This window comes from Glycine soja, chromosome 10, assembly GCF_004193775.1.
Source record: "Glycine soja cultivar W05 chromosome 10, ASM419377v2, whole genome shotgun sequence".
Taxonomy (NCBI): Eukaryota; Viridiplantae; Streptophyta; class Magnoliopsida; order Fabales; family Fabaceae; genus Glycine; species Glycine soja.
Window position 1 is genome coordinate 45,980,133 of NC_041011.1, and position 61,104 is coordinate 46,041,236.

Consider the following 61,104-nt stretch of genomic DNA (forward strand, 5'->3'; position numbering starts at 1 on the left):
TCAAAAAGAACAGTCGCATAAGCCTTAGAAGCATTGAACGGGTGGACACAGCAGAGCCTTGAACGATAGTATATAGTTAATTAATACATTCAATGCTATGTAGTAATTATATTATACTATAGGATGCTACTATATAGTATTTAAATTTTTGTAAGCTGATCCACAGCTGTCTCTTGTGTGTCAAGTAATTCTTTTAATAGTTATGGAATCACTAACTTATACACTATAAGGGGATAGAAAGAATAAATAGCTAGCATTCTACATGTTCCTTGTACATGTAAGAACATCAGAAAAGTTAAATTTCATGGACAATATATTATTGGTAGCAGAGGCCAGAGGGGAGAACATGGCACTGGGGACAATAAGGAGGAGGAGGAACAAGACAAACTTAATTAGGCATATAAAATTTATAAATATGTGTGTGTCTGTGAGATACTTATTAGTATAGTAGTACTAATAATTAAATTAATTAATGCGTGTGCTGATGTGCATGTTTCAGTGAAAAAAGTACAAATATTAAATGTTAAACACTTGCAACTAATTAACACCCATGTGAAATGCACCAATTAAAGGCTAACAAAAAATCTGTGTCGCACTGTGTGAGTGTGTGTGAAGAACGAGAGATGAGTCAAAAAAGGAGGACTAGTTGGGTGTGAGAATTAATGGAGTGGTTCTAGAAAAAGCTGGTGCATAAGCAGCAAAGCTAGGCCTGGATTTGGGATATGTAGAAATTGGCAAAGGATTAAGAAGGAAAAGAGAAAAGCAGGGATTAAAAATGGTAAGAGATGAGCTTTATCGTGTAGAGTGTTGGAAGGAACAAGTGTGGGAATCCTGGTGTCAGATTTTATTGGACCCTCTTTCCCCCCCTTGGTTTTGTGCACTCATCAGTACTGCCTCTTGCTGCAGTTGCAGTCTTGTGTGTTGTGTTGTTATGCTTCTGCTGCCTCACTATAATACCCTCTCTCTTTCTGTTTGTATGCAAGTGTCTCTCACGGTTAGATTCTACTCCATCACTTCATTCCTTCAAATTGTGCAACCCCTTTTCATCATCATTTTATTACTATATTATACGCTAGCAGTACTTAATTAATTATTAAGATCATGACATAACATGTCTTATTTTCACTTAATTAATTCAATTTTGCCTTTATTTTTTGTAATCTAGCTAGATATATTCAGTTTGGATTGGACACCTTATAACTTCACACACATAACAGTATATAATGTTATTTTATTGTGAAGACAAGTTTGAATTGAAGTTGATTATTTGTCGGGAGTGTGTAACTATATAGTGCCATTTTAGCATATATGTGACCCCCTTTTTATTTTATGTTAAAGAAAACTTTCTCTGCTGCTTCTATAAGCTAATGCCTCGAATAGCACGCAAACTCTTTCAAGAACACAGCTATTGGTTTTGGTATGTGGATGGTGAGAGTACTGCAGACAAGCATGTGCTGTGCAGCTAGCAGTCTCTCACGCAGGCATGTAGAGAGAGAGAGAGAGAGAGTGCAATAATGTGTTTGCTAGTTAAGAAGGGTTTGTGTTTGTTTTATTGGTGATTAGTTCTTGGATTTAACACAAGCAAACACGCATGTTATAGTTATATACTCCTATATTGTTTGTTTCCTTCCCATAACGGCATATATCATCCTTTTTCCATTCTTTTGCTCCCCTTTTGAGGAGAAAGGAAATGTTGGTTTGGTAACATTTATTATTATTCCGCCGTTTATTTTTTTTTCTTTTTTCAGCTGCAACAAAACAAAACATTCAAACACTGATAAGTTAAATATCTTTCTGATGTGGTTCATACTAGCTAGTAGGTTTTTGTCATGGGTCATACACGTGAGAATGTTTCACAACATTTTATTTTATTTGTTTATTTATTGTCTGTCTGTATGATACAGCTAGCTTACTAGTTGTACAAGATATAAATTTTGGAAGTTCTAATGTGGTGGTACCCCGGGGTTTTCAGACTTTGGCTGGCAAATGATTTAAGATCTATATTGTATACCCTTCAAGAATTTAAAGAGAAATTCTTATATTATATATATACTCTTATGATTCCATGACATATTTTAAGGTTATTTTGATTAATTTACATTGAACTTCACTCAACATTACTTCACCAGACATAAGAAAATTCAAACTTACAACAAGTTTAATCTTGTTTTACACAAACTAATCCTGACAAAGTATTATTAATGTATTATTGTAGGTTATTACTGGAATACCTTTGTTCCTGATTTTCATATTGATTGTAACTTATTCTATTATGAGAAAGTTAGAGAGTATAGGAGTATGTAAAAGGGTACATGAGTTTGAAGCTCGACAAAGACTTTGATAGGCTATGGTGTGTGATCTTTTGTTTGTGTTGATTCAAATTAGGTTTTCTGAAAAATGAGTAATTAGTGATTATGCAAGCTCTGCATCCTTTTCCTTAGTGAGTTAGTGGTAAATTGTAAACCACGGGAAGTTTGTCATCCACAAAAGAGACTAAAAAAGGGCAAGGTGATGAGCTGTATCACCCTTCTGTTATATTTTATTTTATAATTACCTAAAAAATAGGCATTCAAAAAAAGCTATTGGTTATTGTACTCAAATTTTATTTTATTTAAAAAAAAATCTTATCATCACTTAATTGTGAATAATAAACATTTAGGCATGTCATGTTACATTGTTACTGATGATAATGAGAACACAATTAATTGAGATTGCCTTCCCATTATTGTACATAACAGTTCAATAACAAATAGTTTAATCGACTCAACAACTTTTAAAATAAATTTTGATATTATTTTATAATTTGCGTTTAAGTAATTTAATTAAAAAAACTAGCTAGTTCAATAAAGTGAAGATTAATTTTATACACTGATTTAATCATAACATGAGAGATCTTCAACATGACATATATGCAAGTATGTCACATTAATAAGTGCGGATATGAATCAATTTTATAAATTTTAGAATAATTTGAGAACTAAAATAGTAAAAAAAATAGAAAAGTAAAACTAATTTGAATTATATTTTTTTATCTATTAATTTTATTGACGGACAATCTTCAGTGTAGTCTTTCTTGATAATGTTTATTTAACCATAATACTTAAAGTAAGACTTTGCTTAAAACATATGAACCATACATTTTTTTGACCAATGACATGTTAATTAGTCAATTTTAATTATATTTATAGACGCTAAAAAATATTATCATAATTAATTCCATGATAATTAGATAGTATTTATCGACCCTTTAATTTGCGGAGGCAAAATGCATAAACCGTTGATATTTTACACTCCACACGTTATCTTGGATGATATATATATCCCAGCCAAGGTGGGGTTATGGTGCTTCTAAATGGAGGATATATCTACTTACTAAGGTTTTGAAGGATGGGTGGCTACCTCTTAAATTAAAATACATGGTGTTTAATTTGTCCGATCTTTCTATGCACACAGCTGCTACAGTTCTTAGCATGAAACACCAATGGATATATAAGGTCACATTAATTAATTAATGACTCTATATTTATTAGTGTAGCTCAAATTAAAGTCCATATATATACATGAATTTGAGGCAAATAAAAAGAAACCGGTAATTACCAGAAGCATATGAGTATATAAATGCCCTCTCTCTCTGTAGTGGACTCAGAATATGCGGAAACTGAGTTCTGAGAAGTAGTAATTAATATCCACAGAAGGAATTATGAATCATATTCTGCAAAAAGTTGTTGCTACAGACCGGAACGGAAATTCAATTCGTCTATAGTCCATATATGTTATTGTTAATTAGGTGCACGCGCACAGAAAACCTTGCAGCTCATGCCATGCCATGAATTGGCCAAACATTTAACCCATGGTGATTTCGATTCAGGATCACCCCAAGTTAAACTTCATATAATTAACTACTTTCACTTTTCAAGTTTAATTTGGTAGTACGTCATAAAAGTAGAGATAATAATAATAATAACTTAACATCTTATGAGCTTTCTTATACTCTTTTATTTTCTTTTATTTGGTCAATATAATGATCCAATACTTATTTCGTTTTACTTTTACTTGTATGAAAGTAAAAAACACACACACACACATTTTAATTTTTATTTATTTATTTATAGGAATCAAAATCAAAGGTATAACATTGGTCAATCAATTATGATAAAACACCCTTTGAAAAATAAGTAAAAGAGACAAGTAATCACAAAATCAATAAAAAATAAATTTTAAAAAGCAACTAAGTTATTATGGAATCATAAATTGTATAAGTAATTAAAGTGAAATATAAATATTGTGAATTATTCACTCACTGTATAAACTTCATTGTGAAAAACATTATTATATTAAAAAAAAAGAATTATACGTTTTAGGCTCATCCTCATTAGTATGAATTTTGTATAACAAAAATTGAATTAATCATCGTGCATTCATTAATGATATGTATCAACAACATTCTTTTTTTATATTATTTATCACACTATTAAGGACTCTATTAAATATTAATTAATAGAAATAAGCCATAATATTTATATTGACAATTTTATTTTCATTAAAATAGTAAGTTTTCACGTTTCTTTATATAAGCACAAAGCACCCCATTGAGATAGAAATTATCATAATGAGCTCTTTCAATTTGTCTGTTACAAAAAAAATTGTATACATACAGTCATCATTACTATAACACAAAAAACGGATAATGTGGTTCTAACTTTTTAAGATCACACTAATGTCAAACAACAAGAAAGGGGAAATTCTGCATGTGGTGGGAGCAACATAGAAAGCTTTCCATTCGATTCAAAATCCCAAACATCGAGAGGCCCAAGCACAGGAAAAAGAAACGTAATCATCATAATGATTCTTAATTATGGACCTTGTGCTAGCGAGCTTGATATAACAGAATCATTACTTAACCATAATCATGACATAACTGCAGAAGGCTCCACCTAAATCTACAAGAAGGTAGTTATTAATAGAAAGATTTTTGTGATATAATTAATCATAATATGGAAGTGACAACTATTTTAGATCCCAGAAAATCCATTTGTAACAATTATTGAAAACGTGAGAATATAATAATCCGTACCATAAAAACCAATTTAACATGAGTACGATCGATCAGTGTAACATGTTCATTGAACATATATATATATATACACACGTCTAGTGAAATGTACGTGGAACGATGTGCCTTGAATTGAATTTAAGTCTAGTGAGTTGCAATGTTGAGAGAAAAGAGATATAATTTGTTGGTTTGCAGTGTGATGTGCCCAAAGGGGAAGTGGTGGACATAGTTTGAAGCCAAATCCATCCCCAAGGAAAGGGCAAATTAAAGTACCATATGCATATGCATATGCCTATGCCTGCACTTTCAAAACGCGACTCAGTACTCCCATCTCATCATCTCTCACGTTTCATCTTTCTTCGTTATTGCTAATCCCATACGGTTACCATTATATTATATCATTACTCTTTCTTTGTGTCGGTGTAACATTCCTTTCACATTCTCATTTCTCTCTCTCTATATATGTCACACATTCTTTCTTCAATCATTGTTATGTTGAGGATAGATAGATGAAAAGATAGAAGCGAAGAAAACTTAAGGTGGGGATTCAGAGAACGTGACATGCATGTGTGGAGTAATGAGAATGCGGGAATATAATTACATTTATCTACCTAGCTAGCTATAGAGATGTACTTAATTATATTGATCGATCATGCATATATATTAATTATTTCTTACTCTACATAAATAAATTTGACTAAATTTTTTTTAGAAGGGTCACAAAACCTAGTAGTTAAATAATAATTTACCGAAAATTAAAACTATACGCACACATATTATTATAATATATTGTGCAAGTATTTAAAATGACAAATAATAATAAAATATATTTTATTAAGAGGGCTAATCTTTGTTTTTTAAGACTTAAAATCACTAATAATTATTAAAGTCTAAAAGAAATCTAATTCAATTGATTGAGAAAAGTATATGATCAATTGTTCTAAACTTCTTTATGATAATTATTTTTAGTTTCTACCGATAAAAAAAGTCACTAATAATTAAAATTAATTTTTTTAGATATTTTGTTTTCAATCTTATTCATCTTTATCAACAAAGTATATAGTTGGATTTTCTAATCATATGTACCAACTAAGATTTAATTATTGACCATGTATATAAAAAAAGATTTTATTAAAAGAAAAATAAAATTTACTTTAATAATTTTTATACAAGAGACTAGTTAGTCTGTTTTGATTAGTAGATACTCTCAGTACACCCTAAATATTTTATTTTTTTTCATTTAAGTGAAAAGATAAAGTAAGTTATTGGTGTTATTTGCATATGTCCGTAATAATTTAACAACATACTCTAATTATCTGACCGAATATTACACGGAAAAAAAGAATTAAAATCATCCATACAGGCTACAGCTGCTTCATTGAAAGACAACAGTTTCCTACCTTCTTTTATCCTCCTGTAACAATTAAAATCATTAACTGTTAGCATAAAAAAGGGTTAAATACGAAACAATCATCAAAGATATGATATAATCAGGTGCATTATAAATGCTAATCATGTACGTTTCACGTTTTTCTTTATATTTTCTAGCACAAAGATATTGGAATGGGATTTAGCAGGAGTATTGAAAATGCTTATTGCCTGGTCATTGGTAGCATATACAGATATACCTAGCTAGCTAGGTCTGAGTAATGGAACTCATTATAATATTATTTCAATACCTAATAAATAGATTTTAAAAGAAACTAATTTCTTCTTTAAGGCCCCACTAAGTATATATCATTTCTTTTCTTGAATCTCATATTAAGAAATTTATATGGGGGGTTTGCATTGCTTCTAATAAAGAGGCCAGAGATCGATGAGATTACGTGCTGCAAAGTGATACGCAATGATAAGTTTTGTCTTCTTTGCTTAATAATGGCTATCAACATTCTTACTATGTAATACTGTGCTTGGGAATCATATTAGTGTTTATTGGATATATGGATGGTATGTATGTTAATGTATTGGTTTAACTTTATGGACTGGTTATTATTTAATTTGTTGGTTTAACTTCTAGTACTCACAGCATCAATAATGCATTGTTTTTCTTTGTAAAAAAAATGAAAAGCAACTTCCTTTTGTTAGTACCGGCTAGTTTGGGATCTAAAAGATCATCTATGTGCATTAGTCAAGAATGTTCTTTTCATTCCAAAAATACAATAGATACAAAGACTTGCATAACTTGTGTTCATAATTTTGGCGCGAAACATCCTATGATTATTGTTTCCTTTGTTCCTTTACCATCCTAATTCAATATCTAAACTGAAACCTCAGAAAATTATATTACATTACAGCCACAGGCCACTTTATCAATAGAGCAGAACCAGGCCCAAACGCCAACAAAGCCCATCAGTCCTCAAAATATCTATACAAAGTACTAGTATGAGCTTATTTTAAAAAAGGGAAAATCTATATACACTCCCCTTCATTACTGATTCACTCCCTTTTATGACTTCCCCCCAAAATATCCTTAATTTGCACTTCCCTTTTTCTGCAATCCTCTGTTGTCACCCTAACTTGCCACTCTTCCTTGCAAAACCTAAGCTTCATTGACCCCGTTGGCACCTGCACCACTAGCTTGGACTCAAAAATTTTGCATAAAGCCACAATGGATGGCAGTTAAAATATCACACACCAACCAAATACATTAATTAATGTTGGGAGAAAGACTTGAAACTAGGTCCTAGATCACCTACGAAACAAACTAAATAGCAAGCAAAAAAGAAATAATGATCATGGAAGGTGAGCATAATTCCATAAATTTAATTTCCAAATTTTCATTATTCTCGTCATTTGCCTGAACAATTCCCTTAATCCCAATTTCTACCAAATCCCAATTTCTGAACTTCTTCCACATTTCTTTGACCTAATTGGATTCATTAGCTATCACCTCCCATCTGACCTTTTCTAGATGGAGCAACAACAACAATTCTGCTTTCATTACCAAACCAAAGTTGAAATAACTATTTTTCATTTAGTATTTATGTAGCAGGTCGAGGAGGGGGTGTGCTCTTGGCGGAGAGCGTTTACTATGAATTAAACATTTGTGGAAAAGGCAACAAGAAATACAAAAAGGGGAGTGCAAGTTCCAGGCTATTTTAGGAAAAATAATTATATAGGGGAGTGTATTAGTAACTTGTGAGAGTGGAAAAGCAATTTCCTAAAATAAACAGTTGTGAAAACTTGTAGTGATGCCCAACCCAATTCATAAAAAAGTGGGAGATTCTACTTGCAACTCTGTTTTTTCTTTCCACTCCCTTCTAAGTTTTTATATTTTTTTTCATAAAAATACTTTTATATTTAAAATTAACCACTGGTGGTGTTAGAAATTACCAAAAAAAAATGTTCTTTGAATTCTAGTTTATAACTATTCACTATTAATTAAAATAAGTTAAACTGTAACGCAATTCATCAAAAGAAAATTATAGTTTAAATCTATATCTTATAAATATAGAGTATATATGTAGTTTTCTCTAAAATATAAATAATAAACAAGGACTCAAATTTCAAAGCAATTATTTATTCGATATTAATTATTTTACAAATTAAAATAAATAACTCTTATAAGCCAATAATTATTCAATCTGAAATATAATATTCATGCATGAACAGAAGTTTTAAAAATCTGGCTTGTGTTTTTGTAATAAAAGGCAAGTGAGAGTAACATGCATGCAGTTGACAAGTACAGCATTTGCATGTGCATATGAGAATTTACTGTTCCTTGTGTTGCACCTAAGCTAAGCTTTTTTACCAATCTAGGGTAAATTTTTTTGCAATTTTCCAATTAGAGATATATTTTAAAAAATTACTCAAAATAGACTTTTGACTTAGAAGTTGTAACACCTATTACAACTTGTTATGTTTTTTAATTTTTTTAACTGAAGTTTATGACTTTAAAGTCGTATCTTTTTTATTTTAAAAAATGAAAGTCGTATTTTGTTTTATGACTTTAAAGTTGTAAATGCTTTTTTTATTTTTTTATTTTTTAGAAGTTTACAACTTGAAAGTCATAAATCAGTTTGTTTTAAATCTGCTTTTATATTATTTGTAGTCATGTTTTTATTAAGTTAACCTATTTTTTTCTTTTTGTAAATCTATTTTTTCTTTTAAATTTAATATTTTTTACGGTTTGATTTTTATTTTAAATAAAAAATTAAAAAATATATATTTAAAAATGTAATAAATAATAAAACATTAAAATAAAATAATAACATATCAAATAAGATCACAAAAAATATACTAATAAAATCAACTTAATATTATTTATTACATTTTTAAATATATATTTTTTTAATTTTTTATTTAAAATAAAAATCAAACCGTAAAAAATATTCAATTTAAAAGAAAAAATAGATTTACGAAAAGAAAAAAAAGGCTAACAATAATAAAAAAGCAGATTTAAAAAAAACATGTTTACCACTTTGAAGTCATCAACCTTTAAAAAATTAAAAAAAAACATTTACCACTTTAAAATCATAAAACAAAATAAGACTTCTATTTTTAAAAATAAAAAAAATACAATTTTAAAGTCGTAAATATTTTTATGACTTCAGTTAAAAATTAAAAAAAAAAATCAATCGTAACAGGAGTTAGGACTTCTGAGTTAGAAGTTATAACACCGGTTACGACTTATCTAGATAATTTTTGAAAATATATCCTCCATTGGAAAATTGTAAAAAAATTTACCCCCAATTAGTAAAAAAGCCCCTAAGCTAGCTCGGAATTGGTTTAACCGTTGGATGATATTATTTGTTGATGAATGTCATCCTCTCCGTCCGTCTGAGAAAAAAAATACAACGCTTGCGTTATTTTTTCATACGTATAGTATTTTAGGTCGTGAATTAATAAATACTTATTTAATATAATTAAAATTATCATAATAAATAATTTTTAGTATATAAAATATACTATACTTAAAATTTGTAATGTATAGTAATTAGTATTTTAGGTTACACTAATAAATATTGATTTTATATAATTAAAATTTATAATAAATAAATATTTTATTCATATAAAATATATTATTTTGTATTTGTGATAAATATTTTATATTACAATACAATATCATTTTTATTTCTTTCAAATAAATTCTAGGTTTTAATTTTAATTTGATTTCATAAAATACTGAACAATTTTATATGGTCACTGATAAAAAAAATGTTTGGTAAATTTATTAATGTTTATAATAATTATATTAAAAATCATACTAATATTAATTCTTGATAAATTGATCATGTAAATTTTTGCACTAATAATTAATTTTTTTACATTATATCCATTAAACACTAGTAATTATTTAAAAAAGAGAATTTAATGCTATGCACTTACACGACAAACACTTTTATACAATTATTTAATTACAAATCATTATTAATATGACTTTTAAAATAGTTAATTATTGTAAAAGTTAACATTTATTATTTTTTTTCATGTAAACAGAGGAAAATTTTGGTGGTTCAATTTTATGTTGTTTAATATGAAGTTAGAAGTTTAAGTAAATCAATGATAGTATTGCTTCTATTGAAAATACTAATCTAAGAAAGACACAACATTTTAATTGATATAGATAAAAAAAAATAATCATCATTAATAGTGACAATTCTAATCATAGTTATTTTGATTATTTAGTAGGTGTTAGTAATCATTAGGATTTTCTAAAACGTCTTTGACTAGGAATAATAAGGGAAATAATTATTCCATCAATTTAAATATTGAAATCAAAGTTTGTGATTCCATAATCATTAAAACTATTTTACACTGTTGTAACATTATCTTTTTTCCTAAAAAACTAAAAAAATGATTATACACTAATACTGTAAAGCATCATTAAATCACAATTCATTATATATATGATAAAAAGATTATATCAAAAATAAATTATAGTTAAATGATAATGTAATATTACTCTATATTCCTATATGACCATTAAAATCAAATTGATAATCTCAAATATTTTATCTTTATTTATATACTTAATTTTTTTAATTATTTATATTTTTCTACTTATATTGTTCGTCTTTAATTCTAAATTAAATTTCAATAATTTTTTAAATAATTTGTCAATAATTAAATATAATATTGTATCATGATATAAATTATTCGTCTTAAATATTAAATAAAATTTATGTGAATAAAATTATTTATTTATTATAAATTCTAATTATATAAAATAAACATTAATTAATTCATAACTTGCTTAAAAATAACTTAAAATTCTAATATATATATATATATATATATATTGTGAATTTTAATTATAGTATAACCTGTATATTCAAAATTATTTAGTTACTATCAATTATTTATTTATTATAAATTTGAATTATATAAAATAAATATCTATTTACACAAGCTATAAAAGGAAAAGTAGTGCAGGCGTGGATTTTTTTTTTTTTGGCCCCTGAAGGAGAGTATCACATTCATCTCATCCAACGGTTAAAAAGGGATGCTTGAGACAGAGCTGCGGGAGAGGATCCGCTTCCAGCTATCTATCCCTTCATATAGAAACGCAAAGTGTGCCACCACGACCATAATTACAGAACAGTAACCTTTGACATATGTCAACAACATCAACCTCCTTCTTTCATCGTATCATCATCTTCACCAACATGCAGATCTTAATAACAACAGCACGTCTTCATTTTCTTCTTCTTTTCTCATCACCCTTCATTCAAGGTATACATCAATTCACATATGATATGACATGTCAATGCGTGGATTCTTTATTTTTCATCTTCTCTACCCCAACACAAAATTCTGAGTTCTCATGCACCCTTTGCGTTTCTAACTTTTAGGTTTCCAGCCACTGCCAGCACCAACCTCTGGTGGTGATCATGATTTCCAAGTGGAGGAGTGTCGGTTCTTTGTTAGTGTCATTAACCAATTAGCGGGCTACCGTGGAAATGGTAAGCTCTTGATAAATTAACCCAAAAAACATTCATGCACACCACTTGTGAAAAATTATATTGTATTTATCAGTATGCTTAAATTAAACTCTTTATTTATGTTATTATATAATTAGTCTGTAACAAGAAAATAAGTCATGCATTGAGTTTTATACATTGTTATTTAATTTAACCTATAATAAATTTGTTAACTTTCGTTATAATTATCATAAAAGTCTTATTAGATGTTACACTCTTGGTTAAATTTTATAACTTTGTTTACAATATTTGTTTGATATTCTTGTTACTGTTTATTTTAAAATATAATATTATTCATTTCAATTATTTTGATTTACAGTTTAAACTAACTAGTAGTTTTAAACGGATGCTTACTGATGTTTTCCCTACCATTCACTGAAGATAATCAACTTTAGAAGTAAACTTATTCCACATACTAGTTTTCACTTTAAGAAAAGAATTCCAAACATGGTAAAATAAATTGACAGCTATTCATAATTTTCCTTTTCAAAAATTTGGCTGCTTCTTACACCGAACATAGTTGCGACAATGTTTATTTTCATTAGGGGAAACTTGAAGTTGATGGTACCCTCAAAACCTATTTTAGTTCTTCCTGCTTCAGATTCTAGCAATAATAAAATGCAACTACATTTTGGTGGTATAGTGAAAAGATTCTTAATTCTTATGTCTTCAGCGTCCAAAGAGAAAAGGCTCAAGATTGCATGGAGTCAATTAAGAAAGGAGAAGCAGATTTGGTGAACTTAGAAGCAGGGCTTGCTTATAATGCATTCATCAACCACTCATGAAAGCCATAGCCAATGTGATGTACTTTGACCATTCCAAAACCTATGAAGCTGTTGCAGTCGTAAACAGAAGGGCATGTGAGAAAAATGAAAAGATCAGCTTAATGGACTTCAAAAGCCACAAGTCATGCCATGGTGGTTACTCCACAGCAGCTGGATGGAACTACCCCATCAACTAGATCAAAAATTTAATCAACAACGAAGATCTGAATGACAGAGAAATTGCAACTAGTTTCTTCCCTGGTGTTTGTGCTCCATCAGAGGTTGAAGGTTTTGATATATGCAGTGCATGCAGCAAAGAGAATGAAACATGCCCTGAAAAGGGTTTGTACTCTGATCATTCGGGAGCTTTTAGGTGTCTTGTGGAGGAATTGGGAGACATTGCTTTTGTCAAGGGTGATACTGTGTTGCTCTATTCTATGGAGGGGCCTCATAGCCAACTATGGTCAACCAAGTCTGTTAGGGACTTCATGTGTGTACCTTGCCTTAATAATTTTTCACATAATAAATGCACAAAGTAAAAATGTGTTTCCTCAACTGAATTATTCAATTGATTAACTGCAGGTATCTTTGTCCTCAAGGGGGTTGCAGAGAAAATCAATGGCTATCCTGGAGATTGTTCGTAAGTTTTTAAAACTTAGGTAATGATTTGTATATAAATCCTTGTTTTCATCTTGTCATCTTAGTCTTAACTGCATGTTCAATAAGAGAAAATATGGATTCCTAGTAAACCTGCAAGATACACTCTCGTCAGTTTTTTCTTGATTCATAACCAGATTTGGAGCCGTTCCTGCAAATGTGAAAATGGCACATAACTCAATGCCCAACAAAAAGAGAGAGCATATTTTAGAAACATTGACGAATAGTAGTTTGCTGGATGCTCTTTATGCCCCAAACAACGTTCTCATTCACTTATTTAGTCCAAGGTAAAATAGGATATCTTGGCATGAGAAGTTCTTATTGTGGTCTATAACAGTTTTGAATATCACAGTATATGCCATTTGAGTTAAAAGTAAAATTCCAATATCTAATATCTGGATGAAAACAGTGCTAAGTACAATGGCACTAATAGAAATATGTCTCAAATTCAACTCTCTATTACAGTACCCAAGGACTAACCATGATTGAAAAAGTCACAAGGCTATATCTGAGGAAATCAGCTTCAATCTCACAGAGCATACTAAAATTGAATGCTCCAGAAACCAGAGTCGCCTCGTATGAAGCAGATAACAGTTCAGGTAAAGTTTAATTAAATTCCATCCTCTATTTAGAGTAATATATTTATGATTGAAGAAATCATAGTTTTATTGCTGCACTAACTTTATTCCCTCATACGCCTTAACAGATGAATCTTCTTCATCTTCATACATTTGCTGTTCGCAAGTAATGACTATGCTCACTCCTGATGTTACCGCTGATACTTGGAATCACTCCAAAATAGAAGAAACTTGGTATTATTCTATCAAGTTGCTGAAAGTACTATTTTGTTTGATGTGGGAAGTATTGGCTAAAAAACTAAACATGATGAGCTACTGATAAATAAATAAAAAAAGTCATGGTTTTGCATTTAGTTCCTTTCCTGTACTCGTAGGTTTCAATAATGAAAAGTAGTCTTGTTCACAGAATTCTGACCCTTGACATTGGTTTTAAGAAATTTACCAATTTTGGATGAAAAATGTTTCTTTTTCCCATTTAAGTTTATCACCTTGTTCATTGTCAACCCGCATGTACAGATATTTGAAAGACTGTTTTGGACATACCTCAGATAGCTTTTAAAAAAAAAGACTACATACCTCAGAATCAACAGCTTATCGATGAAGCTTTATACACAAGGTACATAAGAATTAATATATAAAAAGTATGAGTAGGGAGATTACCAGTGCTCCATGATCAAGGAAAGTGCTCAGGCCCCACGAACAAAATCATTCTGCCAAATAGATATATACAACAAGTTAATGTTTATGTCACATTTAAAAGCCTCATTTGTGGGCATGAACTAGTAAAGTAAAGGTTATGGAAGAAATTTGTAAATAAAATATAAATATACTCTACTTTTGATGATTATATATGGAAAATCATTTATAATCTCTATGATCACCAAATGTTTGATATTTTCTTTTTTTGAACAGTTAAAAATGTTTGATAGTTTCTTTGATCGAGATCTAAGATACTTTTATGATAGTTCTTTTTGCTGGCATGGCAAAGGCTAGTGGAAAATGATTGGTACACAGGCAAAGACAATTCAAGTCAATAAAAATGTCGGTTGAGTGACAATAATTATATCTAACATTATTTACGATGACCTATTTATAAGGATATTTTAGACTCTCAAAGCAACTTGGAGATTATGAATCTTATTCGATCAATTAGCATTTTATGACCCCAAAACTCTTGGAGAACATTGTGAAAGTCATTATCATGGATATGATGCCAATAGCATCTCAATCCAAGGGCAAGCTGCATAAGCGACTATTGTCATTACTTGTAGCTCTCTTAATTTGTATCCTCTTTGGGTATCTTGCTGTTGCTGGCTTCTATTTAGTCCTTTACTTACAGAAAAAATCAATGTTTACCTCAATTTGAAGAAGCGAATGAAGAGGAAGATAAAAAGAAGAAAAAATACAAAATGAAAATGAGACGGAAGAGAAAATAAATATATAATACACCACTTTCATTGAATTGCAAGTTTCAAACTTCTCCTTAGATCCTGCAACGTCTTATTACTGCTTTCACTTTTCTCCGCGCTTCTCTCAATTTGGTCCATCTCATCCATTGAAGTCTCAAAAACCCAAATATAGATTTTTTTTCCCCCATGCGCAATGCGTGTTAGCTAGTCAAAGTAGACCAAAAACCTAACTACATCATAAGCTTGAAAAATGGATTGAATTTCACGAAGATATAACGTGTTTAAAGTAAATCCCCTCCCTAATAATAATATATCATAATCTTAAACAAAATAAAAAGTAAGTCATAGAAGAAAATATCCTAAATTTTTGTAAAGTACAATCGAAATACTTTTAGACCATGATTCATAGTCGACTAAAAAAAACCTTGGTAGCAAGAATAAAAAGTGAAACATCACAATTTTTATTTTTTGGACACATGTCAGTATCACATTTAAACAAAGTAAGATTTGTGATATTGAAATAAAATCAAATAGTATTGTCGTAATTAAAGGAAGAAATAAATAAAAGTTTGATTGGTAAACCCAAATGCAATTGAAGTGTTTGTTGGTGTCAGTTATTTTGTGATTCATCTATCGTCTATCGTATCCCAACTTTACCCCACAACCACACATACACACACCACGACACTATTCTCTTCTCTTCTCTTCGCTCCTTCACTTCAACTTCAACGCCGCCTTTTGAGTCTCTTCCCGCCCATCATGGCGACGGTGCTAGCACCGCCACCGTCGCTCACCGTGCGCGCCTCCTCGTGCCGCCGGCATAGCAAGAAGAAGCAGCAGCAGAAGCGAGCATTGGGAGACTTCAGCCTCTTCGCACAAGTGGTTCGCAAGGACGTGGAATTCCTCAAGAGAGGAATCGATAACGGTGTTGCCTGGGCCAAGGAGACCTTCCGCATTCCCGAGGTTGCCAAGAAAATCGACGACGTTGTTTGGCTCCGCAATCTCGAAGACCCTACCTCTCCTCCTCTTCCTTCTCCTTCCTGGCCCCAACCTTGTTACCCAGGTTTCCCTCTACAACCCTAATTCCATCTCAATTTTTCTATATCAGAATTCCTATTTTGAATTATAGTAGTTTTAAGTGATCTAAGTGCTCTAAGATGCAGGGCTAACTGGAGTGGATTTGCTCATGTCTGATCTCAAGGCTTTTGAAGCTTATGCTTCTTACTTCTACTATTTCTCTAAGCTTTGGACCAGGCCGCTCCCTCAAGATTATGATCCTCAGCAAGTTGCTCAGTATTTTAGTGTTCGGCCCCATCTGGTCACCCTTCGTGTTCTTGAGGTACTTGTTTTGTTTCACTATTTCAATACAAACCTGCAGTCCGAAATTCTGTCTACCACTCTTCCATTTTCATTCGTTTCATTAACCATTAGGTTAAGTTGTAAATATTTACTTGAACTGTAATATGTCAAAATATTTGTTTTATCTAGTTTTCCTTTCGGATTGACTCACTACGGCCTAAGGTTTAGGAAGGATTCTAGGTCCAATTCTCTCATACAAGCAATAGCTGTTCTTGTTCCTTTATTTTCTTTGTTCCATCATAGGACAAGATACCCTTTATAATGACTTTGGCAATACTCCTCCCTTGAGCTAATCTTTTAGGTTTAGTTAGATGCAGTCCTTTCTCAATTCTAATTAATGACATTAGAGTCTATCCTTGCCTTGATGTTTGGCCACATGGACCTGTCCAATCCTACAAGTTTCATGGTCCAAATATCTAGTCCTGGGTGTGAACTTGGTGTGTTATAATCCTGCATTGGTTGGGTATATAGGCAAAGCTTCCCTTACAATGACTTTGACAATCCTTCCCCTATGAGCTAGCTTTTGGGGTTAAGTTGGACAATAGTAGTCAGTACACACACACACAAATCAATTTACTTTGATGTGGGTTACATCCATTCTTACATCATCAATAAGTTTATGTGAAATGTGATTTTTATCAATCTAATAATTGAATTATAATTATATTTTACTTAAATTATTTGTGTCAAATCTTGTAAAATTTGGACAACGATAAAAAGGTAGCCAACTAGTTCCTAATTTCATATATTTTAAAAGTATATATTATGTCAATTTTGATGTGCATGAATTAGGTATTGAATAATTTTGGATTAATCTAAAATTTTGCAGGTATATACTCCCTCCATCCCAAAATAAGTGTCGCATCTAGAAAATAATTTGTCTCAAAATAAGTGTTGTATTTGACTTTTCAATGTAATATTAATTGCTCTTTTCCACCAATACCCCTAATAAATGTCATTTTAGTTTTTGAATCTAATATTAATACTATTCTCTTTCATCTATTTAATAAGGTTAGTTTTGTAAAACTACTACTCTCTTTGATCTATTTATTAGCTTTTCTTGGTCTATGTAAACCAACCTAGGACGACACTTATTTTGGGACAAAAGGGAGTATGATAGAAACTTTTAATTCAATAGTGGTTTTTTGATATATCCAGTAGAAGATTATTTAATGGTGTAAAAGTGAGTGTAAGTGTTTAACTCACTTTGGTGTAAACTATTTCCTCCTACACATATACACATATTCTGATGGGTCTGAAATTGGTTTCAAGATGCATTCTTCACTCTTTTTTGAAGTGTATCTTTATTGAGTTATATTTCATTCTGGAAGGTACTTTTCTCCTTTGCCACTGCTATGATCAGTATTCGAACTTCAGGATTTAGCAAGTTTCTACGGCTAATTCCCGAAGAGGATGTGGATGATACATCATCTCAGTATAATTTTGGAATGGTGTTAAAGGAAACATTGCTTAATCTTGGCCCTACCTTTATAAAAGGTGAGGATTTGAATCTATTTGACATCTTAATATGATTGTTAAAATAAACTCTTATTCATCATTTAATTATCACACTTTAGATGACTTTTGTAATTCCTATTGCTTTAAAAAAAATTGTTGGGGCTTTCATTTCTCTCATGCAGTCACAAGATTATCAATATCCTTGTTACATTCATTTGATTGCTGATGCAGTTGGTCAGTCCCTTTCCACAAGGCCAGATATCATTGGTGTTGAGATGTCCAAGGTTAGATTGAAAACTGTCTTTATTGCCATTTATTTACCGTCAAACATTTCTTTCTCTTGATGAATTTTGAAAGATAGGGCAAATTATTGGTTATTGGCAGCAATACCGTCTTGTTTTTTATGATAATATGTGGTTCTATAATTTATAAAATTTATTTGTGACCACACTATTTTTTATTGAATATGTAATTTAGCAGCAACACTAATTTGCATAAAAGGTGTTTTTTTTTCTCTTCATCTCTGTTTGTTTAGATGAAACTTCTGACAAAATATATACCGTAACTGTAAGTTATAAAATTTCATCTGAACTCTTTGAATGACATTGTGCCTTTCTATCACGATTTTAATGCTACTAACATAATGATCGGATTGGCAATACGTGTATATATATATTCAGTTGTGTTCTTCTTGCAGGCATTGTCAGAATTGCATGATCAAATCCCTCCTTTTCCCAGGACTGTTGCTATGAAGATTATGGAGGAAGAATTTGGTTGTCCTCTGGAATCATTCTTTAGTTACATTTCTGAGGAACCTATAGCTGCTGCATCATTTGGTCAGGTACTTTTTGCTATGACAAGGGAGTCCATTTATAATTAATTATTATGCTGAGAGTTGGATGCTTTTATTTGGAACTTGGAAGCATTGATGTGATGATATGTCTTGCTCATTTTATGTTTCTGTATTTTCTAGGTTTACTTTGCCCGTACTACTGATGGTAATAATGTTGCTGTTAAAGTTCAGCGTCCTAATTTGCATCATGTGGTGGTTCGGGATATCTACATCCTTCGCCTTGGGGTTTGTATTTACTATTAATCTCTAGTAGTATTTTAATTTTTACGTGTATTACTCTACCCTGCATGAAATTCTAAAATGAGTGTTTAAATTATCCATTTCAGTTGGGGCTGCTGCAAAAGATTGCCAACAGAAAGAGTGACCCTCGCCTATATGCTGATGAACTAGGGAAAGGTTTTGTTGGTGAATTGGATTACACTTTAGAGGCTGCAAATGCTTCAAAGTTTCTGGTAATAAATAGATGACATATCAATTGGAGCTTTATTATTTTTACACTATACATATTGATGAATTCTAGAACTGCATAATTTAGAGCATTGATGAAATCTTTTATCAGGTTTTAACTTTTAATGTGAAGCTACCTTGAATTGGTTTCTGACAAAAATCACAAAACAGCAGTAAATGCTTTGCTCTTTGAATTGACATGTTATTGCTAAATGCAGGAAGTTCACTCTTCCTTTACTTTTATGAATGTGCCAAAAGTATTTCCACATTTAACTCGAAAGAGAGTTCTGACCATGGAGTGGATGGTTGGTGAAAGTCCAACAGATTTGCTCTCTGTGACTGCTGGAAACTCTGTTGGAAATGTCTCTGAATATTCAGAAAGGCAGAAATTAGATGCAAAAAGGTGTCTTCTTGATCTGGTATGTAAACAAAAATGCAATCATCCATTTAGGTAGTGGTAAAATTTCTTCATCAATCCTCCGTTTAGCTTATTTGACCATTGTGACTCAACTGAAATTTTCTCATCAAGAATGATTGATTCTACTAAAATCTTGCTTTGTTTGATGTCCGAGACTCTGAGTGTTTCACTATATTGAAATAGTCACATTCAATTAATTTTTCACTTCTTTTACATATTGATTAACTCAGGTCAGCAAAGGCATTGAATCAACATTGGTGCAACTTCTGGAAACAGGCTTATTACATGCTGATCCACATCCTGGTAACTTGCGTTACACTTCCTCAGGACAAATAGGGTATTTCTTTTTCCTTCCCTATTCATTCTGAATAAATTATGGTTTCCCTTCATCACAAAAATCTAAAAGAATTTTTTCACTTCTTTGTATGTGTGACAGGTTTCTGGATTTTGGTTTGCTCTGTCAAATGGAAAAAAGGCATCAGCTTGCTATGCTGGCTTCAATTATTCATATAGTAAATGGTGACTGGGCATCCCTTGTCCGTGCTCTGGTTGATATGGATGTTGTGAGGCCAGGGACAAATATCAGACTTGTTACCCTGGTATAGTACTTGTATCTCAGGATTTAATCATCTTGCCATTGAATATTTAAATCAAATAAGAACAGCATTCTCATATACCTGGGTTTTTGTTATTCTGAAACTTATGTTCACACTATGACTTTCTGAATGTATGTTAAATTTTCAGGAACTGGAACAAGCCTTGGGAGAAGTAGAATTTAAAGAAGGAATTCCTGATGTGAAGTTTAGCAGGGTGAGAGTCATCTTTAAGAAGAATAGTAATTGAATTATGTGTGTCAGATGACTGTGCAAACCACTGTCTGTGAGTGTCAAGGAATATGGAAATAATAAGATTCCTAGCCAGTTTTGGACCAACCTTAACTAAAATAGAGTGCATCATCCACTATCTGAAGCTAACTATAACTGAAAAGAAAATTACACTTCTAAAACTAAAATGACTATGAGCAATGTCCAAAGTATGTGCAGTATCAGAAATCAACCATGTATACTTAGTTTTCTATATTTACTATTATTTTTTGCTTTTGTAAACTTCTTGAGTTAACTGAATTTTTGATGAATTTTTCTGAAGGTTCTGGGAAAGATTTGGACTGTAGCACTCAAGCATCATTTCCGCATGCCACCATATTATACACTTGTCTTGCGATCCCTAGCTTCATTGGAAGGTAAACTTTCAATACCACATGTGGATTACTTCTTGGTTGCTCATTTATTGTCATACTAATAAATTCTGCTTCTATTCACTATGAATATTTATGCTATATTTCTCACCCACCCACATAAGAGCCTTTTGGACCTGAAGTGTGGATAATGCACAAGTTCACCTACCTTGTGCTAAAATTCAACTATTTATTAGAAGTATGGAATCAACAAGGATTGAACTCTAAACCAATTAGTCAGAGACTTCGATACCAATACCACGTCATGAACCAACATTTCCAAAAGTTTAAGTTGTAATGTAAAGATACATGAATGGTTCCATACTATATTTCTAATCATATTGAATTTCTAATATTTCCTTTACATTATCTTTTAACTCATATTTTAATTTGAAACAATTTCAGGTTTGGCTATTGCTGCAGATACAAATTTCAAGACTTTTGAAGCTGCATATCCTTATGTTGTTCGGAAACTTCTCACAGAGAACTCAGCTGCAACAAGGAATATATTGCATTCGGTATTATAAGACCTTGAACAATGAGTTTTGCGCCAATAGTATGAAGAGCTGTAACATAAAACATCTCATCATGTGTTTGTTGTTATTTGCTGATGTTACAGCATAGAGAATATATTCTGAGCATCTTTCTTTGAGAAAAAATGAGAAGAAATTTAATAATATGTTTTTATATATTAATCCTGTTCAAACTTTAGCCACACATTTTTTTAACATGTCTTGTCAAATCAATCATCATAGTTTTGCATATTTCATCTATGTGAACTACTAGACATGATCTCTATGGTACTGATGGCTGTTATGAACGTGTACTCCATACAGTTTCTTCTTAATATATCCTAGACATTATTCATTTTTTTCTCTCTAAACTCTGTTTTCTCCTGTTAAGGTGCTTCTAAACCAAAGGAAGGAGTTCCAGTGGCAAAGACTTTCCCTGTTCTTGAGGGTAGGGGCAACCAGGTATGTCACGGTGACATCCCAGGGAGTATGCTCTCTGGGAAGTAGCTCTGTTTTTTCTAATATATATTTTATATTTTTTTAATGCTTAGTTTCTGACCTAATATTTATCTTTTTTCTACGATCTATCTACTTTGTATTTTCAGTTTCATCTACAAACTATGTAGTAAACAGCAAGGCCTCTTTGATTGAAAAGATTAAAATGAAAAATGCCAATTGCTATCTAATTCAAATTAAACACACAGTGGCATGCACTTGAAGCTCTTTTTGTGGTGCCTCTTAGAAATTTACACCAGAGCTGGTAATTGCTATTAGTGGTGTTGCCCTAATGTTCTCCTACCCATTCCTTTAAGCCATTATATTATGCAAAATAACCATTCCAATTGGTTATTTTCTGTAAATATTTTTAACATGAGTTTCTTATTTGGAATTATCCCAAAATTTGGTCAAGTCTCCTAACCAAATTCTTTGACAGTCCTACACCATCAAAATACAGTGTTCTTAACCCTCTAGGTCCTGTACTGTTGATATTGCTACTCATCTCAAAGGAATCTTCACTAACTTGCAATCATGTTGAACTTCATTCTCAAACATACGCAAAGAATCAAATTTCTATTACACCTAAATACACAAAAAAATTTACAGTGCCATTTTTATACATATATTATTTTATCGTGAAAGCTCCCTTTTCTACAAATACTGACCTTCTACAGGTAAATCTGTAAACCTAGTGCCTAAAAACTGTCTACTTCACTTTTGTCATGCACTCAAACTGATCTTCGTGCAACAGACAATATGCCTTAGGCTGGCCTGTTTTAGTTAATACACTATTTACTTAATAAATTGTTGTTTTTTTACTGTTGTGGATGTAGTGTCTCATACTTTTGATATCTTGCCAGGAAAGCCTTGCGACTAGTAGCATCAAATAGTGAGACTTCCCTTGATCATTCAACAAGTAAGGCCACTGATACAATTGATATTGCATATTTGGTTTTGAGGCTTTTACCATCCAAAGATGGTGTTGCTATCAGAAGACTTCTCATGACTGCTGTGAGTTCCCATAAGCTGTCTATCTTGCTTCTTTTATGTACTTGAATATTCTGTCACCATTCCTATCTTATTTGTCTATATTGGTTGTTTGTTATGTTCTAGTGCTCCTCCATGCCTAGCAATAGATATCTGGTTAGTTTATTTGCTATACGTGGTTGTAAATGAAAAATTGCTGATTTTGTGGGAACGAGGTTACCAAATTCTCTTGTAGGCTGGCTTTGATTTTCTTTTTGTGTGTGTGTATATGGATTAAATTAGTTCCAGTTTATTGTCATTGCATTGTACACAGCTTACCAGGTTGCCCAAGCTTCTAGTGGGTTCATTGTCAATAACTTTTAATTGTATCAAATAAAATATTCATTATACTGAGTCTTGCATTATTAGTTGGAGTGTTTGATTACTGCACTGCAGTGTATTATTAGTGGGCAGGGAAAACTGAATATGCTTGTTTGAAGATTTTCTATAGTTATGTAATGTATGAAACTTACTTTCCATTGAATGTACAGGATGGAGCTTCATTAATCAAAGCAATGGTCTCGAAGGAGGGGGAGTTTTTCCGTGAACAACTCTGCAAGATCATAGTTGGCATACTGTACCAATGGATGATTAAATTATTTGGACAAGGAATTACAATTACTCAGTATTCCCGGATGGTATTGGCTAACGGACCTAGCAGCAAAGAATCAGGTCTATCCCCTAGATCATCTTTGCCTACATATGATTACAATTCCATCTTTAGAGATCGGCGACTTCGGGTGATATTCTCTAAGGTTCTAAAATCTGCAAGTAGGGATAAAATATTGATGCTGCGGTTCTCCTGGGCTTCCCTTAAAATAATTATTACAGCTTCAACTTTGGCTTGCCACCAGCTTGTCGTGTCTCTGTCTGAAGCTTACTTGAGCAAAATATTTGATGCTCCAAAGAGATACGCAGTCAGTGCATGAAATTATTCAGTTTTCTCAGCAGAAAGAGAGCATTCTTATCCAACAATTTTCAAAAAAAAAGAAAAAAAGAGGATGAGAAACAAAGGTTAATTTCTGCTAACAAAAGCAATTGTATTTGTAGCTTAAGTTGGGTATTTTAGATTTAGAGAAAATTTGGTGTCGGGCAGGTGAGATGTAGGCATAGGATTGCAATGTCTTTTAGTTACGGTTTATATATGGGGAAACTCGGTACGCTGTACTGATGCTGCTATCAATATCTAGATACCGTACATGTACAGTTTCATGTAAAGTGTTCAATTTTTTTATATAAGAATAAAAATGTCTTTTGGTTACTAATTTCTTTGTTTCTGTCGTCAGTACATATAGTTACTGACACTTTATAGTTATTTTTTTGTTATTTCCATTTGGTTGCTAATCAGTCTCCGGTCGAAAATTAAGAAACTTATTTTAGTTATTCCCTAAGTGAAGAATTGATGATAGTGCGAGAGGGGAGATGCATCGGATGTCATAAAATTTTATTAGCAACAATCCTCAAATTAAGATTAATCCTCAAATGTGATCAATCATGTTTTTATTATCCATGAGACTTGAATTCGAAATATTACTTAAGGGATCAAATTCAATATCATTCAGAATTAACAATTTGTTAATATTAGAATGATAGTTTGAATTGTTATCTTACTTTTTTTTTCATTATTGATATATTACATTTGGAGTCTAAAATAAAAACACATAAGAAGTGTTAGTTTTAAGTTATTAAGAAACTTATTTTATGAAAATATTTTGAGGAATAGTTGATTCCCAGGAATATGAAATAGACATATTTTTATTATTTCTTATTCTCATGCTAAGAGGATGTATCTTGGATTCTCATGGGAATAGTAATTATTCTCCACAATAAATACTTATTCTCACTTCTTTTTTCACATTTCTTATTTCAATTTTTTTTAATTAAATATATTTTATTTTATTTTCTAAAATTCCTAATGACAACTACATGTTTTTGGGAATGTCATTTGGACGCATAACATTCCTAGAAATACAATTTTCAAAAATAAAATTTTATAACGTGAAACAAGCATTGTTTAATAGAGTGAAAAGAAAATAAATTGAGAAAAAAAATTGAATTAAAATATAATATAAAAATGTGAGTCTCATCTCATTTTAATGTTTATTTTTCTTTTTTTTATTCTTTTTCCACTCAAATGAAGGGACTTAAGTGCATATATGTGGTTGAGTGGTTCTATTACCATTTCATATGTATAAATATTTTGTGGTAGAACTGTATGTTTGATGGCTGCATTGAATTCGCAAAAGAGTGACATGAAATGAAAGACGAAAGTGGTTGTCCTAAGTTGATGCGTCTTGATTTAGAAAGATGAAAGTAATAGAAAGGATCAATAGATTGATTGTTGAGAGGAAGTGAATTGACATGCTGCGTTGTACTATATTATTGTTTCCACTTCACTATCGAACAAGTAACAGTAATATTATGATGAGAATTTTACTTTTTTACAATTATTACGTGAAGAATATAGCAGCATATATAGTTGAAGTGGACTGAATGGAACCAACCAAATCTCGTCGTCTTCAAATTCTGGATCTGGTCTCCATGAGCACGCCACCGCTGTCGGTGTCGCTCTCGCAGGTATCTCTCTCTTTCTTTGTTTCTGTGTTTTGAGAAGATAATAGTAACTGAGATTGTCATGTTATGTTTGAATTTCACGAGTGACTGACAGTGTACGAGGTTGTTTGGCGCGTCTGGTTTCACGCGCCTCTGCAAGGGTCTCTCTCTGGTCCTCATTTCTCTTCACATTCTCCTTCACCTCTTCCCTTCCGCTATCACCTGCCTCGCCCTCATTCCCGCCAGGTATCGCAATTTCAACTTTCAACACTCACTGCTAAATTAAACGGTCATAGATCTGTTATTAGCCTTCCTTATATAATTTCAAACAAAACTACCAAAAGTAACATTTGTCGGAAAAAAAAAAAACATTATTTTCTTAATGCACTCCTATTAAGTACAACTCTATTTGACTTGAAACTGGTTTTCCTATTGGTTTTAATTTTGCAGGACTATTCCCTTTGCCTGGAACCTCATTACAGCTGGTTATGTTGAACAATCTGTCTATGGGGTATGTATGTATGTATGAATGCACTTACTCTTCCATCAAATTATGTTTTTTCATTGCTTTAACCAAAACTTCACAGTTAACATTCACTTTTATAGGTAGTGGTCAGCACAATTGGTCTTCTCTTCATTGGGAAGCTGCTTGAGCCAGTTTGGGGTCCCAGGGAATTTCTAAAGTTCATCTTTATAGTTAACTTTCTAACTTCTCTCTGCATTTTCATCACTGCTATTGCTTTGTACTGCATTACAGGGCAGGAGAGTTACCTGTGAGTATTTAATATCTACTTTCATATGATATGATGTTTTCTGTCGGTTGTTCATGTTGTTATCTGATTTTCTCTCTGTTTATTATATTTCCCTTTGGCACATTATTTTGTGCGTTTGTTTGTTTGAGTAAGCTTATCCAAAAACACTTCTAAGATAAGAAAACAAGAAGAAAAAAATAAAATGAGTTTTTCCATAAACTAAAATTAGCTTATTCATTAGTTAATTTGTATAAGTTTTCTCGTATGATTTCTCTAAATGATGAGAACATTGTTGGTTAAGTATGTATTAAGCTAAAGATCAAAATGATTGAACTAGAACAGTTTTTAGGGCCTTCGGGTCATGAACTTACTTTTATTATGTGTGCCATTTGCTTCTTGATCCAATTCTTCTGATCTTTATACCCTTGCTTTGCTCTTCTAGTTATATGCCACTCTCTGGATTTCATGGAGTTATATTTGGCTTCTTGGTTGGCATCAAGCAAATTGTACCAGATCAAGAGCTTCCTTTCCTCAAGATAAAAGTGAAGGTTTGATATTCTAACCTTGTTCCGTAACTTTTAATTCATTACTTTTCAGTGACAAGAGTTTATGCTGATCCTCTTAATATTGCAAACTTCCACTTCTGTTCAGTGGTTGCCATCTATTGCTCTATTGTGTTCTATTGCTACGAGCTTCTGGTCACTAGAGGCAACATCATATCTTCCAACTGTAATATATGGTACATATATGAGCTGGATTTACCTCAGATACTGGCAGAGGAAACCAGAAACAAAACTCAAGGGTGACCCAAGTGAGGATTTTGCATTCTCTACTTTTTTCCCTGAGTTTTTAAGGTAAGTTGTGGTTTTAGTTTGCCTGTAATATATTATGAAGAATTACTATCTCTTGTAATCTTTTTAAATAATTTTCATTATTTTTTATTTTTTTTGCTTCCTTGTAGACCGGTTATAGACCCTATTGCATCAATATTTCATCGAATGCTCTGTGGAAGATTAGATGCTTCTAATGATGCTCAAGGTTACACTGTAAGAGGTGAACCTTTGCCAGGTTCTGACCCCATTGAAGCATCTAGGAGACGGTAACTCCACATTACTGTGTTTTATCTTTATCTCACCTTCTTGTTTATATTAAAAATTGTTACAGTGAAGCAATTCATAACGAAACAATCGTATTAATAATAGTAGACAATAAAAGTTGTAGGTCTGGAACTACTTTTATGTTTGTTTGGGTGTGTGTGGTAAATGATTCAGCTAAAAGTAGAAAAAGTTGTTGGCAAATCTTATGGGTTTTTGCTTTGTTTTCCTTCTTCAATTTTGGGTTTTATTTCATGAACTAATAGCAATAACCACTGTCCTAGCATTGTTGAAACAATTACATTGTTTAATAAACAACTCACTACTGTAACTGCTTCTTTCTTGCAGAGAAAGAGGTGCTCGAGCACTGGAAGAGAGGTTGGCTACTGCACCTAGTGCAGGGGAGTTAGAAACAGATGCTACAGAAATTGTTTAATTCCTTAGCTTTTGTAAATTCAGATAAGTTCGGCCAATATGAAACTGTAATGAATAACATTTTCACAAGTGGTACAGTTTTTTTTTTAAGGGCCTCAACAAGTGGTACAGTAATGGGAAAAAAATTATTTTCTTTATTGAAAATGTTAATATGATAAATCATGTGATGGAAAAGAAAGAGAAATATAAAAAAATAGGTGAAAAAGAGATAAAAATAAAAATAAATTAATATGTGTTGAGTATTTTTCTTTAGACACCTACCTAACTATCATTTTCCCGGCCTGCAATGCCTTGGCATCTGATCTGACCCGAAATGGGATGTATTTTCACCTGGTCAGCAGCTTCCAGAAAGCCTTTAAAATTCAGTGAAGGACTTAAACAAGATTCTCCTGTTTAATTTAGTTTGTTGAAAAGTGTGCATAAATTATTATAAATTCTTTAATTTTGACTATTGAGTTTAATTTGTAAGGATAACAAAAAAAACCCTCCTTATTAAAGTTCTTTTATTAAGGTATATGACAAACAATATTCTTTTAATTCATATTATTAATTGTCATCTTAACATTAAAAAAAAATTAATGGTCACATTATAAAATACTTTTATACTATCTTCCAATCATAATCCGTTATTAATATGACTTTTAAATAATTATAAAAAAATAAACAAATTTATTGTACATAGTAAACTATAATTGAATGATGGTGTAAAAAATATTTTATATTAGTGTATAATTTTTTTTCTATAAATGATATACCATATTACTTTTCAAACTTAACGGTTTTAAACCTCATCATTTTCTTCCAACAAACATAATAATAATAACTTAATCCCCTCAATGCAAAATGGGGGCAATTCACTTGAGGGAGTAATTTTAAGTGATTATTCTAAATATCACGTATGTCAATTTCTTACCAAGAAACAAAATGATAATTATAAACTTTACATCCATCTCATAATTAAATCATCTATGAATGAATTTTGAGGCACTTAGAAATTAGGATGACCATGTAGTAAAGAATCCAAGCATCGGCTTCAAAGTGACAAATATTACGTAACATGAATATACAATTGTAAGCATCGTGCATCCGAAGCAAAAAATATCACAAAGATGTCATTGCGTCATTTGGCATTTTTGCAATGAAAACTTTTACTTCTATACACAAAGTAATTAAAAGACTTTTAGAGGACTTCCGAGTTCTCGTAGTTTCAGGTTACAATATCAAATCACACACACAAAAAAAAAAAGACATTTATAGGGTGCAGACTTTTTCTTCAGGCAAATATGACGTGGAAACTAATTGCTTTGGAATTTGTGTCCAATCAGCTTTCAAGAGCCTCTCCAGAAAAATACTGTTTGTGAACCATTCTCCTATAATCTGCATGACATTTTCCATGTATATGCAATTCAACAATTAACAAAAATCTACATTAGTCTACACTACAAGAGCATTACACATATTGAATAAGGGATGCAGATAAGTTAAGAAATAGTACGCAGTGTAAATCATTTTAAGTGTAATAAGTTTATGACAGAAATCAATGTTGGCAGTTTAAAAAATAATTTTCCAAACCTTCCTTATCATTCCAAAGTGCTGCAGCATAGCTGTTTAGAGGACTCTCCAGGTTAGGCTCTGTTATTAGAAAGTAAACTGCTCAGACAAGCATGCAAAAGTGAATGCAAAACTCAAAATATATATAAAAATAAAATTAAAAAAAACAGACCTTCCAATAAACTTTGAATAGACAGAAGAATAGTTCTGCAATCATAAGCTGAAGACCACTTGTCCTGTAGAAAGACACAAGTGGGAGATTTATTAGCTCCAAGAGAATGCAGTTGATGGAACACTTAGTGCAGATTGATGCAATAAAAATTGAAATTTGACATACATACACTTGGCATCCATAGTAAAAACTAAATGGTAGATTCAGACCCACCAAAAGACACAGATAATGGAAATTTTGGCTCTAAGACATTCTCTTTTGTTCTCTAGGTTCATGAATACCTGAAGAATGTCCAGACAAATGTTGCCAAACTGGTCAACATTTGGATGAAAGCACATTGTCTCAAACTTCACTTGGGGGGGCTTAAAAGGATAGTCTAGGGGAAAACGTAAGGAGAGTTTATAAGATAAACCCTCATACTGAGTCCCTTTTCCACCTTCAATTGTGCCAATCCATGTAAAAATACTCTCTCCATCAGGAAAAGCCGACACCCCGAGATCTCCTCCACTCATCTGCAGGAAAACTCATTATCAACATTGAGTGTGTTAGTGACTGTGAGAACAAGATAACAAATTATAATATGACTAAAAGCAAAGCATTTGTGAAACCTTAGTTTATTAAAAATCAGCTGATATCCCACTAGAATAATTTACACAAGTTACCACCCTCATAGATGCTGATTTAATATAAAAGACTATATGAGTAACAGAACAAATCAAACATGCTACATAAAATAAAATTGTTCGATACAGAATGTTCACAAATCACTATAAAACCATTTTTTTACAATAATCTAATAAAATATTTTACTCAACAGTGCAGAATATAAATAACATTTTTTTTTTTGTTAGACTATAAATATCAAACCTCAATATTTTCACTTGTTAGAGGGTGTTAGCCTTAAAGGCATAAAGTTTAGTATTCAAAATATAAATAATTTACCCATACAACACGAGTTCGCATAGAGAACCAATGCAATTTACATATTTTTTTTAAATAAAAAAAGAAAAGAAAGAAAGAAAGAAAGAAAAAGAAAATAACAACCCCTACTACCCTGGACCAAAATAAATGAAAAAATCATGATTTTCTAGATGTTCCTAAAGAATTAACTTTCTAAATCAGAATTGATTCTACGAAAAGTGTTAAGAGATGCAGGGAATTCAAGAGAAAAGGTCCATAACAATAATAAAAACAATCATAATTAAAGTAAAAAGAGATATACCATGAGAGCCATTAATTCCTTCTGGAGTCTGCAATTAAATGAAAACAAAACCATCAAGAACAATTCCAACGAAAAACTCAATATCAGAAAATAAAATTAAAATTTTTTAAAAATGAATAAACGGTCATCATCAAATATAGGATCAAAATTTCTGAACTCTAATTCGCTTGCCACGAAGAATCCAAAACCTGATCACGCAAAAAATAATCGAAAACCGAAAAAAAAAATCTTTTTTATTTCTACATGGGTAAGAAAAAGTTCAAATTTTTGAAAGATTTCATTTGACGAATCAAACAGAGAAAAAGAAAGATTTCCAATTTTATTCACCTCTGAGAAACGGCGGAGGTGTCGACGGCGGTAGGAGAAGGCAGCGGCTGCTTGGACGAAACGGCGGGCGGTCGAAGGTGGTCGGAGGAGTTGTCGGCGGTGGGATTGGAACGGACCTCCATGATGGCGATGAAGATCAACACGGAGGCTCAATCTGATCAACGGCTGAGATTTTTGAACCAACGGTGGAGAAGAAGGCACAGAACAGAGAAAGAAAATATTTTAGGGGAAAATGATTAACGATGGATGTGTGGAAGAAGAGATGGAACTTTTGAGTTTGCAGATTCCGGTGTTAGCCGCTGCTCGTTGCTTCTAACTGTTTCATTATCACAATTATTTATCACTTTTAATTTTTACGTGCTCATACTTTCCACCAATCAAAATCTTAAATGTGATATTTAATATTACTACTACTTTTTCTATTTCCTAAGAAAACACTTTTTTTTAATTTTAGTGTGTTTAAATTAAATTCATTATTTATACGTGTGATGTAATTGGAATATTTTTTTTTATACTCCCTCCCTCTGTTCTCCTTAATAAGAAAAACAAAATCACACTTATTTAAAAATTAATTAACTTTATTAAATTATGTTGTTACTAATTAAAAAAATATTTTTTAAAATTATTTTTCATTAAAACTTAATATTAAACACAAATTTCCTATTAAATAAAGAATATTTTAAATATAATTTCATTAAATAAGATAAAAATAGTTAAATTTTACTAATACTATCTCAATCTATACCTATTTCAAGGACTCAACTTTCTAAATTTGTTTGTTCATTTATATAAAATCAAATTTATATTGTCTCATACATTAATTATTTTTAGATTGAAAATACTCTTAAATAAGATAGAGATTATATTAATATGCATTTAGAAGAAAGAAAATCATTAATGACAATGATATTTTTGAAAAAATATACTTCTTTTGTTTCTAATTATAAAATTATTTCAACTAATTCACATATCTTAAGAAAAATAATTAATTTAATTAATCATATTAAATTTTTGAATTATTTGTACTATCATTTTAAATTTATAATTTTCTTATCTCTCTATTTACTTAATTATTTTTCATTAATGTTTGAAGAAAAAATAATTAAGTAAGAATACATAGAAAAAATAATGAATGTATCTAGAAATTAGAAAATGATTTTATAAAAAAAGATAAATAAAGAAGAATCTTATAATAAGAGATGTAGTATAAATTTAGGACAAAGATGAGAAGGAGAAGGTGAGGGCTAGAAGAAAGGGGTCAGAAAGTTTAAAAGGAGTTTAGGGTTAAGGTCCTTAAGGAGGATAAAAAGATAAATTCATAAATTAAAAACAATAGGAGTGAAATTAGAAAAATGGGGTTGCAAATAACAAACTCCAACAAGAAAGTGTTCCTTTCCAAAGATTTTGGGCCAAAAGCCCATGGAAGACTTTTTGCTTTTGGTAATTAGAAGACTTTTTTAATCATACTTTTTGTATTTAAAAAAAAACTACCATGCTTTTTTTCAAAAAAATATTCCAAAGTACTCCCTGTCATATAGTTATTCCTAAAATTGTATCTCCCGAAACACACTACACATCTCTCTTCAAAAATGCATATTCAAGAATTTTCATGTATGTTTTTCCCTTTTACATTACATGAGACTAAATTAAATCCCTCGAGCACTAATTTGGTCAATTAGATCATCAGCACGTTTTTATAAAAGAAATTTTTTTATCTTCAATATAGATAAACAAGTTTTTATATACTGACATGTGAAAGTGAAACTTCATCCTCAAATCATGTTGTAAAAATATATTACTTAACTTTCATTTCAATCTTTAAAAACTAACAAATATAAGGTTGATCGGATGATTAAAAAAATAAAAGAGGAAAAGTTACTATCTTAACATATACAGATAATAAAAATCTTCCAAAGCACTGCCCGTCTTTTACTTACAACGTAGATGTGCTCGATATGAATTGAAGCTAAAAAGATAAAAAAAAAAAAAAAACAAAACAAAACAAGGAAATGTTTCTAATACTCATATTTAGTTATTAGTATTACTACCAGTGTGGTGTCCCCTCCCAAATGAAAATTCAGATAAAGCAATGTTGATTTCATGTTGAGTTCGAATAGGATTGAGTCCACTAGGAGGCAATTCTGCTGTTGGAGCTGGCCGCTGCTGCTGCATCTGCATCTGCATCTGCATGGTCTTTTCATGATCAGGATCATGATCTCTTGCGTGGTGGCTTGGGGAATGTATCCCTTCAACACCCCACTGTTCATTTTCGTAATTGTATGCCCTTGGAGAAACTACTGGACTGTCACTGTGTCTAGGGTGCTTGTGAAGCAAGTGAACTGGAGACATGCCATGTGTCGGGGTTCCTGGCCTGCTTGAGAATGGTGTATTTGAAGTAGAATCCTTGTTGTGTTTGATGTGCTTTTTAGCAGTGTGATGCCAGTTCTTCAGGGCTACTGCAACATTTTCATTGAAAATAGTAGGTTTCATGGTAGAACCCATCTATAATGCCAGAAAAAACAAAATGAAATTAGTGCCTACTCTTAAGGTATAATATATATTGGTAAAGAAAGGCTGAAGTGAATATAATGTTCCTGTATCTGACCTGGGTGACTAGAGCATAAAGAGGCAAAGTCACATAACTGCATAGAACTTGTGTGAGAACCCTGCAAAATTTGGCACTTTCTTATTAGTATGCAAAAGTCACATGCTAATGATTGTTCCATGTGTTGGTATGTTACATGCAGTTTTGGTAAAAAGAAGTTAACTTACCCCATTGTAAGTCTAATGACAATATCTGCAGTAGTTTTGTGGAAACAAGAGTTTATTTTGAACCCATTGTCATACTGTAACAAAAACAAAATGATGCGAAGTTAGAATTAGCTTTTTTTAATGTTATTGAATTTGTTTTATATATTAATCAAAATTATTCGTGAGTGTTTTCCTAACAATTTGAGGTTCAGGAAAATATGTTCTAAGCACTGCTGCTACTTTCTTCAATATTGTATTACTAAACAACATGATCCACTGAACCAAAGTTTTAGGGAAGTTGATCAAGATGGGATACTTACTGTGCTCCAAGCAAAAAACGCTAGTTGAAATGCATTCTGCAGCACAGAATCAAGCATAATTAATTTCAGAACACAGGAGCTGGAATGCTTCAATTGGAAAGTTGGTTGAATCATAGGAAAGTAAATCATAAAATTTTACCTGAAAGAGAACAAGATGAATCAAAAAGAGGATGAGGCGGGGTCGATTGAACCAGAACAATTCATCTCCTGGCTCAACCAAAGGTGCACCCTTGACCACTTCCCCCCTATCTTGAATCTTTAGTGCCATCTCTGTTATGATCATTTGTAGCTTTGTTCCCACCAACAAGATTATCTGTAAATTTCACATTAAACTTTATGATCAGATTAATAGAAGAAAAAATAGACCAACAACATAAGCAGAATGAGTGGTTTGTGCTTACAATTACTGGGATAAATGGAATCCAAAAATAAGAATACCACCCTGCCCATATAGAACAAAAATTATCATTTATGAAATAAAGTAGAATATAAGAGCATAGTATAATGTTTCTAGTCTAAGGGCATTCTGATTTTAATACTATATAAGAAAAGATGAAGTAGTATAATGAAAGTCATACTATGCTGAGTATGCTCTCTGCTAAGAAAATCCTGTATCAATTGAATTCTACAAACATTGTGCATGAAAATGGTTGAAATGATTCACGATCAAACCCATGTTAATTTTATCTTGTTATAGTCAGATGTAATTAATTTTTAGCCATAGCAACACCAATTATGCATTGGTTTCGAAGTTTGAATAGGACTTACCATGAGTATTTGTGAGCAGAATTAGCACAGCAAAGAACCATATGGTTGGACTGCAAGTACCAAAATGCACGGTTAAGCTTAGATTGGTAAAGTAGTAACTTAGTGACAGAAAGAAGAGCGCAGCAGTATCTGGTATTCTTACGTTATGCCCACCACAACTGCAAAATCCTCATCAAGTGTTCTCTTGATATAGTTCTGGAAATCAAATTTTGCCTCATTTGCTGGAGTCAAATGTGCCTGAAATTACATAGCTTAGTTTAACTATGATATCCTTTTGAGCAAAAAATATCGAACTATAGAACAAATTAATTTTGTGAATACAAACTTACCACGATGAATCCATGCCGCAATGCCATGTAGTCTACTTTATTAAGTGACCCGTAGAATTGTCGGAAGAAGCTAACCTGATTGGAGCAAAACACAAAGGTCTCATAAAATTTGTGTCACAAATAACAAACCATGTGCCTGAAATTCAGAATGTAGCTAATGGCCTTGGAACAATGATACAATATAAATATGTAAGAAATTTATCATGCTATTCATTAGTGTACTCACTATCCATAAGGAAACTGGTGATCGACTCCATGAGCTCAAGTGCCTTCGTCCAAACGTTGTATCCCTAGCAAACCTGAACCTCTCAGGATCTGCAATGCATATTTGCAAAAGCCACAATCAGATGTGCCCATGTAAATGGCCAAAGATGAAAATGGCTTATTCGATGTACGTATCACTATCACTAATACATCCGAGACGAATGACACAAAAAATGTAACCTTATTATGCTAACAAGTAGCAGCAAGAATTTTCTCATAATAACAAGGAATATGTTGAAAAGAGTGTTAGTTATATACATGAAAGATAGTAATTATAAATTCTTTCATTTTAGACAAATTTTAGGAAAAGGGTTAACGAAACAAAGGTAAAAAAAGGCTACTTTTTATTGAAATAAAGAATATTCATCATGGATACTTTTAAGTAGTAGGTAAAAACACTTAATAAGTTATATTAAATAGTTCTTAATTAGTATCGTTAAGATTTTCGTATAGGACCTTAAATTTCAACATAATTAACAAGGCTATGCTCAAATTTTATATTTGCGTATTTACAAATTCTTTTGCAAAATATTTTTTATTAATCCTCTAAATGAAGAAAGTATTTATGTTTTTATGTTTCCAAAATATTAATTATATTTATTTTGTATTTAACATTTTTTTAAAATATTAAGAGTATTTTTAAATAAACTTACATGAAAATATAACATTTTTTTTATAGTTAATTATCTATTCCTTTAGACATTACATAAACATCACCTAATTAATGTCATTGAAGAGAGCTAGGGATAAGAACAAAATTTGAATATGATATGTCATTTAGACAAGAGAACTCATTCTCGATCACAAAAGATACTTTTTGATCATTTCTCACAAAAGTATTTTTTTTTGTGAATGTTTCTCGCAGAAGATATATAGTAACGCCTTATTAATTTGATTTATAACAGTAAACAATTTTCATATTGGGACATATTTTTTAATACAATTCTTAATTAAAAAATAATTTAAATCAAGTTGATGAATAGTTGAAAAACCAATTTTATTAATTAAAATTAATTAATCTACCAGAATTTAAAACAATAGAGCACTGAGGAGGGGAATTGTATTTACACTCACTCACTGTGTGTTTGAATGTGGTATGTGGTATTCAAATAAGGCAATTCATGATTGATAGATAATTTTTTGTCGGTATAACACGAAAAGATCACTGTTATCCAATATTAATAGATTTTAACTAAATGTGGAGTGTTACCATGGTGGAACTGATGGTCAAGACTCTTTGTTTCGTCTTCCCACTTCCTCCATATAGACATCTGCATATCACCATAATAAAAAAACAGAGAGAGACAAAAATAAATTGGTTTAATATGATCATTGAAACTCCTCTATTATTTTATTTTATTGGAGTTTTGTTTCAGTAAAATAAAATTTCCAAGTTTTGTTCATACAATAAATACTTTTTTTTCTTTTTATTATATATCATATCATCAATTATATTTATACTTTCTCTCTCAAGGCTCTTCGTTCTTAAGGATAAGAAATAGACGGATCATAATTCTTGTGAGATTACAAACTCCCAAATGGGAGGGCCTTTGAGAGGAAGCGAATTAAAGTAAATAATGAGAGCTGAAAGAGACAAGCTGAGCAGAGAGAGAGTACGTACCTTGGTTCTACCCAAAGTCAGTGTCATGATGCACTGTAGGATGTGAAAAATAGCAAGCACAAAGACGAATATATGGAGCTGGTGAATACTATATTCAGACATAAAAGCTACTTGGTCTTTACCCTGCAAAAAAATTAAATGAAAGTCAATTAATAAAGAAAAACACATATATAATTAAAAGAAGAATATATATATATATTGTGATTGTGATTAATTAATTACTTTATCTGCGCATTTGTCATAATATCCGTCTGGTTTTTTACGCTCATCACCGGGATCACAAGGATGCCAAGTGGATGCAACGCTTTTTGGGATGCATATATTAGAAATGTGATCTTGAAACATCACTAGGAGCAACGATATGAATCCCAGCAGCATAAGCTCTAAACACAAAACATTAATTTTCAATAATTAGACTCACCGAGAGGATCTCATAAATATGATATACAACTCATAAGAAGAAGTGTGAAATGTGCGTGAATTAATAATTCATTACCTCCTTTAACCTTTTCCAGCGCTTCATGAAGAGCCTTTTTGTGTTTCTTTTTTAACCACTGGTCATTAGAATCACACAGCAAAAGAGATATCAGGAATAATATTATAATATATATATATATATATATAATATCTGTTTAATTAATTACTTTCTCGATCGTAACATGTTGTACTTACCTTTCCAAGTTCTTCAAGAATATGTTCAATGAGGATTGAAATAGCAAGCATCACAAAGCACACAACTGCAACAGCCCATGTTGGAGTTGCCTCCAACTTCGCCTGAAGAACTTTGCTCATTTTTTACCCTCCACACTCTAAACAATTTTCTTTTTTCTTTTGTGTGTGTGGAAGAAGAGAATATTATGTAGCTAGCTAGAGACGTGTATAATATAAATTAAGGACGATGGTATACAACACCAATCTTTTTGGAGACTCTTGCTGATGATATTGTATATGTAGTTTTGTGGAATTGCTTGTGCTAGAGGTTAATATAATACAGAAGAAGCATATGCAAGAGAGAGAGTGAGAGAGAGAGCGTGTTGAAGCATCATTTTCAAAGAAACGAGGACTTTGACTTGTTCAAAAACAGTAATCGATCCAAAAGAGATAACAAGAACGAAGGAGTCTTAATTAAACTGTTTATTTTATTCAGAAAATTAAAAATAAATAAAAAAAAATGACGAAAAGTTCTCATAGCTAGTAGTGACTTAACTAGCTATAGCGCCAACTAACTGCAACGGTAAAAGAACGAGGAAACTGAATAAAACAAAATAGCCCAACAAAGTCATGTCACAGAATGACAGCAAGTTAATATATTAATAATTATGCAAGAAAAAGTGTATTTTTTATTTCTCTTTATCATCATGAACCTAACAAATTTAAGTTGGATAAAAAATTAAGTAAAATCTTATTAAAAATTATTTTTATAATAATCTTAATTTTAGCACATTAACTATTTAGATTTAATCACCTTATTGAAAAAATACAGTATTTTGATGTGCATACATTAGTGACTTCTTTTATAAGAAAAATTCGGGGAATATATGTCGGGCGAATTTTCATGTAATATTTTAAAGTTAAAAGGGATTTTTTTATATTTATTTATCACTCGAGATTTAGTTAAAGCTACAACGATACGTAAAGCCAGGTGCATGCATGGAAATTGTTCCAAAATTAATTCAGGCATATCCTAAACAACTTAGCTTGTATAGGTGAAACTCTTGGCATTTAACAATTAATAGTACATAACTCATAAAACAAATCTCATTTATTAGCACAAATACTTTCGAACAACCAAACTAAATCTTCATTATTCTAAAACTTCTATATAAACGCTTGGTATTATTATTATTTTAAATCGGTATTAGGGATCACTATAGTGGGATTTGAAAAAATTATATAACATGTTCAAATTACTCTAAAGGTAACTCTTAATAAATTTGTTGGGGGTGGGGTCATAAAAGGCAACTGAGTATATACGAATCCCTTTCTTACAACAGTAACGTTACGTTGAGTCGTTGACATCACAAGTTTCGTTTCTAGTTTTAGGCTTTTTTTTTTATAGATATTTCTAGTTTTAGGCTTAGGTCCTTATCTTGTTGACAATTATTATGTTATTAATTATTTGAAGAGTAGTCGATACAAAGAACCATTCATATACACATGATAAAATTAGTATAGAGTGAAAATGAGAGAAATAGATGGGAATTATATACTCAAAGTTAATGAGTTTGGTTGTAAGAAAATCAAAGGTGAGAAATTTAAAGATAATCCATTATTTATTTACACTCTCTTTCTTAATTATTTTTATTTTACACTCTCTTTCTTAATTATTTTTATTTTACTATTTCCTTCGGTTTTAATTATAACTCATAAAAGTCTTATATTTTTTGTCTCATAATTAAATCTCAATTATCAATTTATGTCTTATTTAATGAGGTTATCTTTAAATTAAAATATCCTTCATTTAAAAGGTTAAAGATTTTTTATACTTAATATTAATTTCTAATGAAATATAGTTTTAAAAAAATATTTATTATTTAATTAGAAATCACACAATTTAATAAAATTAACTAATTTTATTAATGAGTATAAAGTAGATTTTTTGTTTGTAATCAAGACCAAAGGAAGTATTATTCTCTTTCTATGTTTTCTTTATTTCACTTAAATCAAACATCTTTATTTGGATCAATTTCTCGCATATTTTTATTTATCTTTTTATTTTCTTATCTATTTCTTTCATTTCTTACCAATGATTTTTGTAAAGGTCTACCAAATGATTCTAAAGCATCATCCGTATTTTTTTATTATAAAAATGATAACACAAACCTTTGAAATTCTTAAAGAAGTGAGTGGTTAAATTAATTTTGTGAGTCCTATGATACTTGTAAATATGTTATTTATGATACAATGTTACTAAGCAACCTTAAAATTAAACAACTTATATAAACATATGAATAAAGATGCTTTAAAAATACTAGTTAGCAGAAGCCTTTAAAAAATAAACAAAAAATATTTTGTGATAGTTTATTAAGATTTTAAAAGCCCATAAATAAGTCTTACATTATTTAACTATGACAATATAGATTTTTTCAAGAGAATATATCCAAATTTAGTGTTATTCGATTAAGATTCATATTTTCATAAGTAATAAAAAGTTACTCGATATTTAAGAGTTTGCTAATTAATTTCAAGAAATTGTTTACAGTGTTATTTGTGTGAATTTGTAATGAGAAGTAAAATTGCAATCTCATCTCAAATCTCACCCAAATTTAAGACTTTCTTGACCTTTTTTTACTCTTAAGACTTCTATATGTTTCAAATGTTGGGCAGAACCATCGAATTTATTTTATAATGAAAAAGTATTATTTTATTTATATACTTTCTTGAGCCCATACAATATTTTATGATTAAATTAAAACTTTGTGGGAAATTACGTTGATCGTATAGCTATTTAAAGACACTAATTAATGCTTCATTTGTTAAACCACCTAATCCAAGTATCCAACAAAAGTAGGGCAAAATTGTTGCCTTATAAAAAAAATGAAAAATACAAAGTTTTCTTATTACAATGTCTTTGTACTAATATCTTTATTATTATTAAACGAAGAAACATTATGTTTATATTTTCAAATATTAAATAATTCTTTATTAAAATATCAATTAAAAGAAACTAATTGTATAAAAAAATTGCATTGTTATATGAAAAATAATAATTATAAGATCTTTATTCATTTCTTTCACCACAACAGCATTAATATAATATGGCCACCCAAAGTTTGGGTCAGTTAAATTAATTGCAGTCTCGCCAACCAACTTGATAGGATAAGTTTAATTACGAATGGTCCGTTGCACTGACAAACATCTTAATAAGAAAACCTTTTTCATAAATTACATGAATTAGTAATAAAAATGGGTAAGAAACATGTGAGAAAAAAAATCATGATTTATTAAACAAGATTGATAAAAAAAGAAAAACGTCAAATCTTTTTGCAAGAATCAAAATAACAATCCTGCGTAACACAGCTCAGAGCATCTTGATATAATTACTGGTGTAGTTATGAGGTCTATAGTGATGTTTACCTACTCATGAAAGAAGGACAGAATTAATTTATTTTAGCTAGGTAGAGAATGTAGTTGCATACATTAGTGAGTTGAAGATCGAGCAAGTTGGAGCAGCAATTTCCGAATCATTCCACCTCTCGTTGGCGTTTCCCTACACGGATAGCTTTTTGCCAAGTTGCCAGTTGATTGCAACCCTATGTTGACCACTTGACCTCATCATCAAATTCATAACTTTTTGCTTCTAAGGGTCAATTGTTTAATCCTGCTGATAATATTCATCTGCCAAAAAGGCTACTGTTAATAATAATCATTCATTTCAATAAGTTTAACGGATCGGATTATTTTTAGTAAAATCTATTGTATTACCTTTTTCACATAAATAAACTGTCTTTTTTAAAAAAAACACAAATTATGGTTATCTTTGTATCAAATAAGATTAATTACTCTTTTATCCTTAAATTTAAGGGTATGTTTTTTTAATTCATTATCTTTAATGAAATTTTTACTCCTAATTATATTATTTTTTGTAATTAGTATGTAAGATATAAACTTAAAATCTTAAAAAGATCAAATTCAATTCTACTCAAACTAGTGACATCTTATCAAATAATTAAGCTGATATATAGACCATTAGAATTTAAGGAATGTTTTTTTTCTTTCTGCTTTTTTTTGCACAAATATACAGTCTTTTTAAAGAATACATATTATGGCCATCTCTATATCAAATTGCAAATATTCATTTTCATTTTTCTTTATAATTTTAAAATGGAGATTTTTTTTATCGTCATTCAAAATTATCTATAGTAATATAAGTTATTACGATATAATTTAATTATTCTCGTAATCTTCATCTTATAAAAATTACAGATAACTTGTTTTTTCGCTAGTAATTATAAAGGAAATATGAGCTGAACAATGGACTACACTCTCACCCGTCATAACTAACATGGCAAAACTACAAAGTATAGAGTTTTTTAACCCCTAAATACAAAAAAAAAAAATTATACAAGTAATATAAGTTAAAAATTATTTATTTAAGTGATACAAATTATTATCATGATAAATCAATTTCTGCCAAATCGATTTCTCACCTTCACTTTTTTTATATACATTTGAGAAATCGGTTATTGGGCCAATTTTTTTCAAGTTTATATTTACTTATTTTGTTTTTTAAAATATTTATTTTTTATTTCCTTTTAATTTTCAATTTTATAATTTATATATTTCAAATATATATATATATATATATATATATATATATATATATATATATATATATATATATATATATATTATTTTGCTAAGTGAGAAATCTATTTTTCAGGAACCAATTTTTTAACTACTTTTTTTGTTTTGTTTTTTTTGCTGGAACAAATTTCTCAATAATAGATTTCTTAAGTGCATTTTTTATTTGTTTTAAAGAAGAGTGAAAATCTTTTGTATTTCCATTTTATTAATTATATATATTTATGTTTTTTTTAATTTGTAATTTATCATTGGAATTATTTTTTTTAAGATTCTCCACAATAATCACATTAGTATATGAGGATTATGATATTTATCTAAGTTTTTCTTCTTCTTCTTTAATCATGTAGAATAACACTACATTTATAATTTTTTAAAATGGAAAAAAAAAAAACTATTGTATGATTGAGATATTTTTTCTAGACTAGATTTTCATTTTAAAAAAATATTTTAATCTTTCTATAAAAAAACAAAATTAATTTATTTTCAATAAAATTTGTATTTAACCCATAATTTATAATTATGAGACTACATTATTATTCCATCGATAAAACATTATAAATATGAAGAACTTCATAAAAATTTCAAAGGAATTAACTAATTCCTATTGCTAATCCTTTTTAAAATATATAAATCATAAAATTAAAGGGAAACAAAAAAAATTATTAAAAAAATAAAAATAAAATATTTAAAACAAAATAAATAAATATAAAATTAAAAAAAGCAATAATTTTGGAACATTGAGAAATCAGTTCCTAAATGTATAAAAAAAAAGAGAAGATGAGAAATCAATTTGGAGAAAATCAATTTGTGAATATGAATAATAATTTGTATCACTTAAATAAATAATTTTTAACTTATATTATATATGTAATTTTTAATTTTTTTTTATTTATGGGATAAAAACTCACAACTATATGTTACTTACACAAGTCTTATACCAAAACTACTTAAAAAACAATTTTAAAGGAAATTAATAAACAATAATTTTAAACATGTGTCGTATCCTCCAAATCAAATTCAATTCCCCTTCACCCACGTAACATTTGTGCATGCATCTACCACCAAACAGAAGAAGCATGAAATTCCATGAATCAAGGCTGCAAACGTCTCTTGAATTCAACTCAACCCAAATAGATTACTTATTAGAGTGGGTGTGTGTGTTCACTTATTAGAGTGACTCTTGAACCCAACTCAACCCAAATAGATTGGATTGAGTTTTTTAAATGTTTAGATCAAAACACACTCCAATTAAACTCAATATTAAATGGGTTAAATAACTTATTTTGTATTTTAAATTCGTGATTCAACCTAACCCAAACATATATATTATTCTAATAATAATAATAATAAGTATTTTTTGGAGACAATTGTTAAAGACCAAATGAATTATATTCTAGTGTCTTGGTTGTATAACACTAATAACCCTATAAGATTTTGGATTATGTCTATATGTTTGATTAAGATTTTGGGTTATTTGAAGATTTTCTAAATGGTAGATTTTTAATAGAGAATTTGGACTATATCTCAATTGTTTTTAATTGAGTATACTCTATTATTAATATTTTTCCTTTATATTGCACATGTTATCTTAGACAAATGGCAACTAGAAGTTGTACTAGTCATGTTAATGTCTCAAGTCCTCTACCACCACTTACTCTTTTTCAATGTCCTACTAAATCTGCACATGCTGAAGTTCCACCATAATCAGAACAAGTGCCAGAGGATCCTACTCAACAAGGGCCAAAAGCTCCATCTTCACTTGAAGGCGCTAAAAAGAAAACCTACCAGAACTCCTTCTAGTGTGGGTTCATTCTAATAGGGTAAATGATGATGTTTTTTGCAAGTATTGTTGTAAATATGGGACCACTAATTTGATAAAGCATGTGAGAGACGATAAAAAGACCCTAATCATCATGTTGATAAGAAACAAAAGACTATTATTCTTGGGAAGGGATGTGAGGATGACTCGTTGTTAATATGAAACTTGTTGAACTCACTTAAGAACAGACTCTTGTAATACTTTCAAAAATAATAATTATTGATGAACTTTCTTTTAATTTTGTTAAAAATGAAGAGTTTAGGAAGTTTATTTAAATTTTTAATTACAGATGAACTTCCTTTTTATTTTTGTACAATTTATTCAAAAATTAAATTATGCAAAATAAAATTATTTTTAAAATATTTTGATCCAATTGATCCAACCTAATCCAACCCACTTATGATCGAGTTGATTTGGGTTGAGTTTAATAGAATTTTTTTAAAATCCAACCTAATTCAATATGAAATTTTGTTTATTGGTTTGGGTGACGGATTTAGTCAAACTTAGTCTAATCATAGTTATACACTCCTATATTCATGTAATATTGGGATATTTTTTTGTTAATGACGTCATAATGATGTTGCAAGTTGTTCGGGAAACAATTATTATGTTCGCCATTAAAGTAGCGCCAGAGAGTTCTAAGTTGATTTTGTCAATAATTTATTTGAACAATTCATGAAGCAACAGAGCTGTTAACACCTTCAACCTTTCAAACCAATAATAGGTGATCTAAACCCCACCATTGCATTAATGTCCTTTGTCTTCTGAATGCTGGAGATAATGTTACGGTACTCGTCGACCCACAATGATTGTAGAAAGACGGCACTAAACTACTCTGAATAACCCAAGAACTATAGGGAGGACCTCTTTTGTTAAAAGAAAACACATGAAAATCTATTTGGATTGTTTAAATGTTATCTAAACGGAAAACACTTTACAGAAAAGGGTGATGTGTTTTAGCTACTAATTATTAAATTTAATTATACTTTTTTCTCCTCGTATTTTATTACTTGTGTAATTTTTATCCCTCTAAATTTAATTATTCTCATTTCATCTTCATAATTTTCCAACTATTAAATTATATTTTCCTGTAATATTTTTTAAATTATTATAATAACTAAGATTTAAAGAGATATGATGTATTATTAATTTGTATAATTTAACTATATATATATATATATATCCTGAAAAAAATATATAAAATGTTAGAAAAGGCATTTTTTTTTCTCTTTATTTTATTTAAGGGCCTATAAATTTTTTCCTATGTACACCGGGACAAATATAACAACCGAATGAAAATTACTTTATGCACCCCATTTTGTTTGTTGCCCTCCCAAAATCTCTTTATTCCCAACTTACCTTTCTCACCTCTCCCCTTGCTCACCCTGTTCTTCTTCCTTTCCCCCACCACATCGCACCTTCTCATCATCACCACTGTAGAATCAATCCCTTCTCTCATGCCTCTCCTTCCTTGCATCATTGCCATAGTCTCCTCCACCTTTAGATTCAGGGTTCAAAAGTATGGTTTCATAATTTTTGTATTCTGGATACTCAATCCAAAGTTATGAAATTATAATTCTAGAATCCCAAATCCAAAAGCTAGTCTTTATAATTTTGGATTGAATAATTGTATTCTAGGTCACTCAATCCAAAATAATTTTGGATTCGGGATTCCCAAATTATGGTTCCATGATTCTGAAGTGAGTAATCCAAAATATGTTTAACCATAATCATGAATCACGAATATAAAGGTGGGGGAGGTTGTGGCAGCAACGCAAGGAAGGAGAGGCACAAAGGAAGGGATTGATTCCGCAATGACAATCGTGAGAAGGGGCGATGGGAGATGAGAGGAGGAAGATGGAGAGAAAAGGGTGAGCAAGAGAGAAGGATAAGCAGGGAATATTAAAAATTTTGAGGGTGCATCAAGTAAAAAATGGGGATGGAGGAAACCATTGCCCAACAGAATCCTTCAATGCTTCATTATTCTTACCCAGTAAAAAATGAAATTAAAAAAGAGTTTTGGGCCTTGGGGTTATTATGAGTAATAGCAATCCAGCAATCTCCGTAACTTTTTAGATAGCGTTTTTCGGACTGATCTTTCTGTTTTTTTAATTAAAATTGAGTTTAATTGATATATATTTTTTACATTGTAAACTAATTAAAAATCACTTAGGTATAAATTTAAAATAATTGTTACAAAAATTAAGAATCTTACCATACGTGTTAATTCATGATTGAATAATAGTGTAAAAATAATACATTGTTAATATATTTTAATTAAATTCTAATAAATGTAGGTAGTGTTGGCAAATACTGAAATAAAGTAGAATAAAATGAAATGAGATATTATTATTTTGTGTATTATGTTTAGTAATTTATAAAATGAAATAAGATCATTTGTACTATTTTGTGTTTGATAAAAAAAATATTATTCCGGTTCGTTTTACTGTTTTAACTTTTTCCAATGAAATCAAATAGTATTACTTTTCTAAGTTTTTTTTATAGTTCAATTATGTTCTAAGATGGAATGTAGATGTTCCATTTGGAGCAAACACGGCACCAAATGCTACATACTTATTCGATTATTCCATCCATCTTCCATTATTTTTACCTTTGTGCGTAAGAACGGAAACGCAAGTGGGATTAATTAGAGTGCGTATTCTATTCTATCTACCCCGTTGCATATAATTCAGTGTACTTGTTGATGTATTAAAATTCAAAATCAACTAGTAATGAGAAAAAGTAACGGCGTGTTACGATATTTGAGATAAAGCGAAATTATGCTTTATACAAAAAAGCAGCCATTCAGGGAATGGAAAGGCCTTGATGCCTTCTCTAGTCTATACCATGGATTGTAGTTAGAGCTTCTCAGCTAATAAAGCTGTTCTCTCCTGTCATGTAACCACCTCCACCTGTGGGAAAAAGCATATCAAAAGTCATACCCAAAGCAAAAGACTTCAATTTTAAGCGTTTGAAATAAAGTTTAATAGATATGCATTTTCATTGTAAAAGTTTTTATACTATAATTACTTTTTTATGATTTTTTAAGCAATTATTATAAAAATCGATAAATTATATTGAATTAATAGGCATGATTTTCATATAAGGGAAATGAATTAATAATATGATTTTGTAAATTTTGGACTCACCAATGGTAATCCCATCTAGGTCGGACTTTGGTCATGCGGTTTTCACCATAGGGATAATCCGTTTCAGCTCTTCTTGTGTTTCTGAAAGCACAGCACCCAATGGAATAAATCCCTATGAGAAGCACAAGCATGGTGACTGTGAGAACCGAGAGCTTGTGCCAATTCCCTCTTATGTCTTCAAGCACACCAGCTTTGCAAGAATCACACTCATAGCATAGCAAATTAGGGGCATTGTTCCACCTGTAGCAATCAGGGTCTTGAGTCATCATTGTTGTTGCCACGTTGTAAGTGCAAGCAGTTGGTGGCTTACAACATCCAGACTGCAAAATCCAAATTCAAAAAATACAATTATAACTTACCAATTATAAGTCTCACAAATTTGAAATTAGTAGTAGTAACAACCAAAAGAAGAAATACAAACCTATCACCAGTCCACTATATATTGAAATCATCTATTTCTAGTTTAGCTTCTTAGTTCATTAGCTCATAATTTTTAGTCATTAAGAATTTTCATTTACACACATAGGAAGCTAATAAGAGTGACATCAAAATTTGAAAGCTTAAACAAATCCAAAAGAGAAAGAAGCTACATAACATAACTAATTGTACCTGTAGGAATTATAAGATTGTTTTGAGAGTGAAAGATCGTAACAACTAACACTGATTAAAAAAAAAAAAACTAATTGTACCTGTATTGGAGACATATCCCTTTGCATATAATCAAGAGGGGTCCAAGAGGCAAGCTTTTCACAAGTTTTAGACCCCAAAATACAGCCTCTAATAGTGTTCCAATAGCGAGGATCCTGAATTCTCTTCCTCAACCATGGTGAGTAATCTTGAAGACGATACTCCTTGTAAACCCTTCCAGGCACTTCCACACCACCGCCCTTGCTAGTCACACCAAAACCAAATATTGTGAAGCCCATGAGTGCTGCTATGAGGAACAACATGACCACCAAGTACAACCATAGTGCACATGCCACATGAAAACATGCACCAATGAAGCCTGCTAGTGACACCACTAGCACAACGAATCCTATAACCAAAAGAGGGGTTTGGAGAAAATTCTCACAGGTTGTGCTGCTCCTTGCCATCCATAGACCTGCTCCAATTATTGGTATGGATGCTAAAAGTGTGAACAAGTTCAAGAACCCGATTACTGTGTTGCTGAACCTATACATGTCTCTCACTCTCACTCTATCTTTAGTTTGTTATCTATTGATTGCTCGTGTGGTGTCTTCAGCTTTGTTTCCTTTTAAAAAGGGAGAGTGGCATTCATATTTTGCTTTGTTTATGCTGTGTTTCAAACTCAGAAACTTATGTTGGAGGATGTGAAAACTAACAAATGAAATGAGATTGTCCTTCTTAGTTATTAAGGAAGTTATTTTTTGTCTTAAAGTGACGAGTTTGCTTTTCTTCCCTCCTTTCCCGGTCTTTTTTATTCAAGTATACAAGTGACACAATTGACATATTTATCCATATAACTGGTCTATACAGAGGCATCAATTCCATGTGAATTTAGACAAGGCAAGCAAAGAATTTGGAACAAGTGATGGTGTTTTTGGTAACTACAAATGATTCTATTGCTTTTGAGATATGGACCCCAATTGGACTTCTTTGCGAAGCAAGATCATGAACCGGATTTGGGCTATGTTGTTAGATGGGTATTATAAAATAATGAAACGGTGTGTGGGATGCTCTGTCTTTCTTATCCTGTCTCATCTAATCTTCTTGTCACACCAATACCATGTGTCTTTCAGGCTCCACTAGGTAACCTAATTCTTTTTTCTTAAAAGAAGTTCCACCAAGCTTTAATTCGTCAATGACAAATATACTTTAGCAAAGCACCTTGTCTTGTTGATATATTGTGCTCTACCAAGGAATTTTAAATGCAAAAACGTTGCCATCTTGCAAAAATTTTATTGGCAAAATATCCCTGAGTATCTGCTACAGTATGACCATTCAACAAATGTTTGAAAACTAAAGCGTAGTGTTCACATTTCAATTGTTCAATTAACATACCTTTTGCTATTATAGAATTTTGATTTTTTTTAGTTACTTAATTCAATGAATGTAGATGCCTTTTTTTATTAGTGACTCAATTAATTAGCATCAATGATCAAGCACACAATAATCATACGCATTTTTATCTTCCCCCACATTTTGGATCATCTTTTGAAAGTGAACTTTGAGTGAATACAAAATTAAATATAATGGAAAGAAATATATCTGTTATTGTATATTTTAATCTTGATTTACTTTTAAAGGCTTATGGTAGGTGTGCTTCTTATCACCCCAAAATCCATAGTAGTATTTGTCAAAAGAATGGAATTTAATGTGCATGCTAAGTTAAGTCGTTGACTGTAATTTAAAAAAAAAGTTTTGGTATATATCTAGTTAAATTTTTAATTATCAACTCTTCCCTACATGCATCCACCATCACAGAAGCCCGTGCCCCTTTATCTGTTCAACTACAGCAAAGCGATGTATGACAGAACCCAAGCGCATTCGAGCATGCTTGATAGCATTGAATGCTACGTTACCTTATGTCACTTTCAACTCTTCTCCAGTTCAGAATGCAACCCCCCATTTGTTTTCAAGTATTGTTGATTATGGTTGAAGTTTATCCTAGTCATTAAGACTTTGTTTGGTTTTCCGTTTGGCCTCTTTTAACTTCCATTTGTCCAATAAACCTAATTTGGTGATATGATTTGGTTTTTTTTTTTCAAAGTACTTTTGCACAAGGCATGTTTGGATTTGCGTTGCAAAAGTACTTTTGAGGCAAAAATAATTTTGTCAAAGGATCAAAATCCTTACTCTTGCTTTCACTTTACTTTTATCCGTTGGATTTGCATTAGAATGCGCTCCATAGTATTTTCAACTACAAACCAAACATATCTTTAGTCTGAAACCAAGTTTCAAATGAAAGCAATATATCAAAGTTGCTTTTGCAAAATAAAATTCATTTAAGTTTACAAGTTTTAATCCAAACATGCACTAACTAGTAGTAATGATCTTGTACAAAGATACAAGAGATCGTTATTAATTGGAGGCCAAGATCCTCTGAATATACAAGATATGCCATTGTCTTGCACAATGGAAAAACCATATAAAGAATAACACTTCATACAAATAATCATATTTTCAGTAACAAACAAATAGAAGTAGTAGAACTACTATCGGTAAATTTATCAATTTTCCAGGCAGAGAACCAAGAGTGAACTCATGAGGATTGAATTCCTTATTCTGTCTCGGCTTGTTCCATATGTATATATATGAATTGCAATTATTCTTAGCCTAGGAGCAAGAATGGTGGTACTTATGGTCCTATACTTGTGTGAAGAATATTCATCAAGTGATAATGAACAAATGTCTCTAACTTGTGGATGGCATGGACTTGTTTTCCAAGAATGACCTAAAAAGAATGAATGCTTGGCGGGGCCTATGAAGAGGAACCTCATGTCCAGCTCCTCTTACTGTAACCAATGTCAACCCTTTATAAACTTGACTCCACCCACCAACCTTCACATAATAAGAGAAAATTATTAACTAACATGTATACAATGACAGGTAAAAGAAAAAAGAAATATCACAGAATTTACACAAATAGTTTCTGTAGAGACCAGTTGTTTGTTTTGTTACTCATAAAAGTTGCACCAACCTTGCCATTATCATACCAAGGGTACCAATTGATGATGGTAGGTAGCTTCAAGGCATCAATTGAATATCGAGTAGCAGTCATTGGAACCACTGCATCAGTGTCTCCACTGCAGCCAAAAAGTATAAAAATGAATTGTTTCAATTCCAGACAAAAAAAATAAAATAAAAATATGTGGGATAATTAAAGAAAAAATTAAGCTGAATACTACACAATGAATAGCAATTTCACTGAGCCCCAATAATATCGTTTATAGCACAAAGCGTGAAATGTTAGGAAAGGATGAGAAGCTAAATTGCATACATGTTTGATGTTGTAGGTGACACTCAAATGATTATAGAGTAAAGATGCTCTATAAATCTATAATCATATTCATGTTATCTTGGCACAATACTTAAAATAAAGATATTATTCAAAAATTAAGAATTGATAAAATAAAAATAATAATAAGATGAGAAAGAAAATATCCAGTTAGGAATTTACTCGTTAACTCCATTCATAGGATTAGAAATAGCATCTATTATCGTAGTTTTGCAATGAAACCTTATTAATGATTTTTCTACTGCTTAATTTTCTTGTTTTGACCATTTGTTTGAATTTTTTAAAAGAAAAAAGGTTTTTTTTATCAAAAAGATATATTTTAAAATATATAATAATTACGTAAGATTTTAAAAAAAATGAAAGCTTAAAAAAATTGTGAAATAAAAACATTAGGCTTGAAAAAAAAATCAAACAAAAAAAATTGTATCACAAAATCACGTTTTTTGAAAACTCAACGGGTATGTCAAGTTGTTGAATTATCTGCCACAAGGCTGAAGCAGCTACTCCTTAAATCTACCTTGTGATTGCTACTAGTATTTGCCTGTACAAATGCAGAATCTTCAAAAATTTCACCCACAACATGACACGCCTAATCAGTATTATTATAAAAGGATTATTTTGTAATGAAAAAATCCTTGAATATATAAAAAAAATACATTTCATCTCAAAAAAATTGAGATATGTCAAGTTATCTAATTATCAGGGTTTTTAAAAATGATAAAAAAAATGCCAAGAAAATAATTACTATTATTCTTGACATATCTCGAAAGACAGAACTTAAATAAAAAATACTGTTTGTACTGTTAGTATTATTTTCAATCAAAATTGACATTTCATCTCAGCAATCATTGTTTATTTTAGTTAGTGAAAAAAAAAAAACAGTAGCTAGTTACCAAAATAAAATTCTGATTTTAATTGAACAAAAAGCATCAATACTTAAGTCTTGTCCTTTTCAAGTTTTTATGTGCTAGAAAGAGTAGTTTCTATATTAAGAAAATGGGAAATCATTCAAATTATCTCATGTAAAAAAAAAAAGGGAAATCATCTAGAGGAGCCTCTTTATATTTCAAACTTGCCCTTGGAGAGTTCTCCATCATGGACTTGGCTATTCTTTAATGAGTCAAGTAAAGAACAACATGTTGAGTTCATGGGCCAAGGCTCCTTCCATTTATTTATATTGTTCTTACTTTTTCCATTTTTTCTTGATAAAGGTCATATATCTTTCGCTAGCTCTTGAATTAATTCCTAACTTGCGTTGGTTGTGGTTGCTGTTGTATTCCTTTATAATTTCCTCTCAGATTTTTAGTGGAGTAGTTCCATTCAAGAGCACATGCCAAAATTTTCTAGAGCAGTACACCTTCATTGTCTCTCCTTTTTTGGTGTACATGCACCTACATTTTCTCTTTGTAAACTTCTAAGGAGATTTTTATCTATAAGCTATATGATAGAATGAATTTCCTATTAATTTTTAACCATGCAAAATCCATTAGTAACATTAGAATAATCAAATAACTGAAATAATTCAGCTCACACAATAGTAGTAGTAAGAGAAGATTAAAGAAAATGCAGGTACCTGTAGACCCATATTCGGAGACCAGCACTAATAAGTTCTCGATATATAGGAAGCATAGATAATGGAGAATCAGTCCAATAGTTCCCAACAATATCACTGTTAAGAAAACCCTTTTGAATCAAACTCATAAGAAATAATAGAATAGGCCTCAACAAAACATATAAAAAAATGGTTATAAATAATACCTGCAAGCTTTCCATGCATAAGGAATCCCAGTTACATTGGCATGAAATGCCTTCTGAACTTCTGGACGGTTGAAATACAAATCAGAATACCTTTCAGTACATGGATCATATGCTCGAGACATCCATGGCTGAGTTTGGAAGCCAAAGGCAAGAGGAAAAGAAAACAAGAAAAAAAAATCAATGAAACAGTCTACCAGGAGTGACCAAAATCTAAATTAAACAACTACAGGTGCTATACATTTTAAGAATGAAACATGCAATGAAAAGTTCAAACACCTATTTTGCTTCAGGGAATTTAGCAATTGCAAAATTTTAGTCTAGAAAATATGACAGTCCTAAACTCCTAATCTTAAATAGACTAGTAACCATTTTCCTTAGCCTTTCAAAAAAATAGACTAGTAACCATGTAATTTTAAGATTTAAAAAAAAAAAACAAGAATGATATTTAAACAATTGATTGCATTCACAACAGAAAATCAATATGGTTTAGTTTTTAGGACCAATATGTTTTGTTTTCATCTAGATTATTTTGCAAGTGAATCGTACTGCACATATCATCCTCACCTCAGTAAATTCCTAGAGATTGTAAATTTGTAATCAAAATGCTCCTATGTTAAATTCCAAGATTTCAGAAGCTTATTAACCACTTCAATAACTTTCTTGAGGAGATAATATTTCTCAAGAAGTAATATAAGTATTAGAAATTGAAGCTAATTCAGTTTTCATTAAGAGAACACTATTCTGGTTTGACAACTACAATGCAATGAAAAGAACTTGTAATCAGACAAGGTGTTTATTGGTAAATGGAATAAGTGGCAATAAAAGCTTACATAGCGCCCCTTCAAGCCGCGTCTGAGTGATGCTGTATTGTTACAAGGCCGCGTATAAACGCTATATGGATCGATGTTTCCCTGCTCCACAGTTGCAACTCTGAGAGCCTGCATGCATTGCACTGATGGATGCTGAGAGGAACCAAAATTGCAGGCAATTCTTAGCATCCTATACGTGGAATCTGAAACCAAACCATGGGTCCACCAATATTCAAATGTGCCAATATAATCATGATAATCATCAGTAACAGCATTACCAACCTGATATCAATCAGAGAAAAATCAAATCCATTATGTGAATACAACAAGGTAGTGGTAATTCTCCCTTAACATAAAAAGATTAAAAAAAATGTACAATCATTTCATGAATCTTAGAGTCTCACCATAAATCCCTTAAAATTTATAACTGGATTCTTGATTCCCTTATTTTTCTCGTAAACAATTTGACCCAACTGGGGAACATAGTGACCTGAAAAGTATTTCAAAGAAATTCAATTGATAATTACAGTACCAAAATCCTTATCTAGAAAACTAACACATCAAACATAGAATCACCTGCATAACTTTCTCCAGCAATGTAGAATTCTCTATGCTTATATTGAGGAAATCTTTCAAACCAATTAACAAGAAAAGTATATGCATCTTCAGCTGCAAAGTCAGAAAACCCAGATCCCGGATACACATAAGCATGTCAAAACCACAATTCATATACAAAAAACCATTGTTGCTAAAACAAACAAAACAGGCATGAAAAACCAAATGTGTTACTACTACATAATACATTACCTGTTTTCTGGTCACCAAATGTATACAGATCTGTTGACTTATTGGAATATGAAAAACCAACACCAGCAGGAGAATCAAGGAACAGTACATTTGCCACTGCAATGCAATACCCCAAAATCAAAAAGGCATAAAAAAAGATATAATATATGATGTTAAAAAAAAAAACATTACAAAAACAATAACCATTGGAGATGGGAACAATTTCACTTACAATTGTTCCAAGCATAAGGGTTCAAGTAAAGTGACTTGCCATCAGGCCTAATGTGAAAAGGACCAATTTCCTCAGATGCACCATAAGCAATAGAGGAACATCCTGGACCACCATTGAGCCACAACACTAGTGGCCTTGACTTTGGTCCACGCTTCACTGGTGCCTCCACCAACCAGTAAAAAAGTGATCTTCCACTTTGCTCATTCACAGTCACATAACCTGAATACTGAGCAAATCCCACATTCTTTGGCTGCCCTGGAAGCTGAGTAATTCTATCTCTCTTCTGATCTTCAATTGGGGAAGCTAAAGAAACCACCCCACAAATGGACAAAAGCAAAACAAGATAGAGTCTTGAAGGATAACCCATCATGATGGTTCTGCCAAACTCAAAAAAAAAAAAAAAAAACGAAGACCCAGAAAGAAAAGTACTAAAATAATTTCTTGGTTGGGTATCCGTTTTAGATGGCTACTACTACTTATTATAAACCATGGAAAAAGAAAGCAGAGATAATGAGAGAACCAATGGAAGTACTACAAAAAGGGTCAAAGACCAAACACAGAAACACAAATCCCAACACAGTTATAGAAAAAGATCTAGACTTCAATGCCAGAGATATGAAGCAGACTCTACTCGTCCATAATCAGATTTACTTGGAGGAAGAGAGAGAGTAGAGTTACTTGGAGGATGAAAACAACAAAGAGAGAGAAAGAGAAGTGAGAAACACATTGTATAAAGCTGGCAACATATTCATAAGGAAGTTCCATTGATTATAATAATGAGTTGTAGCAATTAATTTAGCACCATGCATTCGTTCGTCAACTAAATCATCATTTCTTTGAATTTTCTTTGCTCTTTCTGTTTACTGCTTATGCTTTGTGCATCAGAAGTTGACTGAAGCAGTTGGATGCGCACATGGGAGCAATAAGTTTCCATTCTTGAGGCTAAAGATAGATGGTTTTTCATTACAAAAACCGTGTCATAATAGTCTTTAAAATTAGAAAAAATATCAAATAAATTTATGAAATTTGAATCTATTAGCGTCATTATTAGTCCTTGTTAACTCTGTTATGGACTATAGTACTTTATAAAATTTAAAGACAGTAATAAAACCAAGTTATATAGTATCCTACGATGCACGGATAAATTTAAAGGGAAAAAATCATATATAATCAATTTAAAGGAAAAAAATTATATTGACAAATTTATTAATTTCTTATATTGTTGAAAAATGATTTATTATTAATTCAAATATCTTTAAATATGTATGCTAATAGTTCAGTCAACAACTCTCTTTTATATGATATACCTTGCCAGTAATTTTCATTTTAGTAATTTATTTAACATTTTGGTGATATATGATTAGAAACTACTTTGTTCCTTTTAGAAATTCTCATGGTTAAATACATTTTGTCTTGGTAAACATAACTATGAAACCAACTCTTTCAGGGTCAACTGACAAACAACAATAGACACAAATTGATAGTGATTTATATCTGTTAATTAAGTAATTTAGGTTGAATCTCGATTATTTATTAAAATAAGAGAAAGTAATAATCATCGTGAATTCAGAATTTCTTACAAAATTAATTTTTACTTCAAACAAGAATCAGTTTATATCAATATCATTATAAAAAAAGAAAACTCACACCACCGGTGGTAGTTAGGAAAAGTATTTCCCAAATGAGGTCATGAATTTAGTTGCGGTTGGGTGAATTACCATTTGATGAGACTTGAATGGATTTTCCATAAGTAATAGTAAGATATAAGAAATGGTAATAAAAGAATATTCTAAAACGTGTGGGGTGTATGAATGTGCTGTATATGATAAGATTTTATGATTATGAAGTAATGGTGTGCTTGTGAAAGTAGATCCAAGAATGAAAACAACCATAATCTGAAAAATATTGGTTCAACAAAGGTAAATCTGAGAAGAAGAAAAACTAGGTGCAGTTTTTTGTGGGCCTAACGTAATTATTCCCTCTGCTCCTTCGGCTGACCTGGATTGATGAAGCATGCAGTTTGGAGACCTAATGACCAGATCTAAAATAATTTAATAATTAATTTCTGTTTTGAAAATTAAAAAAAAATGTTGAAACATAAATTAGCAACCACTGAAACATAATTTTTTGTTTATTCCTAAGCCTAACCGGCGTGGATTTTGCCAAATTTGACACGGAGTTAGTGTTCAATTTAGACTAAAATGTAATTTTTTTTCTTAAATTTGTTATTTTAGGATTTTTTATTTTTCTGAAAAATTTGATTCTTTATTTTTTTTAAAAAAATAATATTAATTATTTTTTTAATTGAAATATTTCATCTTTTATTTTTAAAAAATTTATCATTTTAATTTCTGTTACCAATTTTTAACATTATCTTTACATTCCATTACATTAACATTGTCTAATACATATTCATTTATTAACCATGTGACATATTTTTTTAATTATTTAATTTCTAATAAACTTAACTCATGAAATATACTGAATTAAAAAACTACATAATCAATGTCTAAAATTAACCATGAGAATTAAAATGGTAAATTTTTAGAAATAAATAACAAAATATCTCAATTAAAAATGATGGGACCAAAATCATAATTTTTAAAAAAATAAATGACGAAATATCTCAAAGTAAAATTGAAAATAAAGAACTAAAATTATAAATTAAAAAAAAAACAAAATTACATTTTAATCTTTAATTTAATATAAAATTATAGATATCATTACACACAATACATGAACACAACCTCTCGTATATTATTACATAGTAACAGTTGTTAGAAGAATAAACAAAATTCAGAAGGGAAAAAGGTCATATTAACCGGTGTTTGCAAAAGATTATTAATATATAAAAAGGTATTAGATATTGTGCTGAAAGTGTATTGAAAATCATTACAAGAATACTCTACGCCTCTTTGTCTATTTTAACTAAAAACAAAAAAGAAAAAAAAAAGTTAGAAGTAAAAAAGAAAAACTAACAACATGAGAATAGTAAATAGTTATTAAAAGAAAATTAATAAAAAATTTAAAATTGACAAATGATAAAATAGTCTAAGAAAATGTATATATCAGATAGGATATTTCGTTTATTAATAGTATACATATTAAAAATTTAGTAAAAATATTTCACTCTGTGTAATATTCTTAAGACACTAATTAATTATTTGAGAAAGAGAAAAAAGTTGTTATAACAGTTAACGTTTGAATGAATTGAGGATTTTTTTATAGAGAAATTATGGATTGTGTTTTATTTCCCCGTAGTTAAACAAATCAATGAAATCATCGTATGATACTAAAACGTGCCATGTGGAAACTGGAAAGTGTCGGTGAGCTAAAATGCTTAATAGACGGGTTAGAAGTTAGAACAATGAGCCTCGCGTCAAAATACTTAAATTATCTGTGACTTTAAAAAATTTAATTTATTCGGAAACATTAGTCATTTTTTTAAGCACATGCAACTTTTACTTAATACAGTCTTACTCAGTAAGGTGGGATCATGGTAGGAAGTAATTTTTTTTAATTAAATGTAATTTTAATTTCTTTATTATTTAAAATAGAGATATTTAATTTTTATGTTTTTTAAAATATATAGTTTTGATTTTTTATTTTGAAATAAAAATATTTAATTCTCCCGTGTTGTAAACTTTTTTTATTTTAGTTGTTCTGACAAACTTAAAGTGTAAATTTTAAGTGTAATTATTTCATAGCAATATCATAATAAAAAAAATGAATTGTGAAAAAAAATACACAAAATATGAAGAAAAAAAACAAAATTAATAATACAACTTCTAAAAAGTTAAAACTAAAACTAAAAAACATTTTTTCAAAAGTAAAAACTAGAATATCCTCCTAATATATATCTATTAAATGTACCTAGATTAAGATTAAAAAAAATGAAAGATTTTGTTATGTTTATATGTGAGATAACAATTTATTTAATTAAATAATTTATATTTGATTTTTTTTTGTAAAATTTTCATAATCTTTATCAAATGAACTAATTATAAATGAAAAATATTTATTAAGAAATAAACAATAAGAAACAAAGATTGAATTATTATTTTATTAAAAATTTAATGTAAAGAAAAAATATATTAGGAAGTATACACAAAATTTACTAATAAATGAATGACCTAAAACATATTTTACTCTAAAAAGTAATATTAGTTATACTTTTTCAATGTTTGTGTTATTTTTTAAAGGGAAGAGTTAAAAATAATTGTGAAAAATAAACGCAGAAAAAAAAAGGAATCTGAAAGACTCTAGAAGAAGATGCCGAATAAGATTCGACACGTCAACCCTAGTATTCGAACCCACACGCTTCAACCGGAACGTGTGAACACTGGCATCTTCACTTTGTAGTCCTCCATTTCCACCCTTATTTGCAAATTTATCTTTACTTTTCTAAATTTGTTTTGTTAAAGAGATAGGATAAGTTCGCAAGCTGCAACGGTGAAAAGAAATAAAATAAACAGCTAATGTTTATATATTCTTAAATCATTATGATTGTTTAAATTATTTTAAGATAATTATTTTAAAGTTAAATTTTATTATATATGATGAATTGAACTGTGATTAAATGATGATGTAAAAAAAATTATATTATCAATGTATAACTTTTTTTTCTGAAATAAAATGGAATAATTTTTTGTTTTATTAGTTGGATATGTTGTGATAAAATAGAATATAAGTCTTATTCTATTTATCCAATAAAAAATAAAATAGAATATGTTTCACACTTTTTTATTATATTCCATCAAAAAATTATAAACCAAAAAAAGAGAATATAATTTTATTTCATTTTTCTTTATTTTTCTATCAATCTAAATATAGTTTAAGAAAGATAGGAAAGTATTGCCATTGCCTATTTTTTTCCGTCTCGTAGCCTAAATTGAATTAAATACAAATAACATGATAAAATTGCATTAGACAAATTATATTTTTTAGAAATACTCTTACGTATATACAAATAAAAAAAATACTCTTATCTAAAAATAAAATAAAAAATTGCTTCGTATGCTCTTATGTAAATTGCAACAAATTGCGCGCATACAAGTAATTTTTTCGAAAGAATTGTGCTAAATGAATCATAAGTGAGATTTGAGAAGGGTAATGCTGAGAAAATGATGCGGACTTACGGAAAAATATATAGGTAGTGGGTAGTGAGTAGTGACTAGTAAGGTGTCAAATATTGTGTTGAAAAATGCACATCAAGTCAATGAATGTGTATTTTCTACCTTACCTACCCAATTTCAAGCTTCCAGCTAGCACTTTAAAAGCAATTGTTTTTTTCTAAATATGTTAGTGATGTTTTGATTCTATTCTTAAGACAGAGAAAAAAAAGTTAAAAAATTATCAGAGTAACATGATCACATCTAAAAAGAAAGACTCAAGTCAGCTCATTGGCCAGTGAACATGTCTATCCCCTGTCAAAGAAGTTTTTCTACTGTAACTATAAACTATAAAGACATAAAGATTGAACAAGGAGGGAAAAACAATTATCTAAATTTGGTAAATGAAAATTCAAATGAAACGCGGGAATAGGGAGTTAACTAGATTACAATTTACAAGACTACAAGAGTGCATTGGTCTACCCCTCAGCTGGAGCTGATATTTGTGTAGCAACGATGTACCAAAGGTAGATCATCCCCATCAATATTTTCGCATGTTTAGATTATAGATGAGATAAATTAAATAAAAAAAAAGTAGAGAACATGACAAGAGATACTTTTTGTCTAGAATACTTATATTTTTTTTATCGGAAATAATAATGTTTAAGATAAACAAATATTACTGTGAATTGCATAAAAAGAGATAATTTGCTTCATCATAAAGATTTTTTTTTTAAAGAATTCATGTTATTGAATTGGATTTGAAAGGATTTACAGATTGTGGTTGTGGCTGTCTTGTTTTGAAC

The 61,104-nt window shown here is 30.4% G+C and overlaps 7 protein-coding genes across 8 annotated transcripts; 3 read left to right on the top strand and 4 right to left on the bottom strand.

The window, feature by feature from the left end:
• The first annotated feature begins 12,533 nt into the window (after positions 1-12,533).
• Positions 12,534-14,385, top strand: LOC114369539. The gene is made up of 5 exons (XM_028326767.1): positions 12,534-13,230; positions 13,323-13,399; positions 13,535-13,684; positions 13,863-13,996; positions 14,104-14,385. The coding sequence occupies exons 2-5, from the start codon at positions 13,359-13,361 to the stop codon at positions 14,292-14,294; spliced, it is 516 nt and encodes a 171-aa protein (XP_028182568.1). The 5' UTR covers positions 12,534-13,230; positions 13,323-13,358; the 3' UTR covers positions 14,295-14,385.
• A 1,599-nt stretch (positions 14,386-15,984) lies between these two features.
• Positions 15,985-24,454, top strand: LOC114371266 (uncharacterized protein slr1919-like). Of its 2 annotated transcripts, none has more exons than XM_028328738.1 (16): positions 15,985-16,447; positions 16,548-16,723; positions 18,075-18,240; positions 18,433-18,485; positions 18,899-19,042; positions 19,175-19,279; positions 19,381-19,506; positions 19,720-19,920; positions 20,150-20,256; positions 20,356-20,518; positions 20,664-20,729; positions 21,066-21,159; positions 21,559-21,671; positions 22,057-22,127; positions 23,024-23,174; positions 23,681-24,437. In XM_028328738.1, the coding sequence occupies exons 1-16, from the start codon at positions 16,144-16,146 to the stop codon at positions 24,116-24,118; spliced, it is 2,478 nt and encodes an 825-aa protein (XP_028184539.1). In that variant the 5' UTR covers positions 15,985-16,143; the 3' UTR covers positions 24,119-24,437. The 2 variants fall into 2 exon arrangements, with proteins under 2 accessions (XP_028184539.1, XP_028184538.1); XM_028328737.1 differs by having other exon boundaries at positions 15,996-16,447; positions 16,542-16,723; positions 23,681-24,454.
• Positions 24,455-25,224: 770 nt separating this feature from the next.
• Positions 25,225-28,160, top strand: LOC114370420 (rhomboid-like protein 19). Its single transcript, XM_028327767.1, has 8 exons — positions 25,225-25,766; positions 25,858-25,988; positions 26,193-26,253; positions 26,349-26,515; positions 26,937-27,042; positions 27,146-27,348; positions 27,456-27,593; positions 27,937-28,160. Exons 1-8 carry the CDS (start codon positions 25,683-25,685, stop codon positions 28,022-28,024), a joined length of 978 nt encoding a protein of 325 aa, XP_028183568.1. The 5' UTR covers positions 25,225-25,682; the 3' UTR covers positions 28,025-28,160.
• An 872-nt stretch (positions 28,161-29,032) lies between these two features.
• On the bottom strand, positions 29,033-31,646 carry LOC114370421 (probable ubiquitin-conjugating enzyme E2 C). Its single transcript, XM_028327768.1, has 6 exons — positions 31,296-31,646; positions 30,969-30,996; positions 30,028-30,258; positions 29,747-29,810; positions 29,596-29,655; positions 29,033-29,400 (listed from the first exon to the last, which is right to left on the bottom strand). The coding sequence occupies exons 1-6, from the start codon at positions 31,415-31,417 to the stop codon at positions 29,345-29,347; spliced, it is 561 nt and encodes a 186-aa protein (XP_028183569.1). The 5' UTR covers positions 31,418-31,646; the 3' UTR covers positions 29,033-29,344.
• A 1,498-nt stretch (positions 31,647-33,144) lies between these two features.
• Positions 33,145-38,301, bottom strand: LOC114370418 (MLO-like protein 6). Its single transcript, XM_028327766.1, has 15 exons — positions 38,021-38,301; positions 37,845-37,902; positions 37,571-37,731; positions 37,349-37,471; positions 36,938-36,998; positions 35,690-35,778; positions 35,464-35,538; positions 35,277-35,371; positions 35,135-35,184; positions 34,768-34,808; positions 34,506-34,679; positions 34,367-34,402; positions 34,068-34,141; positions 33,901-33,961; positions 33,145-33,797 (listed from the first exon to the last, which is right to left on the bottom strand). Exons 1-15 carry the CDS (start codon positions 38,138-38,140, stop codon positions 33,324-33,326), a joined length of 1,692 nt encoding a protein of 563 aa, XP_028183567.1. The 5' UTR covers positions 38,141-38,301; the 3' UTR covers positions 33,145-33,323.
• An 8,858-nt stretch (positions 38,302-47,159) lies between these two features.
• LOC114369808 (tetraspanin-6-like) lies at positions 47,160-49,062 on the bottom strand. Its single transcript, XM_028327064.1, has 3 exons — positions 48,313-49,062; positions 47,624-47,943; positions 47,160-47,386 (listed from the first exon to the last, which is right to left on the bottom strand). Exons 1-3 carry the CDS (start codon positions 48,802-48,804, stop codon positions 47,347-47,349), a joined length of 852 nt encoding a protein of 283 aa, XP_028182865.1. The 5' UTR covers positions 48,805-49,062; the 3' UTR covers positions 47,160-47,346.
• Positions 49,063-50,559: 1,497 nt separating this feature from the next.
• LOC114369263 (serine carboxypeptidase-like 27) lies at positions 50,560-56,138 on the bottom strand. Its single transcript, XM_028326455.1, has 9 exons — positions 55,188-56,138; positions 54,977-55,072; positions 54,746-54,838; positions 54,574-54,659; positions 54,191-54,451; positions 53,361-53,488; positions 53,176-53,271; positions 51,285-51,390; positions 50,560-51,145 (listed from the first exon to the last, which is right to left on the bottom strand). The coding sequence occupies exons 1-9, from the start codon at positions 55,555-55,557 to the stop codon at positions 50,999-51,001; spliced, it is 1,383 nt and encodes a 460-aa protein (XP_028182256.1). The 5' UTR covers positions 55,558-56,138; the 3' UTR covers positions 50,560-50,998.
• Between the last annotated feature and the right edge of the window lie 4,966 nt (positions 56,139-61,104).

Coding starts and splice junctions, on each gene's coding strand:
- LOC114370421 (XM_028327768.1), bottom strand. CDS start 31,417: ATGGAGGTCCGTTCCAATCCCACCGCCGACAACTCCTCCGACCACCTT. Junction 30,259..30,968: donor AGGAATTAATGGCTCTCATG/GTATATCTCTTT, acceptor GTTTTCCTGCAG/ATGAGTGGAGGAGATCTCGG. Junction 29,811..30,027: donor TTTGTCTGGACATTCTTCAG/GTATTCATGAAC, acceptor GTCTTTCTACAG/GACAAGTGGTCTTCAGCTTA.
- LOC114371266 (XM_028328737.1), top strand. CDS start 16,144: ATGGCGACGGTGCTAGCACCGCCACCGTCGCTCACCGTGCGCGCCTCC. Junction 16,448..16,541: donor GCCCCAACCTTGTTACCCAG/GTTTCCCTCTAC, acceptor AAGTGCTCTAAG/ATGCAGGGCTAACTGGAGTG. Junction 16,724..18,074: donor TCACCCTTCGTGTTCTTGAG/GTACTTGTTTTG, acceptor TCATTCTGGAAG/GTACTTTTCTCCTTTGCCAC.
- LOC114370420 (XM_028327767.1), top strand. CDS start 25,683: ATGGAACCAACCAAATCTCGTCGTCTTCAAATTCTGGATCTGGTCTCC. Junction 25,989..26,192: donor CTCGCCCTCATTCCCGCCAG/GTATCGCAATTT, acceptor TTAATTTTGCAG/GACTATTCCCTTTGCCTGGA. Junction 26,516..26,936: donor ACAGGGCAGGAGAGTTACCT/GTGAGTATTTAA, acceptor TTGCTCTTCTAG/TTATATGCCACTCTCTGGAT.
- LOC114369263 (XM_028326455.1), bottom strand. CDS start 55,557: ATGATGGGTTATCCTTCAAGACTCTATCTTGTTTTGCTTTTGTCCATT. Junction 55,073..55,187: donor CCCTTATGCTTGGAACAATT/GTAAGTGAAATT, acceptor ATTGCATTGCAG/TGGCAAATGTACTGTTCCTT. Junction 54,452..54,573: donor TAAATTTTAAGGGATTTATG/GTGAGACTCTAA, acceptor GATTGATATCAG/GTTGGTAATGCTGTTACTGA.
- LOC114369808 (XM_028327064.1), bottom strand. CDS start 48,804: ATGTATAGGTTCAGCAACACAGTAATCGGGTTCTTGAACTTGTTCACA. Junction 47,944..48,312: donor GGGATATGTCTCCAATACAG/GTACAATTAGTT, acceptor TGGATTTTGCAG/TCTGGATGTTGTAAGCCACC. Junction 47,387..47,623: donor CCTAGATGGGATTACCATTG/GTGAGTCCAAAA, acceptor TTTTTCCCACAG/GTGGAGGTGGTTACATGACA.
- LOC114369539 (XM_028326767.1), top strand. CDS start 13,359: ATGGCTATCCTGGAGATTGTTCGTAAGTTTTTAAAACTTAG. Junction 13,400..13,534: donor CGTAAGTTTTTAAAACTTAG/GTAATGATTTGT, acceptor ATTCATAACCAG/ATTTGGAGCCGTTCCTGCAA. Junction 13,685..13,862: donor ATTCACTTATTTAGTCCAAG/GTAAAATAGGAT, acceptor TCTCTATTACAG/TACCCAAGGACTAACCATGA.
- LOC114370418 (XM_028327766.1), bottom strand. CDS start 38,140: ATGAGCAAAGTTCTTCAGGCGAAGTTGGAGGCAACTCCAACATGGGCT. Junction 37,903..38,020: donor TTCTTGAAGAACTTGGAAAG/GTAAGTACAACA, acceptor TCTAATGACCAG/TGGTTAAAAAAGAAACACAA. Junction 34,403..34,505: donor TTCATCTTGTTCTCTTTCAG/GTAAAATTTTAT, acceptor TCTGTGCTGCAG/AATGCATTTCAACTAGCGTT.